The sequence below is a fragment of the Etheostoma cragini genome, chromosome 14, assembly GCF_013103735.1.
Source record: "Etheostoma cragini isolate CJK2018 chromosome 14, CSU_Ecrag_1.0, whole genome shotgun sequence".
Classification (NCBI taxonomy): domain Eukaryota; kingdom Metazoa; phylum Chordata; class Actinopteri; order Perciformes; family Percidae; genus Etheostoma; species Etheostoma cragini.
The window spans coordinates 17,333,198-17,405,286 of record NC_048420.1 but is presented as its reverse complement, the minus strand read 5'-3'; the positions used below and the strand labels follow the sequence as shown (position 1 = coordinate 17,405,286).

At 40.2% G+C, this 72,089-nt stretch overlaps 2 protein-coding genes across 5 annotated transcripts in view; both read right to left on the bottom strand.

Annotated features, from left to right (window-relative positions):
• Positions 1–20,000, bottom strand: part of stt3b (STT3 oligosaccharyltransferase complex catalytic subunit B) — a 73,480-nt gene extending 53,480 nt beyond the window's left edge. The window contains exon 1 of the mRNA XM_034891267.1: positions 19,474–20,000. Coding sequence (XP_034747158.1) covers positions 19,474–19,733 — 260 coding nt within the window. The 5' untranslated portion in view covers positions 19,734–20,000. The remainder of the gene's footprint in view (positions 1–19,473) is intronic.
• An 11,009-nt stretch (positions 20,001–31,009) lies between these two features.
• On the bottom strand, positions 31,010–62,083 carry LOC117956907 (TGF-beta receptor type-2-like). 4 transcript variants are annotated; one of them, XM_034892230.1, is made up of 7 exons: positions 62,065–62,083; positions 49,150–49,291; positions 47,854–48,044; positions 43,336–44,111; positions 41,742–41,883; positions 34,599–34,723; positions 31,010–31,762 (listed from the first exon to the last, which is right to left on the bottom strand). In XM_034892230.1, the coding sequence occupies exons 2-7, from the start codon at positions 49,278–49,280 to the stop codon at positions 31,583–31,585; spliced, it is 1,545 nt and encodes a 514-aa protein (XP_034748121.1). In that variant the 5' UTR covers positions 49,281–49,291; positions 62,065–62,083; the 3' UTR covers positions 31,010–31,582. The 4 variants fall into 4 exon arrangements, with proteins under 4 accessions (XP_034748121.1, XP_034748122.1, XP_034748120.1 ...); XM_034892231.1 differs by lacking the exon at positions 62,065–62,083 and adding an exon at positions 52,308–52,419; XM_034892229.1 differs by lacking the exon at positions 62,065–62,083 and adding an exon at positions 52,050–52,301.
• Positions 62,084–72,089: the final 10,006 nt, after the last annotated feature.

Here is a 72,089-nt window from a genome sequence, read left to right as displayed (position 1 = left end):
TGTGGCTGAATTGATTTGGTAAAAGAAAGCATAGGTTTACTCTAAAGATTATATTGACAAGGTGTAACATGGAAGGCAATTAACATACTGTACATCTACAATTTCTGATGTTAGCTCTTGAAATGTCCTTGCTATGTAGGCCTATGTGAAGGAAAACACCTCAAAGTATCTTATGCTTAGAAAGACCAATACATTTTAAAGCCACAGACAAATATATCCTAAATCCCCCCCCCACTGTGAGGCTCTAGGCTGAACATCCCTGCAGTCGGGGTAAACTGAGGGCAGCTGCCCACTGCTACCTACAGATTAAAAATCACCTTCCCTTCATCCAAACCATCCCCCTACAGGAAAGTGGATACGGGGGGAAAAAAAGCTCTCACAATAATATCCAAAAATGAAACCATAAAATTGGATGTTCAAAACACAGCTGTGGACAATTATGCAGACTACATAGAAATGATACTCCTGGACTAGAAGTTGCAAGTGATCTGCCTTTGAGTATAATGGTTTTGCTATGAGCTGTACAATCACTAAGAGACAGTGGAGAATGCGAGCAAGACAGTTACGCCTCATTGGCTTAAACATCAGCGCAAGGAGCTCAATAACACTACAGTCAAAAAGATACTGAGCACTTTACACTACCTCTCTCCGCAAAATCGACAATCAGTTATACAGAGCACCTACATCATAACAAGTTATAGCTGCCCCAAAGCTGCCATATCTGTATGAAAGGGCTTGCAACAGTGGATCTGAAATCCTGAGGGGTCAAAATGTACTGCCAGGGCTGAGTAATTATACTGTCTTCTTTACCACTGTGGTCCCTTCATCATTATTTCCTAACACATGGCTGCCTCTGCTGTTTCCTATTCTATAGCTATGACATAATGGAAGAGAAGAGAAGGGAGTGCTTCTCTTCTGCCCTTCTTTTTCTCTCTTGTCCTACAGTGGTGACAAAGCAATGTTTCCCTCCTCCACAGGGGAGTCTTTCAGGAGGTATATACTCCCAAAGTTTACAGCCTCTAATGCACAGAGAGCACCGACACATTAAGTCTGTATTTTCCTACAGCTAGCTAACTAACTAGCATAGGTTGCCTGGGGTATGAGCTTTCTTACTTGCATGAAAATGAAGAGAACGTGTTACCAACAGCAAGTTGCTGGTTAATTCAGATTTAACTGTCAAGGGAAAGATACTCTGCTCTTTGAAAAGCAAAACAAAGTCAGCCCTCTTGAGACTTGAAGGCACCTTACCAAAAGCAGGGCCTAGCGTTGTACCGCTGTAAAATCAACAGGTGAGTTCTTTAGACACAATGGAGTCTTCACAGACACAACTATGGCTGTGAAGATTTTGCATGCCATTGTTAGGTGTCTGCATCGATGTCAAACCTGTTTTTTTAGCCAAGATAAGCATTCCTATATTCAACCACTTTTCCATAAGCAATAGCCACAAGTCCTCTAACATGACTATTACAGTGACGAGAAAGCATCTTACGACAAACACAAAGGAGACGTATCTATGTACAAATATTGGCTTTCTAGTCACAATGCCGTAGTCTCTTGCATCCTCTCATTGAACTAGCAACCAAACTCCCAAAGCAAAAAAAACACACCCCCTAAGATCTTTAGGCAAGACGGATATCTTTGTAATCTGTAGCAATTTGATTAGCTTCAAGACTTACCTGTAAATGTAAAGCTCTTATTTTAGACACGGAATGTCTCAATTTTCTTCAATTAAACTGCTAACAAACACTGACACTGTATGTATGCATGCATTGCATGTATGTATGCGTTTGAAGAAACAGGTGTTCAGATGAAATCATTCTGCTAATAGACTGCACAAACCCGCTCCGCATACTGAGCCATTTGCCCACATTAACTTCAGGTTACATTTTATTTAACCCGATTGAACTAGTGTGAAAGAGTACATTGATCATGCTCACAAAAGATGCAGTCAAACAACTCTAGTAATTTTTGTGAGTGACTCAGTGTAAATGACAATTTATGGAACTGAAAGCATTTTACTCAGTTACTTGGATGGACTGACAGACCGTTAAGGCACTGTTATGCATTTTAAGCACAAATCGCATAGTACTATATGTATGTAGAAGCAATATGAATTGTTAATATACACCAATGTAGACAACAAATACAAGACTGCAGCAAAGACCCATTGTCAGATCAGGTTTGCTCTGTCTTCTACAAAAAGGAGAGGAGCACAGAACACAGGCAACATGAGCGCAGTGCACGCAACCCAAGGAGCGTTTGTTTGATGTAGCAGCCCTTAATGATCCACACAATCTAATGAGCAGCCATGCTGAATACAGATATTACCACGGGGGGCTTCCCGACTTTGTAAAACACAGAAAAAGCTACTATATCATAACTGTGACTCTGCATGCATAATTGCACTGGAGGAAAAGGACACTGACTTGTTTGGTGGGGGGGAAAAATGCTGTGGTAATTCCAAGTCGAGGAAAGACAATGAGCCTTTTGTTAGTCCTCAAATTAAATGTCACTCCAGACATGGTAATGCTTCCAAGCTTTAGGGCTTCAGTGCCAGGGATGAAAGATTGCTTGTGGTTGAATGGAGAATACTATATGCGCTGCTCCTGAGTTAACACTATGTAATACAACTCAACATGTGGCCTGCTAAACAGCTGTGTGACCCATTTTATTCTCATGGCAACGGTGAGAAACCGGTTCCGGATCCACCTACAAGTCCCCCGGTGCTGTAATGTGAATCACTCATTCCACACTAAAAGAAAAAACAGTTGCTTAATCCAACTTTGAAACTTCAGCAATGATAAAAATCAAGCAGCACAAGAACTCACAGATAATGAATCTGTGTGAAATGTGCAGTGATAGCATCTTAGTAGAAAACGTGTCTCCGGGTAAAGACAATACATAAAAGGCAACAATGACCTCCATCCTGGATGAAAACTCCACATTGGATAGATTTGGAGTAGTGAATGAGAGCAAAAGCTTCCTCTCACTTGCTTGTCTGAGTAGCAAATCTCCAAATCCCAGCCAGAGGGGGAAACAGATCCAGTACCCTATTACAGGGAGCCTGAGAGATGGGACTGCGGTACATTTGCAGCCAAATTCAGCTTTTGTCTAGCGGGCACCATCAAACAGGGCCCAGCCTTCGCTGGGAGTGCCATTATGACAATATGCCAGCTCTATCTGCAGCAACAGCAGGTATGGGGTGTGTTAGATGAAGAAGAGGATGAAGGAGAAAGACAGATGACTCTCAGCCTGAATCTTCATTGTACTGCAGCCCAGAAATGCAGAAGGTGGAGTCGTCCCTCCGATTTCCCTCTTCGTGTGTATGATGCTGATGCAGACCGCAAGACTAATGTCACAAGCTGTACAGCCGGCACCTCTACAAGAGACATGCTTTGTGCCAGTTTTAGAGCACCCCCTATCAAGCCAAGGAGATAGACATCTTTGTTTAAAAACGAATGTATTATTATTATTATTATTATTATTGTTGGCTGAGTCCTGCAGCAGCACGCATTCGAATCCAACTTGTGCCCTGTGGCTGCGTGTCATTCCCCATATCATGTCTATCCACTGTCACCAAAGCCCTTTTTTTAAATTACTGTTATACATTGTACCCGGAGCAATAGTTCTGGAGATAAGGCTCATTTACTCTTAGTCTGAATGAAATGAACCTATTACCACCTCCGCTGGACTAGAGCCCCACTTGTCCCAGCCTGAATGAAATGTTAATCGGGCTGAACCAACTATTCCTAAAAATGCTCTCTGTGGAGTCCACTCATTTGAAGAACATGTGGCTATTACTAACTACTGCCCCAAACTATGAACTCACTGCAATGCACTCTTGTGCACCAGTGCCAAATTTAGCTGTTTGTATTACATCATCAAAAATCATGAACTATGCCTGAAGAAATTCTGTTAAACCCACTCAAACAAAAAGATGCACAGTTACTGTATTTTGCCTGCAGTGACATGACAGAGCTTACTATAAAGATTAAATACAGTTGGTGGGATGCATTAATGTTGTTATTTTTATTGTCAATTAATCTGAACAATTCATTGAGTTATCAAGACAATAAACAGCAGTCTACAAAAATGTCAAATAAATGTCCACTACAATGTCCTCGAGCTCAAGGATGACAATTCCCTTATTTGTCTGAAAAGCAATCCAATTGTATTATATTCTAATTATAGTGTATTGGTATTTTAGCTTTAAAAATAAATAACCAAATATGAAAATAGCTGACCTGTAGTTTTCCGCCTAATTTTAAGCCTACTAATCATGTCTAGATAAAATGAAAATACTTTAAAGCATCCACTAAAATAGCTAAAACCAAAATGCATTATTTCTCCCCAATACAAATTTTACATTCCAAAATGTAAAAGGTTTATAAAAAATTAAAAAATTAAACATTGCTATGTGCGGTTTTCAACACTAAATAGCCTAAAACCCCTAATAAAAGAGGAAAATAGATTAATTTCAGCTGGCAAATCCCACCGGAATTCAAATAAATTGTGTGCCAAATGGCAAAAGTGAGAGCATTATCAAAAATAAATCATATTTTTAGGGTTAGTATTTACCAAAAGATGGAGAAATACACTAAAACCTAAACTGCTTTTTATCGTTTAATTTATTTATTTTACACCCAGGTTTAATACAATTTAAATTATCAGTGATTGCAGGGGTTTATGTGCACGGGTTTATGTGACTTTTGAAGCAACTGGGATAACTGGTGACAGAGCTACCCTTGGCCTCTACAAGCTCGTCTTGCTTTGAAATGAAACTCGGGGTAGCTGGGAGGACCGTATGGGAGTTAGAGCGCAGTGGGAGAACAAGTCTTGCTTACAAGACTTGTTCTACAAGCGTGTCTCTTGTTACAAAGACACGCTCATGGGAAAGAGAACAAAAGAAATCAAGGAAACTAGTGGATAAGCAACTGACAATGAAAGAGAAAAGTACCTCTGTCACTTTGCCACTTGTATTGAAAAAGTATGTTTCAAGGTCAAGATAAGCAGTCATGGTAAATTAAATTCTAATTGTCGTGGTAATTGCCAAATTGCTGGAGCTATATTGAAAGGAAATGTTCAAGTCTGAGGTCACTTATCTCTCCGGAGTGAAATCATATGAGGTGCCTAATGATCTCTTCATATATTCCAATGAGGCTTTGGGAGCATTTTCAATGAAGAGGTGCCATCATCAGAGCTGGATTCTTTGGTGTTGGAATTATCCTCCTTGATCTCACCAACTAGGGTGCATGTTTCCCGCTTAAAAAGGAAACATTGAATCTCACAGGTCGAAATGAAAAACAGAGAGAAGGTGACACCGTCACGGGCCTACATTAACACGCAAAGGACCCGGGAGGAAAAGCAGAAAGGCAGTTCTAAGAAGGAAGTAGTAAGATTAACACCAACAAGAGCATACAAATCAAATACCACCATAAATGATAAACCCATTGAAGAGCTATAAACATCTACATGGAGATGAGAATTCAGTATATTCCAAAGCAGTAGCATCACTCGACTGTGTGGGGTTTAGTTAAAGGTCAACGCCACTCCAAGTAAAGGAATCTACAGCTATATTTTTTAAATAGGCACAGAGAAACTTCCAAGAAGCCTGAAGTTACTTTACAAGATAAAAGAAAGAACATCAAACCTAAAAAGAAACAACGCAGTGTTCCCGGAACATGGCTCCAAATAGAAGATAGAAAATAAACTTAAAGACAATTTTGAGTAAAATGAACTGCAAGAGCTTTTTACTACAGACCCCCATTCATTTTCCCTTTATAAGTGACAGTGGCTAGACAGGAAAGGGGGGAGAGAGACGGGGGGGTGAGTTGCAGCAATGGGCCACAGGTTGGATCTGAACACGAGCCACTGACTCAGCCTACATGGGGCGAACGCTCCTACTGGGTTAGCTTAAGGCCGCCCCCAGACTCCCATTTCTAGGTCTCTTTGGAAGTCAACCAAATTTGTGCGGTCCCCTGATCAAGAGTGGTTGAAATGGACAACCTGGGAAAGAGAGGATATTTCTTGTTGTGCTCAGATGCAAAGCTCAAATTATACTTTCTGCATCAGCATGGGCACATGACAAATTTTGTAAGTTTGCTCCCGTCTGTGCAGACCAACCACATGCAGCTCAAAATGTATGCCCATGCATGGAAATAAACATATGAACACATGTATTCAGACACCAAACACAACATGAACAAAACTGAGTGCATGTCTGCTATCCATGTGGGTTTACGAGTATATACCTACAAAAGACTAGCAATGGTACTGATTAACCGGTCAACTGACAATAGGAATATAGACCGATTAATACCATCAGTTAAAAAAACAATACTATCAAAACAAAAAAAGTAACTAAAAACATTTCTTTTTTTTACACGTCAAATCAAATCATGACATTTCCTGAATCGTGCACCCCCTAATGTCTACCATGAGTGTTTGGCACAAAATGTGACTGTAATATTTGTAGTATATGCGCACTGCTTTATTTAAATAAAAAAAGAGTCAGTTTGGACTGATGAGAAACTGGCAAAATGCAAACTATCATTGCCTAAACCAACTAATGTTGGTCAGAAAAAATTGATAAAACATTAGCACCCACGGCATCTCCCCCATAATTTCTCCTGGAGTTCTTCTGCGTTCGCTGACAGTTTTTCCCGGCATTATTTCCAGACAGGCGTCCACAGGCAGCTCTGCGTTGCCGGAGACGCTGCAGTCCATGTGTAGACCATGCGCTGCGCCTCACCACTAGCACCATGGCAATCTTAAATTACAAATCAAGCACTTTGACATGGCTACTTTTCAGGTTTATTGTTTTGTTAAATTATTATAGTGTGTTGACAAAGGACAATTTGTGATGGCCTGATTGTATCCGTCTTATATGTCAGCAAAAAAATGCATCATCAAGGCTGTATTATAGATGATGAAAGCCTTTTACCCTGGCAGTGCACCCATCCATATGATGCACATTGCACACATAACGTGGGTGATATGAATGTAAGATGATTGCAGAAGAGACACTGATCTGTGATTTAGTTTATTATTATTTGTAAAGAAATGGCAGAGCAGATTAAAAGAAAAAAAGTCCAGTGTGGCTGGGTTTACATGTTTATGATGTAAATTGAGGGAACAAAAGCAGAATCGGCTCCAAATATCGGCAGAAGAAAATCGTCAGCCTGTATCAGTCATTGGCTAAAACTGATAGGGGGGGAAAAACGGTGTTGGCACTACAAAAAAGAAGAAAAAAAGATTCCATTTTGGTCAATCTCTAATCACCATGACATCCATGTAGTGGCTGAGACAGGGGAAAAGTATTGAATTGGACTGCCAGCCTGCTGCTGCTGAGACTCAAGAACAATAGAGTCAAACACACACCACAACTCCCTGGACAAGCAAAAACAGATTGGAAAAACTTAATGAAACAAGGCTTCTAAGAATGACAGCAAGTTTCCAAGAGATCTGTGGAAGGAAAAAGGACTAAGCCTCCACAACAAGTGGGTCAGTGGCTGGGAACGTAGAAGATCCATGGCTGACAAGCGGGAGTGTGTGGTACTCAGGACAATGATTACAATTTGGAAAGAAATTATCTTTTGCTCCTGTGGTGCTACATGTCTCAAGGACACATTCATTTGAAGAGTTGGGTGGGGGAAAAAAATATTGTTATTTATTAATTTTAGCTGTTGGCTAGATCAGGAGGAGGCATCATAAAAGGCAAAGTGAGTAGGCAGAGCTGTGTCTCTGCAGGCTGAAAAGTTGAAAGACAAGACTGGAAGTAGAATGAGAAAACATTTTAGACATCTTGGTGCATCTGTACGATTTTAGGCAGTAACAGTGGAAAATACAGCTTGAAATGTTATAGTTTAGTTGTTTTCACACTGAAATCTGACATCAGAATACTCACCATGTAAAGCAAGGGCGCAAAAAATGAAAGCGATAAAACGGGATAAAGGCGCATTGGCAACAATCAACTCACTTTGTTCCATCATTTCCAATAGAGCATTTCGAAAGAGCTACTATCTTTTTCTCCCCCTTTTAGGTGTGGGCGGACAGCAGTATAACGCGGGTGCAGTTATAATTGCTACAACAATTTGATTTATACAACCATTTATAATAAAAAAAAGGAGTTGTTACTATATGAATCTGTCAAACAGGGTTAAAATAGCAATCTGTAATAAGCCCATTACCTTTACTAGAATTTTCTCTGATGAAGATGTCTTAAGGCCGAAACGAACAGTTTATCCAATGGCCTGCAAGTGCACCGATGCCTGACGTGGGCTGTCTGAGTCATGCTTTTCTCAAAGTTCTCCTTAGACTGTTTATAGCAGCAGGTTAGCCGCATGCCAACAATGCCCAGTTTCCACGGAGGGAACTTGTTCTCGACGAGCACTCACATTCCATTATGCCTTCTGTCCCTTTGACTGGCATGGAGACGACAGTGAAAGGCAGGTGTTTGAACAACGTTACTGACATGAACGATTCAGCTAAAATAAAAGTGCCTGAACTCCTACAACTACAACAGATAAGGTAATCACCTCTACAGGTCTATCCTTGCAGAGGTTAAAACCTCCCACATGGAATAATAAATAGTTTATAATGGATTTTTAAGTGCTTTTAACTTTGATTAATTTGTTGCAGATGATTAATTTCAACTTCCCTCCTTTTTCCTCTTCTGCAGAAATTTCCCTTTAGCCATGCAGAGATCCAGAACTGTCATCTATTTTTAGAGGTCAGCAAAAAAAGTGGACAACTAGGAAAGGAAATCTACATTGTAGAGCCAGCTTTGCCAAATTAAATACATGGGTGATTTATTGCCAATAATGAAAAAATGTTGCATTGACTATCCTAGTCTCTTTTTCCTTGTATTCATAGAATATCGTTTAACTACCATCTTCTAGTCTTTTATCTATTTTAACTACTGCTTTGGGAGTTTGGTTTCCTCAAGGTTTTCTATGATAGGGTTTTCTCAAGTTCTAAATGTTATAACTTCCTATTTTTTTTTATTTTTGTTTCTTGTTTGTCCTTCGGTGTGTTTTTAGTAAATACTCATGTACTGCTCTGCTTGTGGATGGGGGTAGGTGGGGCTGTTTTCCTCTTTATTTTTATGTAAAGCACTTTGAACTACCTTTGTGTTTGAAAAGTGTTATACAGTAAATGAAGTTTGATTTGATTGATATTTATGTATTTGTCAAACAACTTTAATTGGTTCTAGCTTGCAAGACGCTACATGTCCTAAAATAAAAAAATAAAAAAGAATTTCCACCAAGCAGTCCGGTTAAATTCAGTTTGTTGCACATCAACGGTTATTTCCGTGTTTCCATAGTCAAATGTTGTGGATGGTACAAATAGAACCACTCCTTATTGTTCCGGTTTTTCGTAACCCCTCTGTTTAGGTCACTAGCACAATGACCCCATACTAAAAGGTGGAGCTAGAAACACTGCAGCCCTGTCTGCGGTGGAAATGCAAAACAGATCTAGTGTTATGGTACATGTCCATGCGGGTTATGCATGGTTCTAAAAAGGTAATATACCAACTTTTAAAGTGACTCGAGTCACCAAATATAGTGGAAGAAGGAAGTCTATATTACTGTCCACTGTGGTCTTAGTATCAGCCAAAATATCCTCTCATTGGGCCCACCCTTGACTCTTTGCTCCACCTCGTTCTGATAGCTGCTCGCCCAGATTACCTGCAAGCTGCTCGACTTGATAACCCCGATGATATGACAGTCGCCCGACAGGATCGTCTTTCTCGGCCACTCACAGATTGACAAACTATTCCAGCTGTCATTACGTTTTACTTGACACCACTCAATTCATCCATCTGTCATTTCATTTCCTCTGCCCTGAGGCCTTCTCCACCCACCCTTCCCTTAAACTACTCCTCAATTAGTCTGTGCCCTGCATCAACCCTGGGCAGATGTGTCCCTGGCTGGAAGTCAGCTTTTCTGGCAACTTGAAACAAAGCCGTGGCCTCAGACCATAATGCTCTGTAATGTCACACCAGGTGGGCTTGCCAGTGGCTAGGCTCTGACAAAGTCATCCCCTCTCAATGGACCGATGAGAATGAACACAAACGCAACAGCTGAACAACGGACACATCTGCAGCAGAAAAACAAGAGACCAGGTGATGCTCTTCGGCAGATATACAATGGCCAGAGTAAGCTTATACTTAGGTATAAAACATGAAAACAAAGCCAAAAAACACTTCAAGGAGTTTTCTGTAAACTGTATAGAACTGCCCTTTTGTTGCAGCTGACTACTGTGTGGGGACTTAAAATCTTAAGTCTCTGCTGGGTTTCTTAGTCTTATATGATAGTGAACTGAATACTTTTGGCTTTGAGGCCTTTGGTCAGACAAAATAAGACAACTGAATAGGTCATCTGGTTCTGGGAACTTGTGGACCATTTTATAGATCCAACAATTAATCAAATACATAAACTGCAGATTAATTAATGGAAATATACTTTAGTTGCAGCCCCAAAACATCTCCTCCTCTTTGGACTGAGTCTTAACTACATGATTTCCATAAGAAAATCATCCTACATGCTATTTCTTTTAAATCTATGGGAAGATATTGCATGGGCCCTCAGAGACCATTTGGCCCTCAGAGACCAGGCCAGTGCATTGGTCAAATCCAATAGCAGGAATATCTTTAATTCTTAACACTTCTCTATTGGTGTAAAGGGAAAAAATAGAAGATACAGTATTGTGGTGGAGTGGCGGCAGAAGCCACGTGCCAATGCTTTTTCGAAATGCTATAACATATCAGAGAATAGCTTTAGTTAAGAGTTTAATTTATGAGCTCAAAACAAACTGAAACAGATTGATGAATTGCTATAATTTTATACAATTTACCTAAATAACTGATTAAAAAACATAAAATACAAAAATGTGCACAGGGCTTAGAGACCTCTTACCTTGAGATGGGGAAAAAGAATAAAGTACTACCAACAGAGACATAACAGACTCTAAATGATAGAACACAAGGCATTTAGGAGGTGCCAAGCTGATTGCTAGCCAATCATCTAACCATTGAACCGGCCAATTGGCACATCGACACATAGAATTAAGCCAGCAAATGTCAATGTAAACCATAAAGTGATTTGTTCAAATAACCAGCTCACTAAGCTGCTCCTGACTCCACTTTGTGGCTACAAATACCTGACTTTCATAAAAACTTCAGCTTTGGGGTTTATTTGATTAAGCCAGCTCTAAACTATCTACCTAGGTGTGCTGCTGATGCTAAACTAGGGACTTTCTGTAATGTGTTGAAGGGATTAAATTGAAAAGAGAAAAATGACTCAAGAATAAGCCGAGTTGAGCCATTTTAACTATCCAGTAATGCTTTGGAGATGTATTGAGCAGCTGATCTTATTAAATGGGCTCTTCTGTAAGAAGTCTATCAGGAACAGAATAAATTTAATTTAACCTGAGGCTGAGGGAGACTAAATAGCAAATTAACCCTATCCTCCTTATATAAAAACATGAAACACAAACACTACACATGAACATGCACACACGCCGTTTTTGGAACAACGAAATCTCTTTGGCTTCACCACCAAAACCTCCCTCGGATTGGAATCCTGGCAGCCATTAATATCTTCTCTCCCTCTCCGCCTCCTACCATCCTACCACTGTTTCTCTCACTCCTTTCTTCTCTCTGTATACAGGTGCACTCGTCCACAGAGCAAAATGTTGACTCCTGTCAGTAAGAGGACATGGGTTTATGATAAGCACAGACCCTTTCTGTTCCCTCTGCCCCACTTCCACCCCACACCATCTAGAGGACATCGAGGACTACTTCAAAGCCAACGGGAAAGGATAAGGGGAAAACAGCAAAGCTGAGCAAATATTCAAGAGTTGTCTGACCAACAATGACCTTGAGTTACCGCAGACAAAGTCACATGACTGTCATAAGGATCAGATATTGGGTTCTCATGAAAGGAGAACTCTTTTTTCCCTACTCTGGTGTTGACTCTGCACATCATTTAAACAGGAGATCATCCTTAAAGAACACATGCAAAGTCTAACTTTGCAACTTTTTTTTCCTAAAGTCTAAGGCTACACCCTGGTGGTGTGGCTGTGGAAACTCGAACTGCCACCCACCCACCCACACACAGCGCTGCATCTGTTAAGCGGATACATCGCTCCTTCTGCCTTTCCCGCCTGATGAGTTCTGCAGAACAACAATCACATGAAAGCGCCCATGACAACCCAGAACAAACAGCTTAACAAAAGATGCAGAAACCACGCAAATCACTGTTGTGAGTGTGTGCATTGAGTTTTGTCCTGCCCGTTTCTGAATTTTCGGTAGATAAGAACATAGAGGATTAATTTAATCCTGCTACCCAGGTTTGTTTCTGGGACCACTTCAACATCCGTTCCAGTACAAAGATACAGTATTAGACACAATGCTACTTGGACATTTATATTAAGACATATTAGATATTCACAATAAAAGAAAAGCAGTACACAATACAGCCTGCGACATGACAATATCCATGTACATTCTAAAGCAAACATTTCAAAATGCCATTTACATCCATAATCCCATTATTTGAGCAAGTCTCATCTTCCTCCAAATAACACCTTTCGTCAGAATCTCTGCATCCTTGGATGTGACATTTTTGAAGCTAAAAACATACTCAGATGTCCCACTGGACGCGTCTTTGCTGCACTTCAGTTTTGTTCCGTCCTCGGCCATGCCACACCGGGAGCATCTCAGAAGCGGAGCGTCCTGCTGCCCGACTCGCAGATTTTATTGTCCAAGTACTTTAGAACAATCGCGTGTTTAAGATAGTATTTACCTCCCACTCCAGGCATTCCTGAATTTAAACCAAATACCCTATCTCATCTGTGACGTCTGATTTTTTTCTACCCTAAGATGACTCGTTGTCTGTGGTGTTGTAGAGGAGACGTATACACACCCCCAATATCAATTATAGAGCACAGACTTTATTGGCCGTGAGTGCTTGCGGAGGTCACACCGCGCCCAGAACACAACACAGACGTGCCATGTTGAAAACACTTGCTCTATGATAAAAAATTCTGTGTCAATGCGGTGGTTCGGTCAGTCCTGTGCAAACAGTAACGTAAACACAGCTGTGAGGAAACTCAAAGACCAAAGCAGTCAGAATACATAAATGAAGAACTTAAAAAGTAATTGTAAGAAACTTGCTTTATTTTCTTGGTCTAAAATATTTCCATACAGCAGAAATACTACTTAATTTCAGTTCAACCTCATGTGTTCATATTTTCATCCACAGGAGTACTCTTCTCAGTGGGGTTGGTCATCTGTTGGCAGAAGAATTGCAATAACGTGGAAACACAAAACAGCACTAAGGAATCTGTGGTATAATCGCAATCATTTGGGGATAGGTTGAACAGAAAGCTAGCTAGTAGAGCTGCTGAAGCTCCAAATTGCTCTAGCTGAGAAGAAATGTTTTTTATCTATGGGCTTATTGTGTGAAATAAGGTAAATTAAACCATAATTTAATTAAACTGTGGCGTCCTGGTTGTTAGTGAAGGCAGAGTATAGGAAACACTCATCTACATCCTCAATATAGAGATGTAAGCACCAGGCTTGGGTGCAATCCCTGGCTTGTGTTGCACTACTGCCATGTTTCAAAGTTATACAAGTACAAGATGCACTCTTTAGCCTTCAATAAAGAGTTGGATCACAAAGCTCGACTCTGTCAGAGGACAGCGCTCTTAAAATATCTTTAGCAGACGGGTGCCGAAACTAACGAAACGCCTGTAGCTGAGAAAGGTGGGGCAAAGGACCGGCTCAAGGTAATTTCAATAACATGGCTACATTTTACTGTAGCTAATTCGAACAACAGATTATAATGAACCTCTCCCGCCGTCTAATTAAATGTAAAATCAAACACTTTAACTGGCTCAAAACACCCCATGAAGCTTATAATGTGTGGGTGAGCACACAAACACAAATATTGTTCTACATGCGCAGCAGGGGCAATCCTTCACTCTAGCAAATTGGGCTACCTCTCAGTGCCATTATCCTCCATCAAGGCATCTGTGACACGTGGCCTCAAGGCTGCTGACAAGCACCTCCTGTCAGGTGCCAATTTTGCTAACATTTTCAAAATGGCCCCACCAGACTGGCCGACAGGCAAATTGGGGGATAAAAACTAGGTAATCAGTTTCTTTAATTCAGTGTGAAAGAATCAACCATTGCATTTCCCCTTTATATTGTATTTTGCCATTAGTTATTGTCTCGAACAGCATCCTGGAATAGCTGGCAAAAATTTGATGGCACAAACGTTTGCGCATTATTCAATTGATACCCTCAGAGAAGAGGGTATAAACACAGGAAGAGTTTCAACTAAGCAGTCAGGTCAATCAGCCCGATTAGAAACTGGCCAATATTCACATTAGATGGTGTCCAAGTACTTTGTAGAACAAATAAAAACAAACTACTAAATCTCATACGAAATTGGGTTGTCTTGTCTGTTTGTCTTCCATTGTGCTAGCCCTTGGTGTCCCTTTGCCTGATTCTCCTTCCCATCTCGGCTCATCCACACACGCCCCAGGTGCCCTGGAAAAGATCTGTCACTCCGTCTCACACACACACCATGCAACACACCTTGGAGTCAGACTCCTGTGCTTTGCTGGACACGAGTCTGCTGGGAGGCCCAGTCTGGGAAATAATTAATCATCAGGAGGTTGACATCACAGCCACAGATTGAGGAGTGAGCAGCAAATAAAGTTCGGCAAGGGAAAACTGATATGACTACTACCGCCTTGCAGCAAGGAGGCCTGGCCTGCAAGGCGGTAGTAGAGGAAAAAGAGCCAGAGCCAAAATAGTTTACCTTTGGAGCGACTGTAAAATGGCTAATAAGTTGCCGTGGTAACTCCAATCTATAAAACTAAGAATAATGTGGGTCTAGGAAATCAGCCTATAATAGCAATAGAGGATGAGCACTCACTAACTGTTTCTGCTTCAGGTAACAGGACACCATGTGAACGCTGAATATTTCATAAGCTGTTGGACAGTCAGTCGGGGGTTTAGGCAGCGATCACTGCTCCAGCCAAGTGTCTGGTAGGAAGATCAATCATGACTGATTCTCCATTTTCCCACACTACTGCACCAGCTAACGTGTTGCTTTGCCAACCTGGTATAATGGCCTAATCTGCTTTGAGGTAGACGTCAGGTTTTTTTGTCCGTGAAAAAGAATGTGAAAGAGAGGGGGAGAAGGACACAATAGCTGCTACTCCCCATCATTTTGTTGGCTTTCCAAAAAGAGCTGAGGTGACAACATCCCTTGTGAGGAGATTTCATTTTCCCAGCACTTAACTTTCAGCAGCAAACACTATTATAAAAAAAGGGGTTAGGAACTTAAAAACATCATTTGGGAGGTGTTAACTGATATCAGAGTGTTGTTTGAGATAGTGGAAGATTGTACAAGGCATCTGTTAAAGCACACTTGTTTTGGGATTAACAATCAAAAGCTGGTGAATATTACTAGATGTTTTCTTTGTGTCCTACATAAAGTAATGCTACTGCCTCCAATAGGTCTGAGATTCTGTTTCACATTCCATCTGTGGTGGCGTTAGAGCTGCCAGTTTTGCAGGTTTCCCACCCAGATGATCAGCAAAATGCCAATGAAAGTGGTCGTTACAATTTTGAGATTTGTGTTTCTTAGGAAAAATTCAAATACGTAGCACCCAAATGTTGTAATATGAGTATAAGAGCGGAGGCAGGTAAAATAGAGCACGCAGCCAAGCAGCAGAATCAGCTGAATGAAAGACCAGGAATAAAGGAAAGCCAAGATAGTTTTAGAGCACATCAAGCAGTTTACCAATGACAATCCCTGGCATCATATTACTTTACATAAAAACAACTCCATAAAAATAAAAAGGGTTTCATGCAGTGAGATACAGTTTTTCAATTTAGGGAAAAGCACTGGTTCAGATCAGTGCTTGGTATCGGCAGATATCCTGAGCTGAGGTATATGAATATTGAGAGAAATCAGATGAATCAGTGTACCTTTAGTTAAATCATTCTTTTCCTTTTCTCAACTGGAAACACCCACTCAGCCCTAGCAAGAAGCAGTGACATGGGTTACCACAGCAAGCTAATCAATAAAGTTAGGAGTAATGTAAATGCCAGCACCAGCCGAGTCCACCGTAACTGTGCTAAGTTTGGAAATAACCGCACAAAAGCTAAGCAACATTACAAAGAACAAAGTCACATTCACGTGAAGTAGCAAAAACTAAGAAAATCTTTGTGCCAACTGTGACCTCCAAATGTTTGTTTGTTGTTTGTCATTACTAGACTACTCCATTGATCAGTTCAGCACCACACATCTTCAAACACTCACTGCTTTAATGGAATTAGCTACTAAAACTCACATCCTAAATGACACTGATCACCCATCAAGACCTTGAACAAACTTTCAGTCATGTGAAGCAGCAGATCTGATACCGACCGGTCGAAGGGAAAGTAACGATGAAAGTGTGGGAGTGTGAAAGTGTATGTCTGTGCTGCCATACCCAAGCATCCAGCGCAATATTTTCTTATACTTTCAATACAGACACTTCTTCCCCCCCCCCCCCTCACTCTACTGTCAGAGCGGACTATATTCCCAGACACTACCAAGGTGGCAAAAAACCGACTGCTTCCAAGGAGCGCTACCCTCCAGTACGTACACTCATTTTCCCCACGATGCAGCTTTCGAATCTAGTTACATTTTATTTCCACAAACTCAATAAACTGGACAGAAAATTTGTACATAAGTCAGCTAAGGGGGCAGGAATACATCTTTATCTTCTGAGGAGCACCAACATCAGTTTGGGAATTACTGGCCTTTTGAAAAGGGGATATATTTGTACCAGCAGGGTCAAGATGTAACATCAGCAAGGTTAAGTCTAGTAGGCAGTCATCACAATATACTGAGCAGAAACCATCCCGACTCATTGCTTTAAGAAGATTAAGCGTTCATATGGAGTTGGTTAAAGAAATGGAAATGCATTTTAAAGTCAGGACACAACTTTAAAAACTAATTACTTTTCATTAATGGAGAAGACTAACAAAACAAACAAAAAAATTGATTTGAATGTCAACTAGGCCTGAAGCCTGTGTGGTCTTACAATAAACAAATATTAGGAAACCAAAATGAGCACAGCGAGATAATGGGCAAGGCATATCAGGGACTCTCCTACACAATTCGGTTTACATAGTGCAGAACAAGCTTGACATTTTGGTGCTTGGAAATCCAATCTTCATTCCTCAAATTGCCAGCTTATATTACATGACGGTTAGCTGCAGATAATTTCAAGCACTGCGCTGAGAAAATCAATAACAGCACCCAGACAACAACAGCACTAATCATGTGTGTCTAGGAGTGATGGCCAATTCCAGTCAGCATCAGACCTGTAGTTGGAAAATGCACGTTTTCTTTTCTCACAGTCAACAAAAGTGAGAAGTTAATAGGTAATGCAGCATAACCATACACATCTGCTTTTTTGAGAAACAGACAACATCATTTAGGTGATTAAATCTTTGAATAATGTACCATTTAGTATTCCCAGTAACAACTCACAGGGATTAGGTTTATGGTGTTATCAAAAACTCTACGGCTGCCATACACACTGAGGAATTCCCCAGAGCCAAAATGTAGGGCAATGGCTCTCAGCAAGCTCACCAGGATCACATGTGGGGTCAAAAGATGACTAGAGGGGGGAATGAATGTTGCAAGATTTATGACTATACAGATATATTTTTTTTGGACTGTATTTTCCATATGAAATTTGTAGTCTCTAACACTGTTTCTAATAATCAAGCCAATCATTCTAAAAAAAAAAAATATTTTTAAAAGCATTACTTTGTATCTGAAATCCCCATTTTGCACATTTAGGCCTGCGACAGAAGGTTCAATCCAAGCATTGCTTTAATTTTCACGGCCCCTGAGAAATTTGAGAACAGACTACTCATTGCTGCAAGGGCTTTTTATCTCTTGAATATCAAAGAGCTTTCTTTTCTGTGACATGTTGCCGAACAACTGAAGTTTTGACTGTGGAAACGGATGGTTAAACGGCTCCCAATGTCACTGAAGTGCAGCAAAAACACCATAGGCAATATACCAACTGTGTGACCACCCAGTTGGTTAATTGGATACAAGAAGGCTGTAAAGAAACAAAAAAAAACGTAAAGTGAGTGTATGACGCTTAGGAATACTCATTAGCAGTTCTATGGGCAAAGCAGGATCAGGCTCCTCTGAACCATGTGGACCCTCTCGTAGACCCAAGCCTTGGTCCTTGGCTGTGGAATGATATAGAATAATTGTTACCCTGAACAAGATGGAGCACCTGTCCTTGAAATTAATAAATGAATGCATCAGTCGTGCAGCCTGGTAGAGTACCAGAGTATACGACGGCAGTAAGGGAATGCGTTGCAACCAGGCGGACACCCGTAAACCCATGTGACCCTGTTACAAAGCGGAATAATCCTGCGTCTTGTTTGGTTAGTTTCCGGGTTACACGCGTTGCGCTATGACGAGTACGAGCTGCAATTTGCGCTCAAATTTAATGGTCCATTATGCAGATATGTTCCTCACTCAGCAAGTGGTGTTAAACTAAAAGATAATCTATTGCATACGTAAAATAGCTTCAATCAATCACATCGACTACCGCTGAAGAGATAATCCCCATATAAGCATGACAAACCGTAAAACTTCACCCGCTCACACTGAATTGAGTTTTAAATGAATTAAAAACAGTTTAATAACTGTCTATAATTACAACACGCGCAACGCACACAGAAACTAGAATAACAACTACGTTATACATATGCAGATGAAGCCTCTTCACACGGCCCGCTGCAGCTGGTATGCAGTGTTAATGAATGCTGAACAACATGAGTAGTCAAACCAGACCAGCTAGCAGCGTGTCACATTTAAATGTCAAGGTCCTTCAAACAGGCTACACATCAGGCCACTGACCTCATATTCAAGAATCAGAATGAGATTTAATGCCAAAGTAAGTTGCATGCAATTTGCCTTGGCGTGTTTGGTGCATCCAATAAAACAATTGAAATAGGAATAAACCATAAACAATAGAGCAAAGTACTGCAACAGTCAAAAACATAAATATAGAAAAGGAATTTTGCAATAACATATGTTAAAGACACTAACAATTAAGAGTATGTCCCAACTAGAAGAAAAAAAATCCTCTTTCGTAATTTTAGGAAAAATCAATCTTGAAGGTAGAAAGCTAACGTTAACAGAACATCTATGTTAAGTAGTTTAAAAAAACTGCCGCTGTCATTGTGCTGACTTTTAAAAGAGTAAAATAATACAGTGAAATAAACATACGTCATGTTTAACATTTAAAAATGACCCTTGGAGCGATTTCGACATCAAGCTCTGTCTTTCATTGTCACTGCAAGCAACTGTTACCAGGAAATGAACCAGATCTGACAAACGTTAACATTAGCTAACGTTAGCTTACCATGGATCAAACTCGTGGATGATGCTCTCGAACCGAATCACTGCGAAAAGTCTGGAGCTGAATCCGGCCAGGCAGGCCAGGAAAAGAATGCTAAACGAGAGTAAAGACTGCCACCCTGCCGGCTGTGTCAGTCCACCCGACAGGCCTCCTTTGCCCCCTCCTCCACCCGCGGCGCCGGGTCGACTGTTCCCGTGCACCGAGCCCCCGGCATTGGTGGACGCTTTGTGCTTGCCGTCGCTGACTGCGTGGTGCTCCGCCATTTCTGCGTGCAGTGTCGGTTAGATTTGCTAGAGCGTCCCTCCTGCCACGCTCCCGTGTCTCCCTCCACTCCGCGCTGTCGTAAACTCCTTTCGTTTGTCCCTGCTCTCCTTGGGTTTTCTATTTTCCGAGTCCCCCGTGTATATGTATATATTTTAATTCAGAATCGGTACTCCGAAAGACAGTCGTTACATCCCGAAACGCATACTCATGCGCCACATACCGAGCCTGCAATAGTCGCTTCCCGATTGAACGCCGGTGAAAAGAGGCGGGAGGGATGTGATAGGAGGGGCGTTAGAAAACTCTCGCAGCCTCTCACAGATTGACAGGTACGAGGAGGGCGGGTTTTTGCATCATTAGACCAATCAGAGAGCTACATTGGCTAGACAGACAAATAAATCCACCAATAGAAACACAATAAATCATGGTTGTCACTGATTGAAATAAGGATTATCCTCTGTTGTATGAATATTGAGTCATTCTGGTGTCCGCTATAAATACAACCTTTATTACTCGACTTAAAGTTGGCTTTATAACGTTGAATTAGTCACTTTTCGTAAAGAATAACAATTAAAAGATAATGTGCACATAGTCAAATGTCTAGTTTTCCTGCAGCTTAAAGCTAAAGTCAGGTGTGTGAAGATAAATGTTCTCTGTGAGTGAGCAATATTTCTGTTGCCCTTGGATGTTCTGGACTGGGTGGTGGAGTTGTAATAAAGATTGATGTGTCTCATCATTAGTATGCCTCCCAGCAAAGACAGGAACATAACATTCATCATTCTCTTAAACTCAGGATGTACTCACACAACTTCCCCCAAAGCCTTGAAAGCCTTTATGAGAATAAGACAACTTTTTTCTTCTTTTAAATTTCCAAAAATGCTCAAGTTTTTGATTGATAGTACACACAGTGTTCATTTTGTGCTTGCACTGTTATACAACAATGAGACAGACGCAGGAAAGGTTATTGATTAATCTGAGAGGGAGAAAACCAATAGTCCAACAGCCCTCTTCTGTGTAAGCAACAACTTTGTTCTGAAGTCAGAGGGAGCATCTCATCTTTTTCTCATCTCCTCAAACATTTGTTGCTGCTTCATAGGGGTGGGGGAAAAAATTGATTCAGGTTTGTTATTTATTGCTGTTTTTTTGCGCCAATTCTTAAAACCGATTCTTTTACCAAGAATCGATTTTTGATTCAACTCAATGTTTTGTATTTATGCGGTACCGCCGACGCCAACTACATCAAATCCGTTTCCAGCAAAATGTTATGTTATGTACTTCTTTACAAATGAACTAAATATCAGACTGACTGACTGACATGTGATGTGCATTCTTTTTAGAAAACAATTAGTTTTTAGAAAGTTCTCATTACGTTGTTTCTAAAGGTGAATAATTCAACTTATGTTTTCTTTAAAGAAGAAGAAAAATCGTGATACAAATCGAATTGACACCCATATACAGTTAATTAATTGAATCAGGACAAAAAGCATATTGTCCTAGCCCTGCTGCTTAATGGGAACCTATCCTACTGCACAGGGCTTCATCTTGGTTACCCTGGGAGCAATGTACAAGAGGAGCCTGTTTCTAAACAAGCAGCGAAGTAATTTAATCACTGACCTCCAAAATCATAAATTTAAATTATGAATTTATTGTGTGTATTGCATCTGATTTCAATACCCATTGCTTTGGGCAATTTATGTGAATGTTTAAACATATGCTGCATTCTCAGACAATAACTACTTATCAGAGTACCTTGGTTTTCAAAGGGAATGCATGTTTTTGTTTTTACTTGTTGTTTTTAAAAAAGTTATTAATTATGTCCACTTTTAGTAGGGGAGGACAGTAATGGTTGTAACAAAGGGATAGTTGTAACAGCATCACTTTCACCAATAAGGGATAACGTAATCGTCATGTGATACATTTTATGTACAACCACTCACTCTCTGATCTTGCATGTGAATTTGTACGGCTGTGAGAAGAAGTGTGCTGATTGTACAGCCAAAACATCAGTCTATAAGTCTATATTTTGATTAATACTGATACCGTTGAAGTTTGAATTAGGTAAGAGAGTAGCTTCTTAAAATGTGAGTCATTTCATCTATGCTAATTACAAACCACCATGCTAACATAGCTAGCTAAACATTGGCTGATGGAGGTGGGGATGGTGGTAACACCATGTAAGAATATGCATGTTTGTTGTTTTACTAATTGTCAAACATCTTCCTGTGATTTTACGTGGACTCTGAGCTACTCTGACCTCTTCCTGAAGGTTCTCAATTGTATGTGTGACATTCATAGGTATTGTCAGAATAGTCCTTTAAAGAAGCTCTTCTAATATTAGGATCCACACCACACTGACACTATACTTCATTTTGCCATCAGTGCTGAGTTATTTTTGTTGTTAGTTAAGCACATGAAGATGCTTCAGTGTTGGCACATGGACAAAAAATGTAAATGAAATATTCATGTAGAAGAATCAGACTGAAGTTTAAGCCGGCTTAGCACAGTTGTGCATTGAGGCTATCTTTGAAGAGACGAGAAGGAGATAAGAGGGAGATGAGAATACAGAGTTGGAGAGACGGGGAAGATGTAAAGACGATAATAAAGGAGAGCAAAAGGATGATTATGGAAATTGATGGGGGTCATCATAGAGAGTGGATGGAGTGGCAGAAGTGGATACGAGTTTGGAGTTCCTGAAGAGATCACAGAGACCAAAGCCATCACAGACAGTTTTACAGGCATACGCTGCAGCTAGAAGGCAGTGCCCAAAAGAATTCATGCACAGCCACCACACATTACATACACACAAGCAACAGATACAATACATGTAAACACATGTAATCCTACACACACACGAGCACATGCATTACGATGAATACATATTTATGTAGCACACACACAGTTCCTCGATCATTCATCAAGGCCTGCTCGTGCCACAATGAGCACTCTACCCCTTCACCCTTTACCCTCCACCTCTACCACAATTTGGAATGGATGACCTTTAAGACAAATAGAAATGCAGGCTGTGAAGATTGCTTCAATCTCATCCATTGCCAAAAGGCCAAGCCCAGATGAAAGCCTGCCAAAATGAGTGCTGTTGCCAGCCAAGGCAGCTTTGCTTTCCTCCATCTCTAGAGGCTGACTTGAATGTTTCTGTTTGCTTTGTCTTTCTTCTCTGTTTTTTTCCTCTCTAGAACATTACAGACTTGCCAAGTTTATGCTTGACATTCTTAGGTGTCTACGCGTCTTTACTCTGCCAAAGGCCAATCGTGCAAATGCTTAAGATGCCTGGCATGAAACACTCTTTGCACCTCTGTCATCTCCCTCTCTGCTGTGACTGCATGTGTAAGATAGTAAGAAAGTGCAAGAGAGAAAAATAGATGTGTCACAAGTGGTCAACAACATTCTAATAATTATGCAAATCTATACACACTTTTTTTCCTAAACTGATGTCATTGAAAATAATGCAATTGGACTGCTCCAAACAGCTATCATTTAAGTGCAGTGTTGACTGGCTTTAGTAATTTGTCTCAAAATGCACAATAATCTCAATAAGTTAATTGCACACATTGTTATGTGAGAATGTAAAACAATGCAAATAATCCCTTCTCTGATAAAAGAAAAGTTTCTGTATGTTTTTTTTAACTGAAGTCCCATAAAATGCAGATGGTAGGCTAAGTGCACAATGAGAAGAAGCCCAGTGCTGTAAACTGTTTTCTAAGGCACCGACTGCAGTGTGAAGGGTGCCTGAGAAGTAGGCACATCATGTTCCCAGATTCTTGACATCCTTGCAATGCACAGCCCTGAAAGCTGTGCAACAGAAGCAGAAAAGCAATCAAATGAGAATTTTAGATCCATGTTTTATCTACACCCACTTTTTCCCATTGAGAGCCATTAGTGGGGGGTGGGGCTTTTCCCAGCCTGAAATCGGTGGAAGGCAGAAAACCATTGATTGCCAACCACATTGATTGCCAATCCCTCAGGGATGACATGCAGAGTCAAACAAATTCACACACCTATAGAGTGTTCACCAGCATCTTGTCTTATACTATACACAGACCATGAGTTTATTGTTTTTTTTTGCTAAGTTGTCATTTACTTTACTTGGCATTACTCCCCTCTAATTACCTAGAGTCTGTCGGTGGGATCCAACGTAACAGAATGATTATCCGGTGCCTGGGGAACACCACTGCGCACACCAATATGCACTGCAATCATTAACAGAATGAAAGCACTTAAAGAAAAGCACTAAAAACCCCAATGAGGTGCGGCATCCAGCTTTTACATACTATTTATTTACCTGTGGCCCACAGAGAGTTAGACTCTCTAAAACGATGCACAGCATGGTAATAATTGTCAAGGTCAAGGATCGTGTCTCATTAAAGAATTCCTTGTTTCTAGAGGGTTTCTAGAACAACAAAAAATGACAACAGAGTTTACTGACATCTTGAGTCTTGCTGATGATTCAGAGAATGAAAGACACAACACAAACACATGAGCGATGATCCGAGTTAGCTTCTACTTGATTAGGCGGGGTCTTTGCACGGGGTTACCTGTGTGGCCTCATCACTGACACACTATTTCACACTGAGCATGGCTCATTTCTCCAACAGTCAACACAGAGGCAGTTAATGTGAACATGACCCACATAGACCCAGGCTACACATGTGAAAGATACTAGGCAACGGCACAACATCTTAATCTTGACTTTGATGGAAGATGTGCTGGCATGGGATCGGCCAGGGGTTTCACCTTGTGTGATAGGACTGTTAATCTTAATAGTATAATCATGTCATGGGTTAGCCACTGATCACCTATAGCGTCCTACTATGTCACTATTTAGCTGTTCACATGCACCATGCACAGCCGGGCTCAGAATCCTTCTTTAAAGAAAATTACTTGTTGTAATATAATGTTAAATACTATGACAAATTCCTATATTTTGAAACAGAATGCGGCGTGATCTATCATCCCGGAGATCAGAGAGCTTTTGCTCAATTTATGAGGCTGCATCTGCCTCAGGATGCTATTGCAGTCATCTGTCATTTCCCAAAGCATGTGAAAAGCTATTTCACTCTAAGACAGTCTTGATTGAAAATTTCTTTTCATTTTGCATTTTAATACAAAAACACTTTCATCTTCCGCAACTCCAACAAGGGAAACAAAGTAATCAATGCAAAAATCTTCTCTTGTCAAAGCTTGTTTTTGGACTGTATAAATAAGAAACGATTGACAAAAGTGATTTTCAGAATAGTCTGATCTTTGCATCTTCATCTTACCCGAAATCATAAAACGTAATGAGTCTAAAGTTCTGATTTTCAATCAGGCTTTTAATCACAATCATTATGCCATGGAATTATACAATAATTATGCAATTATGGAACTGAAAAGAGAATCATCTTGCATCCGAGCGCAAAGCAGGCCATGATATAAATAAGATAGAAACTGTTGTCTGGGAAACACTTTCAAAAACATATTAGCATAGAAAATTGCCTGTGAACATTCACAGTTCAAAACACATTCATCAAGAGTGATTCTGACCTGTCGACACAGAGTGCCCACAGTGATGCTTCAAATTCTATTGGCATGCTGCATAAAAAGTTTTCTAAGACAGTTTCAATTTATAGAGGTAGAACAAGAGAGATTGGGGAAAATACGGAGGAATGTGGTGCTAACTTGAGCTCAACAGAGATATCAACTGTCTGCAGGCAGAATGTCAGATTTTCAAAAGTTGGCATGCATTTCTTCCTCTTCAGAATAAAAGCTGCCTTATCAACATTTCCATGGCTTTGGTATGGTTCGAACAGCCTCTGCATGATGTCTTTGGAGTGGGCTTGCCATTGAGATATGAGAAATGCAGTGTGTAGAAAACAGTTGAACTTGGTCTTGCGTTATCCCCATGGGAGAGACATTTTTTTTACTCATGTGTTAAAAATTGAAGCATGCTTCCCAGTTTCCCCCGACTGCCATAGCTTGACAAACGACCCTTCTTTCACTTTTTCCTGCGTAGCCTACGTGGGCTGTCTCAATTCAGAAGACAACCAATTTATGTGATACGGCTTCAATGACAGCCCTGAAACCTCTGCAGCAAAATTAGGGCAGCAGCTTTCAAAACAAGAGGAGCCAACACGAGGTGCCTGCTGACATTATTCTTCTGTGGTCACAAAGTTTGTCTCTTCAATTCTTTTAAAGTTTACACAGAGATCACACATGTATAAAGACGCCTGTCATACGTGTTTCTCACAACGATGGACATATTGACTGAATTAAAGCAGCTTCTAACTGCATTTTCCTCTTTTGACCTTGAAGTTATGTGTAACTTTAGGTTTTAGTGAAGCTTTTGTATTATAAGAAGACCTTATTAACGCTTTGTTTTTTTTGTTTTATTGCCCTTTTATATACAATGTTCAAAACATTTCATTAAAGGCCAACTCTAGTCTATTTTCGAACCAAGGAGCACTCTGTGAAGGTGGTTCAATACCAAGTGGCCCCTTGGTCAGGACTATGCATCTCTGTGCTCAGCCCCGTGTCCAATCAATTCTCCTCCTGGTTGTCCTCGATCGGTCATCTAACAGAACCCAATTCACGCCTCCAAAATAAAGTTGAACTTAGCAGGACTAGCCAATGAATATGAGGTAAGGTGAAGGGGGGTGCAGGATGGTCGAAAGGAACAGGGGGAGAGACCCAGAGAGATAGATAGATAGATAGATAGATAGATAGATAGATAGATAGATAGATAGATAGATAATGTTTTTATTCTCACATAACTGTACATACAAATGGCATATATGAATTTTTTTTCCTTCCACTCATTCATTCCATGATTACTTAATTTAACTAATAACCAAAGTTTAAAAAAAATAACTAAATAAAAAGGCAGTGTTATTTTAACATTTCAATATGACAGCAAAAACACCTTTAATCTTATTGTTGCATTCAATTATGTTAAATGGCAGCATGTGAAAAAAGTTATTGCATGTTCAAGAAAAATAGATTCTGTTGTAAAATACACTGTTATAATAAATACTGTTATAACAGACAGTGTTACAATAGATACTGTTATGATATTCTGTATACTATAATAATAGACAGGGTTACAATAGATACTGTTATAATAGACAGTGTTATAATAGACAGTGTTCTAATAGATACTGTTTTTATGCACTGTTATAATAGACACTATTATAATAGATACTGTTATAATGAATACTGTTACAATTGATACTGTTATAACAAATACTGTTGTGAAGGACACAGTAAACACATTTCAACATCAAGCAAAGGTTCGACCGATATTTGTTGTACTGTGGAGATGTCAGGCTAGCTGTTTCCCCGTTTCCACTCATTAATGCTAAGCTAAGCTAACTTCCTCCTTGTTTTAGCTTTATATTTAATGGACAACCATAAGAATGGTGTCAATCTTCTCATGTAACTCTTGGCAAGAAAGAAATTAACTTACCGGTATTTCCCAAAATGTTAATGTATTCCTTTAAAAAACCAAGAGGGGAATAGACTGTTGTTACACAACATTTTGAGTTCTCTAAGCAGGATAAGCACGGGTGTCAATAGTATCATAAACTCTATCCTGTTAGGTGTAACATGCCGTGCCAACATATAACGTTGAGGAAGGTTAAGGAAAGGCATTCGTTTTATGTCTTCCATTGACTTTGGTTGACCTTTGAGGAAAACATTCTCTAAACCCCTTAATACTGAGCTCCCTATGAAGTCCAAAGAGGTTTGGCAACATTGCCACAACAGCAATGGCTGGAGATTAACATCATCACATCAGCCTCCCTGCAGTCTCTAACAAACATTAACAGGACAGCAATCAGTAAATTATTCCTAAACAGACAAATTTATTTGGAACACAGATTAAAGGATAAACCGTGCCAAATTGGTCCCAAATCATCATCTCACCCTGCATGCAACTAGGCATGATTGATGTAGGAAATTAAGTCACATGGCATTGCTCTTGTGGTCTCAAATGATAAAATCATTCCCGCTTGTTTTAAGATGGGATATCGCAAAAAAACTGCCAAGCAGAGGTCTCGTTTCATGTCAGCAAACAACTCTCTAAATTCATTTTCCCAAGACAAACACCTTCAGATCAAAAATACTGCCATTTTAAGTATGAAGCACTACAAGTGGCTCAATATCTCAGAGCGAAGACACAATAGTTTACGGGCAAACAGAAATTAAATAAATAGTGGAACCATTGAATGTACTGCCATCAGATAAAAATGTCTAAGAGGACAGCAGGGGTAATAGCTCCTTATACACCAGTCTCATCTCTCCCACTCTGGGCCTGGGTTGCCTGCTGCTCTTATCTTAACAGGCACATCATCCTCTGGACAATTGCTGCATGCAATTGTGGCTCAGGGCCTTTAGGTTTGTGACTCCTGCTGCTGCAACTATCACCGCCAATAGCAAAGCTGCACACACCAAATCGCTGCTTTGAAATATGTCAAGCAAACATCTAAATCATATGAGTATTTGTAATACAAAAAAAAAGATCAGTAAACGACTGGGATGACTGGGGAAATGGCCTCTGGTGTTAACTGGACCTGCAGAGCTGAGAGATTAGGTGAAATCGGAGCAATTTGTCTCCCTTGTCATCTCCTTACAGAAGCTCAACATTTTGTTTATAGCTCTCACCAACCAACGCACTCCTCAGCAACTTTGATTGATGTATGAGGTGTCTCCATGGCAACCAGCATGTGGGAATGATAAGTGACTTTGGCAGAAGAGTATCTCCTTCTGGATTATTAAGACCACCTAAGGGTTGATTGAGCCTCTTTGTGTATCCTGCATGTAAGCGCTGACGAGCTGCTGTCACCTCCCACTCAAAGTGTTAATCTGATTAAGAAGTGCCATTGAGCAAGAATGCATGTGAATCTGCATGTATGGAGTTTAACCAGTAGCTACTTATGGAGGGCTGTACACTGGTGTCTTGGTCTTATACTCTGATGCGATGTGACAGGCCGGAGAGGGAAAATGCTGTGAGATATTAAGAGAGAGATTCAACAGAGTGAGAGAATCAAATGGAGAAATATTTGTGAAGTTATGCTCACTAACACCAGCGGTTTAAATGCAATAAGGCCCCACAAATATACAAAATGACTCCAGTATTTGATGACTGGTTAGCACCACTGAGTATGGCTCTAAGTAATGGATCCTTCATTTTCCAGTGCACTGCTTCTATTTTTTTCTACTGTCAAAGCACAAATGTTAGCTCACTGGATCCCTGCACCCAGTTGGCTCCAGAAGACACAAATGATGGCTTTGGATGCAGTATCCAGTAGAACCACTACGCCCTCTACTGGTCAAAAGACAAAACGCAGGTGTTAGGCATATTCAAGGCCATATCATACTGTACTGTAGTGTTGCCTGCAATAAAGTAAATAAGTGTGCACAAGCTCCCATGTTGCCTTAATCAAAACACAAACTAGGATGGTATCCCAGACAGGAGTATTTGGAACAGTTAACTGCAAAAGTTGTATAAAACAAACAAAAAAACTGAAAGACCTTCAACTTCACCTTATTATGACCTCAATTGCTGAATCTAAAATTGAGTGAATTCATTTGCAATGTACAATACAATACAATTAGTGTTGACTTCATGTGCAATTTGATTCCTGTTAAATTTTTTAACACTCGTTCCACACCGGTCCTGACTGTGGAGTGGTTTTCTAGAAGATAAGCGCTCTGTGGCTCTAAAAATAGAGACTTATTCTCTTACTGACACCAATATGTTCCGGAGGCATTTAGAGACATTCATTTCTTCAATGTGTATCTCCCCTCTGAGAACCTGACCCCTATGCTGCGGGAAAATTGGCATCATTTGATTGTGAGAAATGTTACTCTTGTCGCTGTGAAATAATAAATCATTCATCATCAGCATGTATATCCAGGAGCGGTGTCCAATTTATCCATAGTGCAGCCCACACCGAGTGTGTCTGTAGCATAGTTTATGTATATTGAGCAGGTAAACTGTAGGAAGGGCAATGGAAACCACCATATGAAACAACAAGCAGCCCACTGGAGCGGACCAATCACTTTTCATACGGTTCCTAAGTGCATTGGTTCAGCAGTTCATGCATTTTCAGGGGTGCTGCTTCACGACTGCAGCTTGGGCTAATTTGTTTTGAATAATTGAAAGGCAGTATTTGACATTACAGAATGAGTCTTGTAGGGAGACATGATCACATAGCATCTGGCTTGACAAAAGAGAGTTATATTACATGTAACACAGACATGCTGACCTGACCACATACATACTACATACAGGAGCTTTTTTACCACCATTGCAAGATAGATTCTGGGAGCCAGTGGATGAATTAAAAGCAGCTGCCTGCTAGATTCAGACCGACAGGCTGAGACACAAGCAAACAGTGGCACAGACAGGTAGACACATATTCCAGTCTGAGTCAGCTGTGGGCTCAGGATGAAAGGTCTATTGGCAAAATACACTGTAGACACACTCAATGCCAAACACTGGGTGAACCCCATCTAGCACAAACACACAATGGTCTGTCAACCAAAAGAGAATTGCCACCATGAGCTTGCAAATGTCTTGTTTATGTAGTGTATAATGGAATATGCAAGTTTAAATGCCAGAATGAGGCATGCACATACGACTCGCACCGATATGATTTAAGTGTGCCAAGACTGAGACATCGACTTCCTGTTCCTAGCCTGAGAGCAACGTATGGGATATCCATGATTTTAGTGAGCTTGTCTTCTTGCAGAGGCCGAGGTTTCAGGTAATAAATTAGCTAATATCGCTCCATACTAAAAGCATATTTTCAGTGCATGAGGTGTACTTTTGTAACGTATAACAATGACGGCACTATTAGCAACATTAACAGGGAGTCATTTGATTTAATGTTAGAGATTTCAAACATTACATAACGGTAAAGTATAAAATGGTGCCAATCATCTCATGTAACATCCTTAGAAGAATAATCATAATTGGCACCAAAGTTCAAAGTATAAAGCAATAGGATAGCTAGAAAAACACAAAGATTGACACATTGAGGACTGTAACAATTTTAATTATGGCTTTTATAAAAACATTGCTTCGATATAGATCTTTTCTGACTGCTGGATCAGAATTCCCTTTATGTAACAAAATGTATAGTTCAGCTGTTATAAGCAAATACACAGCCAGCGGGCTGGAACTTCCTGTTCCACACAGAGACACACACAGAGACACACACACACTCACACACACACGTATGATATCAACTTTCCCCTGTGAATTATTGCATTTGATTTGTTTTCCATTTCACGCACAAGAAATTATACTTGCACCCTGACTCCAGTCATGCAGAATTATATGCCACCTAGGAAAATATTTAGGTATGCGGTCATATAAACTATAAGGGGGATAGTGTTATTAACTGTCTTAATATATTACATTACTCCCTTTTATTCTCTTTTCTAAACATGTGCTGTCCCTTTATTTCCTATAGCTGACATGTATTGTCAGAACAAAAAAGACAGACTGAAAATATAACATTTGGTGTGCATAGATATTGATAAAGTGCAAATAGTATTTGGTTAAAAAAGCTTTATAATGTAAATTCCCTGTTTGTGTGTGACTTGATTCGGTCTTTGAAAGAAAACGAATCAAGTCGGTCCCTGGTGTTTATATGTATGCTTTGGTCCTGATCTGTACATGGAAGTCCATCTCTGGTATCAGTTCATCTACTTGATTTACCAGTTTGCTACTCTGTCACACATTTCTGACAAACCCATAGCAAACACTGCATCCACTGGAATTTCTTTCTTTCCCAGCTGCTTGGTTGTACTTTCTCTGCCGCCCTGGTAGGGGCACTGTTTCTGTTGAGGGCTACTTCTCATCCACCATTAAGATTTCATCAGGGATCTTCTCCTCTGAGTCAGAGCGATCAGACAGCTTGTCCAGGTACTCGATGTCGTCGAAGCGCTCGGCAACACACTGGGCTGTCAGACGGGCCTCCGGGTCGTGGTCCCAGCACTCGTCTATGGAGGCGCACACCATCTGGATGCCCTGCACGGTGAGGCAGTGGAGCACAGATATAATCAGTCAATACTACAAATTTAGGAAAAGTCTGACTGAGACAGAACATCATCAGCTAAAGCTGAAACTACAAATTTAATGTGTGTTTCCATCTGTGTGTGTACAATTAATGCTGTCTGATACAAAAGTCCTGCAATGAATCCTCCTTTTATCAAAGTGAGGATGCACATGTTGTATCACAATATAAAACTACAGTAGTACGAAACTAAGCTTACAGTTTTTTTCAACTGCTAAACCACTGTGGGCACGACTGAAGTCACATGTGCAAAACTCTAACTACAGTCTGCACAGCAACAGTTGGACATGTGGACTAAACTATAGCTTGATTTTCATTGCTTGAACACAGTTTTCAAAACCCTACACACTTGTCTCATGACTTTAACCACAGCGTGCGCAACACTGTGGACTTACAGCACTTGGTTCAGATGCTGCCACACTGCTGTCACAACTGTTGACCACACATCCAAATCAGAATAAATTTCAGTCTGGTGCTTATCAAACAATGTTGATTTGCAATTGCAATTTTAGCTGAATGCCTAAGCAGGTGTCTTGTTTCAGACTAGTGAGTGACCATAAATGGTATCTATATAGAGAAAGCTCACAAAGCCTTATCTTTAAGACACATCACCAAAAAGAATGAAACAATTCTACACTGTTCTGTTTGAGAGAAACCTGTAAAAGGGCAAAGATACCAACACGTCCAGGTAAGATGTCTGGGGTTATATACACAGCTATTAGAAAAATGGGAAAAACTCAATATCTTTACTATAGCAAACCTGCGTTCTTACGGTTATTCAAAAAGTAATGGCTGTGAAAGCAACGGAAACATTACATTCCAATGTGATGAATCTTGCCGCATGATGCTGGAGAGAGGCAGGATTAGTCACACTATTCTTTGGTATTATTTTGTACCTTTAGTTTTTTTCCAGTAATTCCGTAAATTACTAGACACGAAATACTATATGAAGCAAAGTGCTGATTTTCATTCCTTCTTCTTTACCTTATGTAAACATTATTGTGTTAAATAAAATCTATATATGTTTTCTTTGAAGAAACTTTTGAGTAGTGTGAAGTCACTCAAATTGTTCAAAATGTGAAGATGAGAAAGTTAGAATTTTTGGTATTGGTGATGGATGCTAATGTTTTTACTATGTGTGTTCTCAGTGACAGTGTGTGTTATCTCAGTGAGGATTGTACAGTGTTTGCTGAACTGAGCCGGGTTTTTGAGACATGTGTTCAGAGTTTTGTTGCAGGTGATGTGAACTTTTTAGCTCAGGTGACTGTTGGCAGTGCAGACTGTAGTTAGTGTTTAGCACATGTAGCTTCAGTTGTGTAACTGTTAAGTTGCCCTGTGAAGTTTTCTTGTAAATAAACAAAATTTGTTTACACAAAAACACATTGTTTGTGTCCTTGAGTTCTCACAAAAGTGGTGAGTGCATTTCCTTCCACATAGAACATTTACAAAGCCTAATCTTTAAGTATTTTAAATTGTGCAATGTTTTGCATCAAGCGTTTATTAGCTTCAAGTAGGCTTCTTCCTCCCTGCTGTGTGAAACCATTGGCAGGACTTTGTATTGTGTCAACCACGTGCACGTGCATCCTCACGCGCAAACAAACGGGGAACAACTGATGAAAAACTGTTCCATAGCGCTGCTAGATGCCAAAAACTCCACAGGGTACTCCATTGAACAGAAAAAAAGGCGCTGCTCTGGCACAATTTTCAAGATATGTACTGTACCTTAACTTACCATTGCAATGATAACCATATACGTTTATGATCCCCATTTGCTCATATTAGTCTACACACACCATTCATAATTAGAAAAGTACTGCTAAGACTTGGATGTTTTACCACAGAAAATGCAGGCGGAAGATTCAGGCACAATGGCATGGAAGTATTACTAACAAATATAAATCAATTTAACTTTGTTCTGTGATATGATGTCACCAGCCAGGTAAATGTCTAAAAACATCTAACAGCTTGAAACAGACACGCAGATGATTTAGTTTGTGTACAGATTCATTTATAAACACAAGGACGTACTGGATAACACTTTTTTATTATTGAGACAAGGGATCAACATGTCTTTGTCCTGTAACAGTAAATACTGTCCAAAGAACAACAGGATGACTCTCTGCGGTTGTTTCCTTGGAGGTCAAAATTTCATCTCCAACACGGCTTTTGTGCGAAGGGGACTTTTCGTTCCTAGTTACGTTCCTGAAACAGTTTGGTTAGGAAGTTTTATATTATGCTTTTTATAGGTTGTCCAGCCGGACTTTATTAATTTATTGTTCATATTTAATTTTAGCCGATTTAGTGCACATAAAGTAACACATAAAGATAGCACAGACATTTATCAACATCAATGTAAATGTACCAAGGTTAGCTCAACAGCTAATTTGCAAATCATTTTCATAATGAGTTTACGGTCTTAATAGCCAGCTTTAACTCTTTTTAAGAATGATGTGCATTTTTGGTCTCGTTGATTTTAAAATTAGTTGATTTCAGCCATGAAGCTGGGTGTATTTTAGGGCATGACTAAAATGTGATTGCCAGTAAAAGTGTGTAACGGCTAACTCGACAAATCATAGCAGATCTCCACAAACCAATGAGTGACCAGTGACAAACCAATCTGTTCAGAGCACAAAGACACTCTTTAGAACATGCCCCCACGACTGCTGTTTTAGCTAAGTGGGAGCTCTAGACGTAGCTGCAGCAACTCCAGTTTGACAAACTGAAAATGAAATCTGCAGCTTCACAGCAGCAGTTTGTCATAGACAGCGTGTGTGTATGTGTGCTTCTTACTGGGTGGTTGATCCAGCTGTCAAGGATCTCAGGTCTTCCTTTGTCTCGGAGAACACTGTCCTTCATGCTCTCTACACACGGGTGTTCTCTCAGGTTCCCAAAGGGTGGCTCGTACTCTTTCACCTCTACACAGACACAGACACACACACACACACACACACACAATAGGTACAGAAATATTAGCATGTGAGTTGCGGTTGTTCATACACTTTGAAAGAGATTCCCATCTACTGAATGATGCAGCTGTTGAAGAGAGAGACGATATCAGATGGTCGTGGCCCACAGCATACACATCAACAACACCTCTCAAAGGATTCACTGTGCGCTCTAAATTAAAACTGCAGGTTGCAAACTTGAAATAGCACTGAAGCAGCACAAACAACTAAAGAATCCTCTGCTGCCGACAGAGGGGCTGAGGGGGAGATTTGCTGAAGAAACACACTTATTATTATCAAATTTTTACCCTCAGCGTCAATGTGCTGAAAGTATCTCACCAACGCAGCCCTGGCTTCTCTTACACAACAAAATCCAGTGTGCTTGTCAAAAGCAATTTACTAGTTGAGTTTACTCAGAGCAAGATTTCAAAAGACTGGTGTGAAGTATATAGCCTGGAAATGGTGAGTCAAGAGTTTCCAAAGACAACTTATTTTTACATGAATTTATGTATCCTTGGAGTAAAACAACAATTCTAATTCCAATTTGCTTTGAAGAGTACAGGGCTTGTTTAAAGAAAATCAATAGTTTTAGAGAATCCGAAGAGCTAAGAAAAGCCTGATGAGGCACATGACTGTCAAGAATGTTGTAGTGAATAGTTCAAGTGGATTTTCAACAATGCAAAAAATCAGCAGAACATGATAAAGGCAGAGAACGCCTTAACAAAGACAAAAGACTAAAGTTCTTCAAACAGCACACACAGATTACCCAATTGCTGAATTGTTTATTTCAGGCTGCTGCGAAAACCTTAAATTGACCGTTGGCAGTTGTTGAAAACAATGATCCCTCTCATATGTTGCAAGCACTGTGTCAGGATGGATACCATTTATAATTCCCTTATTAAAAAAAGACAGCTATGTACTTCTAGAGTACATATTACTACCAGCATACTACATATTACTACCAGCTTAAACCTAACAGTGACATGAGTCAAACATAGTTATTGCACAATAAAGTTGAATAATGACTGAATTTTCTAAAGAAGTGAGAAACGTATCATAACTATTGACTTAATGCTGATGGGAATCAAAAAACAAAGACAGAGTAACATATACAGTGGTGCTAGAAAGTTTGGGCACCCCAGGTAAAACATTTGTATTAATGTGCACAAAGAAGCCAAGAAAACATCGACAAATTTCCAAAAGGCATCAAATGACAGATTAGACATTAGCCTTCACAATCTCCTGACTTCAACACTAATTGAGATCTACGGATAGACCTTAAAAGAGCAGTGTGTGACAGGAAGCCGAGAAATCTCAAAGAACTGGAAGACTTTTGGAAGGACGAATGGACGAAGATACCTCAAACCAGAATCAAAAGACTCTTGGCGGGCTATGTGAAGCGTTTCCAAGCTGTGATACTTGCCAAAGAAGGCAGTACAAGGTATTAACTCTGCAGGGTGCCCAAACATTTGCAGATGCCATCTTTTTGTTTTCTTTTATTTTGAAAGTGTAAATGATGGAGAAAAAAATCTAACTTTTTGAGACATATTATACCATTGTCTAATCTGTCATTTGATGCCTTTTGGAGATTTTTCCATCTTTATGCACATTAATACAAACTTTTAGCTGGGGTGGCCAAACTTTCGAGCCCCACTGTAGAAAGATACATCTTACAACAATGTTGTAGCTGCTATCTAGTGTCATAAAACAAGTTATAGAATAGGCAATATAGGCATATAGCAGATTAACTGCTTGTGATTAGTCCACTGCAGTTGGTAGTATTAGTCAGTATTTGGGTACTGCATCTTCATTTTCTTGTAGTATAACCGGTTTATGTTGTTTCTTTAGTTAGCTTTTCGTTTTTCTAAAGACCTTTTTTCTAAATGTTTTTGCAGACGCCTATATAGCATGCAGTCCCAGTCACTGATGGAATGCGCAATTAGCTTGTTCTATAAAACAGTATATCTGGCTCTATATACACACATGCTGCAAAACATTAACTGAATGAAAGGCACATTGCAGATTCATCCTGCATTGTCCCGTATGTAAATCTGTCACCCTGAGTTTACATCACTGGAACAAAGCCAGCTCTGGAGGCCAACATGTTGTTCCTGCAATTGAACTGACACATCTTGTATACAGACTATTATATTTGCTAAAATGTAATGAATGAAAATAATCTTCAACTATCCGCTTAAGTGCTGATTGGAATAGACCATCCATTTCTTTGTACACCTCTTGTAGGATGAAATGAAGGTCTCATTTCACTCTGTCAAAACTTTACTTTTAAAAACAAGCTCACTGGAAGTTATAATGCCCGCAAACAGGGATTGGTGGTTTCTGGGGCACAGACTAGAGAAACAGAGGACTTTTTCAGAGGTTGAAACTTCCTTTTTCATTTTCTTTTCCTCTGGTTTGGCATTAAAGCTTAAACATGTCCACACCCAACCCTCAGTCAATATAAAAAAAAAGGAGACAGTTGCTTATTTTTGTTGTGACAGGTCCAAGGGAGTGTATAACTGTTCTGAACTGCAAATCCACTTTGTAAACTTTTAGGCAAACATGTTTATGTGTTCAACTCCAAACAATGGGTCCAAAATATATGAATCATACTACTGAGCACTTTGCAGTGTAAACAAAAGTGTGTATTCCAGGATGGAAAGATTGGCCAACCCTGCTCTAAAAGGGAAAGATGTTTTTTTTCAAGCCAACCTGAAATTAAACTCTGAACGAGCAAAAGCTATTGAAAACACAACACAGGGCAAGCGAGGAGTGCTGTGGTTTGCAAAAGTCACACACTGCATATTGACGAGATTTCTGCAAAGCAATATGACAAGTTTAGCACAGCAACAATGAGGAACTTACACTATGTCTTCTACAACAGCTGACATGATGTGATGTGAATTTGTGCAAAGCAAGCACATATTTGATCCTTCATGTCTTTTTTCCATGCAAGTTGTCAACCATGCCAGAGAATTTGTTGCCAAAAGAAACTAAGTTGAATCCCACATTGCAGACTAGGGATACTTCTCAATGAAGGTCACCCTTCAGATGCTTTGTGATATACATCAAGACAGAAACACCATGTTTCCACAGCTAATCACTATATGGCCTCTTTCATGTGTAACAGGGAATGACCACATGCCGCGCTGATGTTGTTTTGTAATTGCCCAAGCACATAGACGTACAGCATATGTTTAGATATTAATAGTCAAACTGCACTAGCGTGCCAAACAGGATCGAAAAAAGAAAAGAGAAACACAAACCATTAAATTGATACAGCAAAGTGGAGAGAGAGCATAATCTAAACCAGCATCTGATATTTTGTTTCAAATTCTTGTGCTGCTGCCCTTCCAAGTTAACATCACATAAATTTTGGAAAAACACAGATCCACACAGAGTTTCAACATGTGCTTGGAAATAAATTAGTAATGTGATCACAAAAACATTGTTTCCCGAAATGAGTATGAGTCGGCAACAACAACCACTCGACTAATCCACTCCCGGCCGCCTCTGCTGGTTTTCATTAGGCTGCGGTGGCTGGGACACTTGTTTTGTGTTTCTCACAGGTTGTTAAAGTCATTTAGTACAGATGTATACATGAGCATTACACGTTAGCAGAGCTTACGTTTGTACATATGGCACTGACTTAGCCTGGAGGCTTACCCTACCATTAACTATAGCCGATACACGCCACTAACCTTTACCTTACCATTATTAAAGAAGACCAAAAGACTATTTCAGTTCACGCAGGATGAAACTTCAAGAATCAAATTGGCCACACTTAATTTTTCCCTAATACATCCACAATCATTCATCTCTCACACACACACACACACAGACACACACAGAGACACACACACACACACACAATGTTCTGACATCTGGAGAGCAGCTGCCCTAACCTCTCCTCCTCTTCAGTCTAGCCCAATCTCTCCCTCTGGGGACTAAAGGCATTTCTCCGTCTGCAGCTCCACATTCTACGCCACTCCACTATTATCCCCATACGTAGCCCCACCCGCCTGTGAACGCCCTCACAGTCTTTCCAAGCCCTAAATCTGGACCAGCTAAATTATACAGGAGAGACATTTTAGGGAACATAGACAAAAAAAAAAAAAAGTCTGAGCCTTCAATCCAGCTTTTTCTTCTCTCAGAGGTGTGTTGATCTCTCAGTTTCCCTCTTACTCTAACTCTTCCTTGGTCTTCATAGTCTTGGAAGATAAAGAAAGCAAAGTGAAGGCTCATGACTCATGGCTGGCTGACTGGCGCTGTCAACATGCAGCTGTGTTCTTCTCACTTGGCTTATATAAGATTAGACCACAGCCCCAGGAACAGTGACAGAGTGGCTGCCTGCCACTGAGAAGCACAATGCTGATCAGACATCAGTCTTTCACAAACACAGGCGGGTGGCATCAGAAATGAGAGAAAACCAGGGCTTCACCTCAGCCTTTATAATGATGCCCTGGGATGTGTCACTCTAAATTTCTGTGCATGTCCACACATGTTCATATTTTGTCTCAAAGGAGGTGAGTTTTCAGGGTGTCATTAGTGACTCACCAACCTCGAGGGACAAAAGAGGCCAGCAGCGTGAAAGCATGAAACTCTTTTAGTGCACTCTGTAAACATCAGTTTTACTCTCATGGTGCTCCATTTCCAGAATCAATACCGGATCTCTGCCAGCATACAAGACACAAGGAGATTTCTTAGCTGCTAGTGGAGCAAAACCAAATTAGTCTCTCATTTTACTTATTCTTTTCACCTTCCTCAGGGGCTGTCCAGGTAGACGGCTAGCTGTGTTTGTACAACATTTTAACCCTTTCATACATGAGAACTTCTTCTGGGCTTTTGGCCTTAATGAACTACAGATTTCAGCCCTCTGCTTGTCTCGGAGAGATGCCAAGTGTGGGAAAAGTGGATGGAGATGTACAGAAATCTATCTTTTCTATCTTTTGTCTCTATTCTTGTCCAGGGGTGGGACAGGAACCCCTCTGCTTCCCCTCCATCCAGTAAATGTGCACCAGCCTGTCCTCCTTGTCTGTCTGTGTCGGCATGAGTAAAGCTAGACGGCTGTCTACTGTGTTTCTGTGCAGAGGGAGAGTAATTAACTGCTGCTTCACCTGCCTAGGGGTAGGAAGAAAGAGACAGAAAAATGTCAAGAAAGTTTCTGTGCAAGGACATTTAGAAAAATGTGGGTCTAAAATAATGTTTGCTGCCATGTACAGTGTTTTCTATCAATATCTAAATAAATGTAAAGGAAATGAAAGACTCACAACTAAATGAAATGAATGGAGGAAGATGACTGAGATGAATAAAGCTGTTGTCCCTCAAATCCCTCAAGAGGAAACCAAGCAAAGCCACACTGACTTAGCCTGGATTTGTTTAGTCCATCTCTACCAAAATGTATCCTGTCAGGTCCACTCTCAAGAGACAATAGCCGCAAAACATCTTCATATGAAAGGAGACACCCATACTTACAACTTCATACTAAGAACAGCATGTCTTGGGGAATGCGTTCTTTGCATAACAGGAAATAGTCTATTTTCTTTTAAAAGGGCACACATATTCTTGCTGTTGGGAAAGAAAAGCAAAGGGGATTTTGGGTCACTCTGGTTCGTATTTTTCTTCAGAGGACTCTTGGGCAGCCTAGCTGTGCAGTACACTTTAAAGAGGGCCCCCAGGGGTAATTGTGGGGGCAAAACAGGAAAACGGCAAAGTAGAAGTGTTCATGCCCATACCCGGCTTTCAATCATTGCTCTGACACAATGAAGATAGGAGCAGTCACAGAAACAAACTGGACCACAGAGACACTAAAGGGAAGTGAAAACAAACGACATGAAATGCTGCCTTGTGGTTTGCCTTTAGATAATCACCCATTTCTATTATTTGCACATTTCCTGGCCTTGTTTTTGCTACAGAATGACAAACATAAGTAACGGTACATTAGTAATGGGAAAGCTGATCCTTGAGACTTCTACAAGATGGATTGTGTGCTTGAAACTTTTATATCTTTTTACCACAGTGATAAATGGGTCGTGGAAGACACACACATAAGTCCTGTCACACTGTGTCACACACCTAGTAAGTGAACTTGGTGGAGGTGGAGTTGCTCACTGCGCTCCTAATTGGTAAAGCCATCAATGTGCTCATATTCCTTAGAGGTCATGCAAGCTGTGGAGGCAATTTTTCTTTTTAAAGTATTTCTGAGGATATTCACATGGGCCACAAAGGGAAATTCATCAATCAGTGCTTCCATTGATTTCCTTTACACTCGGCTAATCTCTAATTTAAAAAGGAAAGACAGAGTTATGTCTAATATTAACTAAAGGTCACGTGTAATGTTTACTGTGTGTCACCGCTATAGTAGTCTTGTACTGCTAGAACTTCCTCCACAGCACTGCATAGGAGGGTATGACTATTCCACACAGCATTCTGGGTTGAGAGAAAAACGTGTTCTGTTTCATTGGCAATTTCTTTAAAACCAATCAAAGTCATCATGGGCAGCAATAAGCTCTGTGTACGTACAAAAGTTGTATTAGTCGTACAAGAGAAAACTCAGATTGGACAGATATTCTAGCTAGCTGTCTCAATTTACCACTCAGCGATCTGAGGAGCAGTTAACCAGTCCTCATAAGTCCACCGGAGTTTAATATTCACACACACAAAGAAAAAAGAAGGAAACAGACATCGCCGAAAAAACGGGCATCAGGCAGAATTTCCTGCGGCACAGGAGCAATATCTGTAGTGGAACATCAAGGATATAGACTTATGCTATTGTATCATGTTTACGTCAGATGTCCACAAAACACACTCTATCACCATTTACGCAGACAAAATAATGAGGTGGGTGCTGAGGGCAGGAAAGGGGAATAGAATAAAACGAATAGTTCAACATTTTGGGAAATATGCTCATTTGCTTTGCTATTGAGAATTAAAGGAGACAATGACCAGCATTTTATCCTACAATCCTCTGTGTCTGATCATATCTTACCTCCAATTGCGTTACACCTGGAGATCATCTCCCACAGTACAAGAGCCATGGAGTAAACATCAGCCTGTTTGAAAGACTCAATGTTTTCTAGGTTGATTCTAGACTCCAAGACCTCCGGGGCCATGTACCTGGCTGTACCCACCTGAGGGAAAACAGGGTAAAAAACATGTCTACATCATTACAGTCCATAATACTACAGAGGAGTTGTTTAGTTGAAAGAGCCTAGCTGCATAAACCATCTTAGCAGTAAGAATTATTTACCAGCATTAATCAAGTGACAGGTAGTTATTTTGCGCTGTAGTAAGCTGTCACATCCCATTTATCTGAATTAAAAACGTGTTTGATTTCTAAAATAATTGGAAAAACAAAAGGTAGCTCTGAGCTCAACAACACGTTGCTTGTCTTCACATAATTACCACCTTGGAAAATGTGTTCACTGGTGCTTCCACCGAATGCATTAAGGGCATTACAATGCATTAGGTGTGCTGTGCAGTTAAGGGTGAGGCATTTTTATAATGAGTCATTTTCATAACAGAGTCTAATATGACTCTGGCCTATTACATCAGCGTAATGAGTCCATTAAGAATCAATCAAGCCTGTTTTGCTGGGGACTATCATAAAATGTCCACCTCAGAACACTTACAACACTATTTCTATCAGCATTATCCATCTGGGGACAAGATACAGAGGGTGCCAAATATTTAGAGATGGAGTCCCTGTGTGATGAGGATCAGAAATGAAAAGTGTGATTGATAGCACGGCTCTGTTCAAGGTCTGATAAATATCTTCAAAGAAATGTTTAGGCAGGGCCTGTAATGGCCTGTCTGGTGCATTTGCGCCAGAGACTTTCACAAATCTTTGAGCTAGAGTCCAAGTCACATCTTAAGACTCTTATCTAGAGTCCAAGTCACATCTTAAGACTCTTAGCTAGAGTCCAAGTCACATATTAAGACTCTTAGCTAGAGTCCAAGTCACATCTTAAGACTCTTAGCTAGAGTCCAAGTCACATCTCAAGTCTTTGAGCTAGTGCCCAAGTCAAGTCTCTCGTAATTATAATGCGTGTTGTATCACCTGCTGAGTTCAGAAGCAAGCTAACGTTAGATGGCCAATGCTGAGCTAACTGTGTTAGCTATCCTGTCGGTGTGTGTTTTCAGGTGCATTATAAAATTAGATTTAGTGGTTGGGTCAGAATACTTTACACCAAACATTTTGCATTTAGCTCCTCTCTTTAAGATTTGAAAGCCAAAGCTTATGATGAACGGCACAGCCGCTGCTGATGCGGTCAACATGTTTGTTGTTCTCTCTCACGTGTGGCTGCGTACAGATATGTTACACATTGCGTAAGCAGTTTCTAAGTTACGCAGGGAGGGGAATAACATTCAGCTTATCAGACGTTTCCTAAAAATAAAGATTGTTCACAATTCCTGCATCTCGAGTCTGAGTTGAGACTGAAGTCTTAGTGCAACTCGAGTCCCAGTCTCAAATTTAGGTTAGTCTCTCTTGTCTGCGCAAATTATAAAGAGAATATATATATATATATATTTTCATCTCTGAGGACCAAAAGCCAAGCAAAACCCCCAAATTTAGGATTTACCTGCCCACTGTTGGCCAACTCGTCCACAGACAGAGCGTTGTCCAGGCGGAGTGCGAGGCCAAAGTCACACAGGCAGCAGGTCAGGTCGCTTTTCACAAGTATGTTGGAGCTCTTAATGTCCCTGTGCGCAATAGGCACCTTGTAGCGACCGCAGGGGGTGTGGTCACTGTGAAGGTGCGCCACTCCACATGCCAGCGAACCCCCCAGCAGCCACAGGTCGTGCCAGCTGATAATGTGGTGGATCAAGAACTCTTGCAGGTTTCCTCTTGGATGGTAGGCTGTGATCAGCCAGCACTGTCTCTGCACCTTCCTATCCTCTGCTGTCAGGAAGTGAAGCACATTTTCATGTCTCAAGTCAGCGTCTGAGAAAATTTCTTTCTCGTTCTTCCAGGAGGCGTACTCTTCGTACTGGAAAATCTTAATGGCCACTGTCTCAAATCCTTGCTCCTCGCTGACTGAGGAGCCCTGCTTAAGCTTGGCTTTGTAAACTTCTGCAAAGCGTCCTTTTCCAACCTGAACATCCAGTTCAATGGGCAGCAGCTCTGTGTTGTGGTTGAGGTTGTTGGCGTGTGTGGAGCTACTGTCGGAACCTTCGTCGTCTATCATGATGGCGTGAGCATCACTGAAGTCTAGAGGAAGACCCTTCTTGCGCCTGGAGCGGGCTTGCCGCTGGCGATAGACCCGATAACAGTAGAAAGAAGTGATGACCACAACAGCCATAACCAGCAGAGGCACAAGGCTCACTAAGATGACCGCCACCACCTGGGAATCCATGTCTGAGGGAACAAAAGCTAAAAGATTGATATGGTGCTCACATTTATAAAGCTGAGTTGTAAGCTACACTAATGTGTTATATGTTTACATTAGTATTAAAAAAACACTGGTATTGACAAACCGACAGAGCTGCTGGTTGTGTAAATAGGCAACACGTCACCATTTTATTCTTGACCTTCAAAACAGACAGTTTACTAAATAATCTCACCACAAATTGTAAAGTGGCTCATCTGGATCTTTTGATCATATCAAATTATCATCATACATGACACAAACTCTTAAAAAAAATTGTCCTGTTCATCAATTTCATAACCCCTGCGCAAACTCCATTTGCTAATAAAGGTCATGTAATATTTATATTTAATATTTATTAGAATCAAAATCTTAATATCTCGCAGAAACATTTGCCATTAGATTTTTTCCTATAATCATTCAGCCCCAATTTTATGTATGTATGTATGTATGTATGTATGTATGTATGTATGTATGTATGTATGTATGTATGTATGTACATATATACACTACATGGGGATTATTTTGTCAACCATATTAGTATTGATTCAAAAGTGGGAGATTTTATTTTTCTCTCTACAATATTTTAAAACACTGTATTTTTCCACCTGTGCATTTTATGGAATGAGCATTACAAAGAAATGAAATTCTACAGATTGTATCTGCATCTAGCTAGTAGTAAAGTATTATCGTCAGAGCAGCAGGAACCTGAGCCGTCCCTGTGGGATATCTATAAGCATCAGAGAGCTAAAGTTAGCATCTGGACTCCAAACCCTAAACCAGTACACCACATATTGTGTCTCTTTATAGTATTCTTATAATTTAGGTGGTGGTGTGTCTGGGAGCTGCTACGGTTTTGGCAAACAGTGAAAGTCTATGCTTGGGCTGTGTTTATAGTCCAGTATTTGAAGCTGCAGTCATAAACAGACTTATAAAAACTATATCACCAGACAAAACATACTAAAGAAGAAAACCCCAATCGGTCCACAGTTTGATGAGTTCTAAATTTAATCATTTATACGACGTCTCATCTAGTTGCTTAACTGCACAACTTTTCTTAACATTTTAAAATGAGCAGTTTTTTTGGTTTCACATTTTGGTTGTGAAAAGTGAGATTGGAAAAGTTTCAAAGCAGCTAAACGCTTTTCCCATTTTGCTTAATAACTGAGAAGAAACTAGAGGCAAATGTAGATGTGATGAGCAGAGTTCGGTTGAAATAAGGGCAACAAATGGGCAAGGTTCTAGATGAAGCCCTCTGCTTCTTTTTTTTCTAAACAGGAAACCACATGTCTGAAATCCTCAACATGGCCCCAGACAGTTTGTTTTTATTTTTGTAGAGCGAGAAACTATTCCTCACAACAAACCCGTCACTGTGCCTCCCGGACTCTCCAAGCTTTGGCCGAAAAACCCTTACTTACTGGAGAAAAGATTCTATGAATGGCAAAACTTGTTAATTACACATTCAAAGTCTTAATGTTAAAAGTGGGGGATTGGGAGGCTGTGCCCAACTGGCTAAACTCTCTTGATTTTAGATTTTCCTTCAGCTAAAAGTATTTGCTCTGAAACAATGTTTGTTAAGTGAAATATTTCTTTAAATAAATAAATAGATTTGTGAAACATTTTGGAAAATAAGCGTTCGGTTACGCTTTACTATAAAAGGTATCTATGTAAGAGTGAAACGAACGTGACGAACACTGTCATGGACGTGTGTGTGGTAAACGTTTATGACATAACACTTCTTTTAGTAATTGTCATTTGGTTTTGTCATGACAAGTTATGGTTATGGTTAGGGTTTCAAGTAAAGTGTTACCCTGCTTTCTCTCCCAGAGTACAATGGGAAGATAGGTACAAGTCAACTATTTGTTGGTTAAATATGAAGCTGGAGACAGGAGATAATTAGCTTAGTATAAAGACTGGAAGTAGAGGGAAACTGCTAGCCTGGCTCTATCTAATGGCAACAAAATCTGCAACAAAACAAAGCTCAGCAGGAGTCTTGTCAGCTGAGATTCCAGAAAAGCATTGCTCCCAACCAAGAAATAGCCTGACACATCAAAGTTTCTATTTTTGTGCAGACTAAACAGGTATAACTTTAGAGGTACTCGTAGATGGACTCTGTTACCTCTGAACAGAGTCAGGCTTGGTATTTTCCCCCTTTTCCAGTCTTTATGCTAAGCTAAGCTAACCTCCTCCTAGTGCTGGCTTCATATTTCATGAACCGAAATGAGTGGTACCCATTCTCTCATCTTATTAAACCTTTTGAAGCTTTACCTGGTAGATCATTTCATATATTCGATAACATGTGCTTACTGTTCTCAAGTTAGGTCTCTTTCTGAATTCTTCTTGCCATTTCTAAGCATTTTTTTTAAATGTGTTTCTGATAACCAGGTTTTAACATGGTTAAAAACACCCTTAGGTCAATTGTCAGGGCTGCAGTATAATGTGGGTATACCGTTACTATGGCAACTCTGAGGTATTTCAGCTGGTATGAGACAAACAACTTAGTATTTCCTGTAACTAAGGCAATGGCTTTCCTAAATGTATCCTTCAGTTGTGGAAAAAATACCTCAAGTGAAAGCTCAATCAGAAAAAATGCTTCATGCTTCCAAAAAAGATTCACCCAAATTTACTGGCATTGTTGCAATGTGACTTTTAGCTGGAGTTCCTTCATTACCACACAGTCCCAAGTTACAGACAGTGCACAGGCATTCTTAACAGTAAGCAGATATATTTCCATTACGTGGTTTGCACTGAGCAGATGCTTTCAATTTGTCTCTCTGTGCAGAGCCAGGTCCCAGAAATGTATCTCCGTGTTGTTACTGCCTGGATGCTGTAGTCAAAATACATCTGATTCCAGAGCCAATGTTGTAACTGGAGTCTACAAGCTAATGTCTTCAAAAGCTGTTTGCAATCATGTATCTGGAGGGCATTACAGTGCACACGTGTTAGCATTCATTCATGACGCTTTACATGACAAGCTGATAGAAACTAGCATAATAATATAAGGCCGACGGGGACAATGGCATTACAATGTTATGTGGCACAGATGTAAACACTCATTTTAACATGCATAAAACAGTATTCCTGCACTATTGCGCCACTGTGAATGTCTGCAAGTGGGATGGACTGATAAGGAATGTGTGTAACTTTGAAATACTTAAAGAAGTAGGAGTCAAAATTGTGGGAAAAACATTTGTGCTTTTTTTGGGCCGAGTTTTAGATAAGAAAATCAATACCCCTCACGTCGGTCTTTTCAGTGTATGGCTACAGCCAGCAGCCAATTAACTTAAAGACGGGAAACAGCTAACCTGACTGTAACAAAGTCAGAGTTCTTGTCTTCTACTGCTACAGATTTTGTTATCTTGGACAGAGCAAAGCTAGCTGTTTCACATGCTTCAGTCTTCATGCTACATTAAGTTGCTGTAGCTCCATATTTAACGTACAAACTTGATAGTATTAATCATCTCATCTAACTCTCTGAAGCAAAGCCAATAAAAGTGTTTCTAGATTTGTTGATCTATTCCTTTCATTTTTAGGAATACAAAAATAATTCTCATCCCATTTTAAGAATCATTTGGTATTTCCAGCGCACGATGGATGCATCTTATGAAATCCATATTGTTTTTTTAAAAGGGCACACATCTATAAAAAATACATTGGTGGAAGAAGCTCACTAAGCTCAAGAGAGGGTGAAAATACAGGATGAGAAGGCAAAGTAACTTTGTCCTAACTTACAGGAGTTAAAGAAGATGTGCTCATTGCACTCATCCTCAGAGCAGGAACAGATAAAGAACTGCGAGCCCATGTCCTTTCTTTCTTTCATCTCACACTTGGTGTTGTTGTAATCCTCCAGGGACAGGCCATACAGCGTCTGAGATCGGTTGTGGCAAACTGTTTCAAAGGTGATATTGTCATCTTTCTTCCTCCTTGGAAAGAGAAACCACACATAAAAGATACTGCCGTTTACTGGATTAAGTTTGATTTGTAATATTGGCTTACTCTTTTGCAGTGAAGTCCCCTTATCAGAGATGTGTATTATCATGTAACAAGACAATGATGCCAGGTCTGCAGCTGTGCAAATGATGCAATTTTAATAAACTGTAAATGGCACATCTGTCTCTTTCAGCAGTCCTCAGTCTTTTCAGCATTATGTAAATGACTTCAATACAGAGGTCACCATTAAAAACAGCGAGATTTTGAAATGTCATTACAAACAGGAAACAAGGAAAACCCTGAACCTGCAAACCTATTCAGATTTAAATGTTGCTTCCCTTCTGGCAGCATTGGCCGTGCAGGACAATTTTAAAGAGGGGCTGCTGTGCATGGGCCGCTAGCGCTGACCTCAGCAATGTTGCAGGCATGAGCTAATATAATGAGAAACAGCAGCACAGCCTTAAGCTTTTGACAAACACAAATCTGTGTCCTGCTGTTTCTCCCGTTCAAAGTCAGATTTGATGCTAACGAATGTTTAGGCACTCACATGCATTCATGATGCACCCAACTGTCTTCACACGAATGCTGACTGACAAAGTGTTCAAAGGAAAAGGTCATTTAAAGGAATACATTTTAGGACTTACGGGAGGAAATGATGTACAACCTGATTAAAAAAAAGACTATCCATGGTGCACTCATTTCCCTACTTCTTTGTTAACTCCGCCAAGGAGGTTATGTTTTTCGGTTTGGTTTGTTTTTTGTCAGCAGGATTATGGAAAAAAACAACTGGCCCGATTTTCATGATACGTAGTGGAAGGGTGTAGCATGGGCTAAGGAAGAACCCATTAAATTGTGAAGCAGATCCGAATCACGGGGCGGATACACCAATTATTTTTCACTTCAGTTAATACTGCGAGATAGGGCAATTGGGATGGCAGAGGCCTGCTGCTCTGAGTGCCCTCCTAGTTTGTACATGTAGTAATACTTAAGAGGTTAATGTAATGAAAAATGCTCTTTAAACTTTAAATATACTGAAGCAGTTTGCATCATAACCCTGGCTTTTATTCATGGAAAAAAGTGCATTTAGAGGCCACTTACCAGATACTGACACACACATCATCGTCATGGGGGCAGATGGACGTGATTTCACACTCCACCTTGCAGCTCCCTTTACCTGTGCAGCTGGTGGCCCGCACATCACAGAACTTGCACAGGCTCCGTGGCTTCATTATAGAGGCTTCTAGAAAAGCAGAAGAGAAAAGACAGTGAGTTGGGTTTACAAAAAAGATTAAGTCTACTCTGTAAAAACAGACTCAAGCACTTTTATATGTACAATTGGGTTGACTAAGCAGAAGTCAGCATGAAAATGACAGACTATTTAGAATTTTTAAACACTTGCATGATGATCAAACATATGAGTGTACATGCTATTTATAAGCATGAAAAGCAACACAAACTTCAAATCTAATTAAAGGGTGAGAGTCTTTTGGAATTTACCAATGAGTAGAAGCAGATATTCAACATAACCAAAAAAAAATTCAAACTATTTGATCCTAGAGGGGTGGACAGATTTCCGTGCAAAGTCGGAAAAATAAGAGCGGCACGCAGTGGCATCTACCCCCTTTGGTCTTGTTCAGACTTGACTTTTCCAGCAGGCAGACCCATATCAGTGAGACAGACAGGATTGTGTGATGAGTGCCTGTGGGTTTGATAATTATCTGAGGAGACAACTGCCAGACAGGCAAGGACAACAAACAAAAGGAAACACGGATGCACCTCCTCACTCAGGAGTCTCTAATTTGTCAAGCCGATCAGTCGGCTCCCCATCTAGAAAGGTGTCGTGCAAACTCTGTTCACGCATATTAAAAACAGGGAGGACAACATTATGTATCACTGTCTATAAATGTTTAAAGAGAGAAAGAAGTGTGTGTGTGTGTGTGTGCGTACTTGTTGGTGTTCGTATTCATACAGAAATGATCCGTCTGCAATTTGTCCTTGCATAGAGAGGTTGTTATTGATCAAATTCAGCCAGGCAGCATGCCACTATTTGGCACAGAAAGGAGAGATAGAGCGGAAGGTGAATAATTTCTCCTGTGTTTTCCGATTTTACTTTTTGTAAAAGGGAGTACTCCCGACCACATATTAAGTATGAGTAGAAAGTGGATCTTGTGGCTGTCAGAGTTGGACATGACCCTACCAGAGGATATTCCAAAATGTCAATCAATCTAGCATCTGTGGTTAAAATATTGTAGGGAAAAAAAACGTGTCTCACATGAGGTTGTTAGAACATGATGAGATTGTACAAGTGTACACACATTGTGGACTCAAGTGGTATGATGATGTTAGGCAAATCCCTGTGAGTCAATTGAGTAAACAGAGAGGGTGAGGTTGAATGAGATATGATGAAGACTGTACTCTCTTAAGAGTTTGCGTTGAAAAATAATACACACTGAAAGTTAAACTGATAAACAGGAAGAGAAAAAGCGTGCAACAGCACTGCTACAGTAATACAACAAAACCACACTTTGACTGTGTGCTGATTCCACGTGCACAGGAAGTTGAACCTGTTCCTTGCATCAGAAAATGCAGCTTAAACAAATCAATAGAGAAAGGGGGTTCATTTCTACCTTCATACTGGGGTTTACAGATGACCTCCGTAAGAACCATTGTAAACAAACGTGTGATGCATCTGAAGCAGTAGCCAGTTGTCTGAAGATGGCACTGACAAGACTAACATGACCACAACGTGAGATGTTTTCAACAAGGAAGTGCAAGTGAAACCAGACTTTTTGACAGGAGACGGTGAAGAAGTCGGTTCAGTATCCATTCGCCTCAAACTTCACACTAACTTGAGGAAAAGGTGCTGTGCAAGAGTGCTTGTGTTCTTTTAACCATACACAAAAAGCCCACTGTGTTATTTCACCCAATCTGCAGGGTGGGGTTGGACATCCAGCTGGCAGCAGCAGAACTAATGCACAACCTGCAGCATGAAAGAGCAGCAAATCTAGAGCGATAGGCCCATGTGTCAATCATGGCATCCTGATACTTTCACAGGAAGCTAGCAGGATATTTAAGATGGGCATTGCTTTCTGGCCTAGTTATAACTAAGAGACTCCCCCACACACACACAAAAACATCCAAATATTACACTTGAACTCCAGACTTAACTACTTGACAGAGCAATTTAAAACTATGCCTAGTAGGTTGGTGAGGTGTTTTGAAGTAAATCAGCACTGAGGGGATAGTCCATGCTTGAGTGCGAGTGGTGGGAAGGTGGTTGAGCCGAGTAATTATATCATTAGAGCAACTCATCTCAAAGAGCATGCCATTTAAACCCAGGAGGCGGGCTATGGAAGGGATGAATGGTAGTAATTGTCACCCAGGGCTACATAATTGCAGAGAGGGGGAAAGAGGATTAGGAGCAGCCAAAGCCATTTGGTGCCGCTGGGACTAAGTTTGAGACAGATGAAGGTAAAACATTGTCTTCCTCAGGGGGGCAGCTAGACCTGTTAGCATTGTGGCTGCACATCAAAGATGGAGATACACTTTGAACTTTAAAGGCTGCGACTTACAACAGAGAATGTTCTCCCAAAAGCTAATAGCATTCACAGTTAGCCCACTAGGTTAGCCGAGTAAACTGAAATTGAGTTTCAGGAAGACATAGGAATAGGTACAGTGTTAGCAAAAGACAAAAGCTTGTTAAATAAATGAAGCATTTAAGGCTCAATAACCTGCGCACTTGGGGAGTTTCTGCTGTCTTTAATACATTTACTTGACTTAATATAGGCAAATGTAAAGCGACGTAATAATGTAGCCTACTACAGGAACATGTTAAACACAAGCAGAAACAATGTGTATAGTTTGTTATACTTTCCTAAAAGAAGGCAATTTGTCACTTTGTGGCGCTCGCTAGCTTTTCGTTCAAGTTGCAGCCGGAATAAGACGCAACCACAGCTTTTGTCAACTTTTCTCGAAGTAAGCTAAAAAGTTTAACTCACCCGCCTCCTCGAGCGGAATACTACCAAAGAGTATCGCTCCACACCAAAAAGCGGAAAACCAAAGTAGTTCCATTTAGAGACGGACTATACACTCCCCTCTCTCATTAATTAGGCTAACCGATGCCTTGACACCGGGTTAATATCCAGACTCCGTAGACTTTCTTCGGTCCGCCTGTTGCTTCCCCGAAACGCCTTAACAGCTCCGAGTAGAAGGAGCAGAGTAAACACACCAGGCAGGAGTTGCCCTATATGACTCACACAGTATGCACTTTTCATGAAACAGGAAATTTTCAGAGGGGTTGGACTGTTTTTTTTTTCTTCTCTAACTTCTCAGTCAGTGCTCATGTGGCTCTTGAAGTCTTGAACCATGTCGTTAAGGAGAGGCTGAAACCCAGCAAAGCAACTTTGACAAGACTTGAAATGACATGCTCTTAAACAGAAGTTTCCTCTATAGGCTACAAGCAAAACGCAAACAGCCTGATTTACTTCGAAGTAGTCACATCTTTCAGATGTTATTTAGAGCTGTCAACTCTCAACAGAAAACTGCTGGGTTCTGGTCATATTTAATTTACACTTTACATTCTAAACTCATTTAGGTGTCCATTCCAAGTTGCTAAATTAAATTAATCTGCTTTTCTGGAGAGGTTCCAGGCTCACAGTTAATCAAAGATGATATAACAAGTGGCAAGAGTCACTCCATATCTCTCATGTTGTTTCTTACTGAAGACAAGGAGGTTAAGTCCATTACAGCGACCATAAATCACCCGACTATTGCAAGGGCTCAGCCGACATGTATTTTTGTTCTGCATACTCGAGCCGTGATGTCAAGTTTCAGTCCTGACCCTGTGACCCCAGAGCTTATAACTCTCCCCACTGGATGCCTACTCCTTCTTACATCACTGGCTCACTGAGCTTTATTAACACCTCTTGTATTTTGTCAAATATATATAGTAGAGAAAGACACATTCAAAAGCTAGCTTGCCTGAGACTCTTCACGTTTTTACGTGGTCTTCAGTATCAAAATAATAAGTAATCCGGTGATAGTTGGCTGTACATGGGTACATTTTAAACGTAAACTGATAATAGCTAATTTGGTATACTCTGAATGGTGCCAATTTGCTAAAATCTAAAAAAAAAACAGGCCTAAAAAACCTTTAAAAACCATGCTTTTCACTGACCCTATTTTACTTTTGGCTCTGAGTGGGTGTGCATTTGTTTGTACAAGCCTGCATGCTAGGCAGCCGTTGAGCACTGCAAGATGGAGTCCAAGTAACAAGGTGGAGATCCGACAGCGCTGTGAGTCCAAAACGGCCATTCCCCACTGCCCTTAACACATGTCGCTCCCAGAGGGTCACAACATCCTGCTCACTGACCACAACACTCAAACAATTCCTTTCTAACGTCACTTTATCTGCTTCATTTCAACAGGAAATACACTCCTGTGTGCCCGGGCTTATTTTAACATGATCTTTTTTGTGTTACTTCATGTGTCTTTCTCTGCTACTTTTAGCGTCGCCCCTGCACAAGTTTCATAGTGGTACTGTGCCTTTGAACATTTTTTCCCTCCCACCACATTGCACAAACAGAGATAAACAAGCAGCAGGCAAACATCCTGAGTGGTATTACTGTATGCTCAATAGCAGGTGCGTGGCGTTCCTGTAAACGGCTTTGGTCAATTTGAAAGGTAAACAATAACCTGATGACAAATCTTTGGACGCATGCCTTAAGATATCTGCAGTGGCAAACACGGGCTGTCTGCAACACATTACAAAGAAGATGTCAAACTCTTTGCACCTTTCTCTGCATTTCTGTAGGTAGCAAAGGGAAACACAACTGCAGTGTCTCTCCCACACACAAATTATATGCACATATTGTATGCACATTTCTTATAAGATCTCTCCCCCGCACTGAGTGCGAATTCGAGGTATGCTACAAAAGGAGAGGGCACACAGGAATATAGAATTATCAGTTAGTACTAAGCCGAGGCACGGCAAGTATTGCAAAGTTAGAAAGAGGCTGATTTGTTGTTAGAAAAAGTGAATGTATGGCTCTTCCTGTAAAAAAGATATTTGATATTTATACAGAAGTTCCACTTGGATTTTAAATATATTATACAATAAGTTGACCAGGTTTGATTTTCAAGCCTTTGAGAGTGTTCCTGTGTATTTCAAATTTTGTGTTAAATTCTAGTCAGAAAGAAGAGTACTGTTTTAAGTTGCACAATGCTACGGTCTTTCAATGTGAGGTTGGTTGAGAAATTCTGAGCTTCAGATTTCACATGAGAAGTGCAAAAACTAAATCAGGTAGCAGGTTTCTTCAGGTTATATTGCATCATTGCAGATTTAATGTTTCTGTTCTACATTTTTTCAAAATCTGTTGCGAAAGTCAAAGGAGATAGGAAAACAAACATCTCAAAAAATATGAAAGCTCTTCTTTTCCACAAGTAGGATCCTGGTATTAGGTGCACAAGGTTAGGAAGTATCAGCTGGCTGAACATTTGAAAGTTGATATTTATGAGGTTTACTCTTAAAATAAGGTAAAATATGATTATCCAGTTTTTCAGCAAAGTAAAAAGTGTCTTAAATTTGTCGGTCTAATCCCTTGCTGTGTCCCCTGGTATTTGATTTTAGCCACTGTCATCAACCGAAGAAGTCTGCCTCTTCAGTTCACCTTAGAGGCTACTGATTTAGAAATATACCTTGTACCCTTTTGGGTATTTTCAATAGTTACCTGAACATATCCTTAACTCAGGATCATGGATTTGCTGATGATTGCTCCACTGGCTGTAAAAGCAAGCAAGCGGCTGGATCACTGTCAGCCACCTCACGCCATCTGTCTTTGTAAACCACTTTCAATCAAGACTTTGTTACAGGATAAACAATACACAATGACGTCTCATGCCAAAGGAAAACATCTTTAAACACCGCCCTTGAGGACCGCAAGCTCGGGCATGTGTGTTTGCACAGCAGAGAGAAATGTAATGCAAGAAATGTAACTTGCAAATTGCTCGTGAGAATATAGCGACACAAAACAATTATGTTATTTCATCATCAGTCCTTTCTTCGGTTACATTGCACATGATTAAGGGACATCTGGTAAGGATGCCACTTGGGCGCCTCTCTAGGGAGGTGTTCCAGGCATGTCCAGCTGGGAGGAGGCCTCGGGGAAGACCCAGGACTAGGTGGAGAGATTACATCTCCAACCTGGCCTGGGAACGCCTCGGTATCCCCCAGTCGGAGCTGGTTGATGTGGCTCGGGAAAGGGAAGTATGGGGCCCCCTACTGGAGCTGCTGCCCCCGCGACCCGATACCGGATAAGTGGATGAAGATGGATGGATGGATGATTAAGGGACCGGCCTACGCAACTGGAATATGAATTTTTTTTTTTTTTTTGGAGGGACAGTGTTTTTTTATCACTTAACAGTGCTTCTTATTGGATGTCAATCTGTCAGGTGAATGTGCCTCAGCTTTGGTCTCTACAATCCTTCAGATCCTACTTCCACTCCAGAGAGTGATACTGTCATCTCTGACAGTATCACAGTAATGATTGACACATTGAGTGTAGAGAGGTGGTCGGGGTGATGGGTGATGGGTGGGCGTTAACACAATACTTTCAAGCCAGGGAGCTGAGTTTGCTTCCTGGGGGAAACATAAAACTTTCACCCAGGAAATGCATGTTCCTTGGGAGTGTTTTAATATAAACCACAATGTTTTTCTAAACCTAACTAGCCATTTTGGTGCCTGAAACTTATCTGTAGAGGTGCATCTATCTATCTATCTACCTACCTATCTCATTCCAAGAGCCATTACATAAAATCCATAATATTTAAATTACCATGAGCATTCATCTCACAACTGCAACTCATGAGAGACTATTACTAATATAACATGCATATAAACTCATTTGAATCCTTTTAAACCCACAGGCATGAGCAGGAACCCAGTCCGTGTACGGTAACACAACCTCTTGCTTTTAAGTTCAATGCACACACATTGCAACTAATTCTGCCAAAAAGCAAAGAACTGAGGAATACTGACTCAACATGTGGGTTTGTGTGCACACTTGCACAATAACACACACACACACACAAAGTGCGTCTCACTATCTTTGTGGGGACCCGCCATTGACATAATGCATTCCCTAGCCCCTTACTCTAACCTTAACCATCACAACTAAATGCTTAACCTTAACCCTTGCCCTCACCCTAACTATAACCTAATTCTAACCCTAATCCTAAAAACAAGTCTTAACCCTCAAACAGCCCTATAAAGTTGCCCAAGTAAACTGGACAAACAGCCCTTTAAAATTGCCTAAGCACACTGGACTCCCGGTTTATGGACCCTCTCTCTCTGTCTTCTCCCACCGCTTTTGTCTCACAAGTTTTGTCTCCCAGACCCTGTGAAGGAAGGGAAAGTTTATCTTAAACACTCCAAAGGTTACAACCTTTGGTATCACAACATGGTTAGGTCCATTGTTCTCTTGCAAAACATCGATAGGTGTCCTAAACTGTGCCAAAGCTGGTTTTAGAAAGAGAACAGTTTGCAGGGGGGGAGCAGACATGTGAGCAAATGCTTCATCACGTGACTCCATTTCTCTGTGTTACAGGCAACATCCTGTTTCTCTGTGTGGTTCATGCGTGGAGATGAAGTAACAGACCTAATGTCATATGACATACTCTTATCCTCTGTACACACTACGGGGTTGACTTGTTTACGCATTGCATATTGACCATACTGTATAGGACCTAAACCTCTTGCTAAAAATGTATTATTCAGGCATTTTGTGAAGCTGATTGAAAATAAATTGTATCATGTGTAAAACATATAAGGCATACATTGTGAATCTGTAAGCAACCCCTCATGTTCTAAAAGACCAAAACGTAGCAAAAAGAGGACGGGAAACAATCAGAAAACAAACAGGTTAGAAAAAGTTTTCTTCTGATAATGCTTGAAACCCATCTCTTTCCTTAGAGCATAATGCCACACACTTCTGTGGTGAGAGAGAAGATGATGAAGATGATGGTCATGCAATTCACCAAACCTTGATTACAGGGAATGGACTATTTCAGCAAAGACTGGGATGATTTAGCTGCCCTGTCTTTGATTAAATGCTTCAATATGTAAGTCACTCAAGTGGCTGAAGATACAGTTACACACAAACACAATCAAAGTGTCTTCTGCTGTGAGTGAGTGAATGCTGTATATCAAAGAATTTCATGCATACTGAAAAGAAAACGTAATACATGCAATCCCTGCCTTAATGAAAACCATGTGCATTCTCATACTTTACGTTTACTTTACTGTTCAGCATAGCAACATTCAGTGAGGGGAAATAACTGTACTAAGTAATTACTGTATGTAAGTACATTTGAGGTTCTTTGGTAAAGCATTTCAATGTAATAACATGCTTATAGTTCTACCTCGCTACATTTGAAGAAAAATGTTATACAGTACTTTCATATTTTAACTTGACCGCTATAGTTACAAGTTATTTAAATTGTATTTCACAGAAATTATACAACAAAGCCTATACAATTTGACTTGTTATGTCATATTTTTTTTGTTTTGGTTTAAACAATCCTAACGCAGTGGTTCCCAACTTTTTTTCTATTTGTTTTTCTAATAGTTTTCAGACTTGTTGTTTCATTCATAAAACTGATTAAGAGCACTGGTCACAGAGGTTGAGAGGTCACTAAGGTGTGGCCTACTAAGTAGTTTACTATTTCTGAGAGAGGACCAAATGTTATATCTTTTACTAAAGTTACGTACTTTTTACTTTAAAATTAGATATAGGATTTTAGTTAATGTGTACATTTGGACAACCTTAAAGGAGACAAAACCTTGAAACCACCCCCTGAAATCTTTGGCACTCCCTTGAAGGGTCCTGGACCCCAGGTTGGGAACTACTGCTAAAGAATGTAATGGTTCAAGTCAGTTCCAATTGTCTCAATAAAATCCTGTTTACATTTTTTTGCTTTGGAAATAATTATCAAATAACATACTTTATATATTGATATAACACTGTGATTGGGGGCATTCTGAATAAATAAAAGTACTTTTGTTACTTCACAATGCACTCATCAATACTTTCATATAGTAAAAGTGTCAAATGCTAATTATTATCTGACTGCAGTTCCACTCAACTACGGGATGTTTTCAGCTCTTTCATAGTTCTGGCCTGCAACCATACTGTACTTTACAGTAATGTACTTGACTATTTCTCTCATCATCCAGCCACGGCTGTCAGCTGTCTTTAACCCACAAAACAAAAACCTGACATAAACTGATTGCAGCAGCATCAAACCGCAGAAAGACAACGTTTTTGACTAGCTGGTGAACATTTAGCTGTAAAGAGCCATTGGCAAACAAACCTAAGCAGTAGTAAATACTTCTGAATGCTTCCTTCATCAACGGTAACAGCCCTTTTTTTTCAGTCACTTTGACGTGTCTCAGTAGTAAAGGTCAGGTGTAGATTAAAAAAAATAAAAAAATCATGGCTGTATTTCTTAAGCTTCCGTAGTTTTAGGGTCCTGGTTTTGTGCATGTTGGCTAGGTGTCACACTGTTATAACACACTGAGACATTTAACTAGTAATATCTGTGTTTTCCCCACTATGACAATTTCAAAATGTCTGCTGTGAAAAAGCTCTGAAAAAGGCCTGTTCCTTTTCCCAATATTGTCTATATATAAGAGTACTGTACATGTTGCGATAAGATAACATGTAATAAGGGTACACTTCTGTAGCTTATACTGCCCTCAACTTGGTAAATGCAAGGCCAACATCAGACTTTAGAACTGAAACTGTCAGTGGTTCACTGGAGGTTGTAATACGCAAACAGCATCCACTGATTAACAGTCGGCACATTGTGGGATGCAGCTCGGAGATGGAGGGGATGGGTGTGTGCAAAGAAAAGCCAAAATCTTAATGACATGCAAACAGGCCGCACTCCAAATACGTTCAGTGAGCGAACCCAGTGATCATGGTTCCCCGCCAAACCCACTTGTAATAAACATTCAACATCAGAGTGTTTGAAGGGCAAGTCCTCGCTGGTCTCTGCAGCCGCATGCGTATTTACAAACATCTGGAGATTCCCCCTGATGAGACCAAAGATTTTTCTGTGTACTTCCCATGGGAAAGGCTGCGCCGACATGGAGATGAAACAACATTCCAAACAATATATTAATGTCACATCGCTACTCAGAGCGACCACATTGGAGTCGCGGGGTCTCTTGAGGGGTTGGTACACAAAGATAAAAGCACATAAATGGACGATATTAAAACATAATTTAAAAATATCATAGACAACGTTCCACTAATAAATTGCTTTTCTGACATTTATCCTTTTCTTTGAAATCAAATATTGTCCAGTCAAAGTGCCTTGTGCATGGACATGGTGCATTTTCATTATGTATTTATTACATAACTAATAAATACAGTGGTTATCTGAAGGACCTCAACGTTATTTGCAGTTTTATTGATTATATTTTCTCATTCTCTTAAACTGATGAATGGAGCAGTGACTGAATCATTATAGATTAAATGTAAATTTCCCAACTCAGATGCTGTTTGAGTAGTTTTTTTTTACTCTACCATCAATAAAAACGACTTTAAGGGATTTAAGGATATTATATTTCATAAAATGATTGACTCTTTAAAAAAAAAAAAATCATACAACTCATCCTGTACATTTGTTTTTATTTCACCTTTTTTTTTACAGGCAGGTCTTTAAGAACAGGATCTTATTTACAATGGGGCAGCCTGCAGCCTTAATGAGCTTTACATCAATTTCCTACACTGCTGTGGGTTTAAGTCCACCTCAAGGCTCCCCTGCCCATCTTTTTTGTCACTCCATTCCCTATTGTCCCGTATGCACACACACCTTTAAATAACTCAGTTAAGATGAAATGTATTGCAACTAAACTGAACTCCACTCAGCTAACCACTCGTCAGCTATCATTGATCTCAGGCAAACAAATGTACAGTTTGAGCTATTAAATAAACATGCACTCCATAATGATGGCAACTTAACCAGCTCCCCTTTAACATTTCCTCTGACTGCAGTGCTCAGTGCTTGGGGCCAGTGGGTACATGTTGGGTGTGCCAGCACAGGAAGAAGCCACAGCCACGTGGTAAAAAATGCCAGACAATAGAGGAACCATATACTCCGTGTTTATGTGTGTGAGAGAGAGAATGAGAAAGAGAGATTGACAGAGATGAGAAAATGCATGCAGTGTGGAAATCCTGGTAACCCTTTACGTTCACTCCCCCTAAATGATAACACACTATGATGTTGTTGTAAGCATAAGGACTCAAATATTTATTAAAGGAATACTTTAATGTGCTTATTCACTTTCTTTGTTGAATGAGCACATTGGCACCCTCATGTCTGTACAGTAAAAATGAAGCTACAGCCGGCGTACACTTAGCTTGGCAAAAAGACAGGAAACAGAGTGAAGCTCACCTGGCTCCGTCCAAAGTTTTTTTTTTTTTTTTATTGCCTACCATCAGCGCTGAAGTTTACTAAATAACATGTTATTTCTCATTTATTTAATCTGAATAGAAAAACAAGTTTAAGAACAAACAGACTGAACCATGCCTAGAAATCACAATTGCATATTATTAAAGTGTCCTGTAATAACTATGTTAGGATTTGACAATATAAATACAATTGAAATTACAACTGTGTTATATTATGTTGTAAGTCTTCACATGAGGAGTTATCGACAAATTAATTAATGTACACATAACAATGTCATATTTACACTGACATTACAGTGTGTTATAAAGAATCCATTAATTGTTTATAGTGGGCGTGGGAAGGAGTTAAAATAAAGTGTTACTGAAATTCTTTATATCCCAGTGTTAATGCAAGATATTCAGGAAAGTGCTCCAAATGTGTTTAATATCGCTAACCAAAACTAGGCACTCAGCCAACATGTTCATTCTCTTGGCCCAGCATGAAATATGCCAAACATTTTAAGATGCAGCTGAAAAGCATTGCTGTGACGTCAATAATCCAAATGGATTTAATTTAACGCCTCATTCCATAAGCTTTTCCTCAGCCGGTGCAGTCATTTTCCCTCGCTGGTTTGTAAATTTACCGTGACTGTGAACATGCATTTATTTTCAGCCACTCTATGGAAGTTGAGGCAAAATTCAGCTCTTGTGGATGACTTTGATCATAGAAAACCTGCGTGCAATTTCTTCCTTTTAAACAAACTGTGCATGACATAAAGTGAGATTGGATCTCTATAGGTTCCCTTGTAGCCAGTACAACAACACAGCATGCAAATGACAAGAACATTACATCTCTCCTCCTCTAATAGAGCCATTATAGGCTTTATGCAGTATATCCACTGCATTGCACCTCCACACAGTGCAGCAAACAAACAATCAGAACAAGCCGCTGATGGAATATCGTAAAACTTTCTCCACTGAATACAAACTGCACAAATGTACAGATGCAAAGGCTGAATACTGATATCTGTCTTCTATAAACTTGTGCCAGATTAAATGATTTTTCCAGTTGGACAAAGGCATCAGTTTCACATTTAATCATCAGATCTAATGAAGTTCACTCTTACTTTTGGAGCCAACCACCTCTTTTTCTGTGCCAGATCCCAGTGTGCTTATCCAAACAGAGTGACTGCCAGCTTTTTCGCCGCAAGGAATTTCATTGCAGAGCGCTCCCACCACCTCTCCTGACACCGGGATGATTTAGGTGTTTCAGGAAATCAGTCGGATGCAGTCATGAGACACTAGAGCTTTTATTTATTCATTTCTTTTTTGTTGCTGCTGGAATTTCCTCATGAAATCTCAATGTTTTTTTTTTCAGATGGGACTCTCCCTGAAAACATGGCCAAGTTATTAAGTAGTTTCAACCAAAATCTCATCTTAAATTTATTGGTATCAAGTGTATCATATTGTTCCAGCGATTTAAAAAAGGCCAGAAACAACTCAAAAGCAAAGCAGAGATGCAGTGTTTGACACAATATATTCAGAGAACCAAACTTACCTGGTCATTTGTCTTTAGCTTAAGAATCCCATCTTTCCTGTTCAGTTTTGCAGCGGGTCGCATCGGTGGATGAGGAATACAGAGGAAAGAAAGAGATTGTTTACCACATAAAAAAAATAGGTCTTACAACATAATCAGCTGCTTCATGCACAATACCAACACTGTGTGTGATGTGTTGGTCTTTGTTGTCACAGATAGCAGAGCTTGTCTTTTCTTTGTTTAACTGCTCTCTCATGGTCTTTTCTGTATCTCGCCTTTTAAGATCAGAACTTCTTGAAGTGCTTTAAATGTTTCATATGGGTGTTCAAATTTGGCTTGTTAAACAAGAAAGAATACTCATGAGGTTCTTTTTTGCTTTAAATGCTAGATTAAGAAATCCATGGCTGGAAGTCAAAGCTGCCAATATTTTACATTGAATTTGCAACATTTATATGTCTCTTTAAGGCAGCCGAGCAGACAGGCCGTCAGCCATAGCAGAGGAAGGTTTCCTTAAATGCGCTTTCAGTGTGCTAAGATTACATTCTGGGTGGGAGTAGGCAGAGCAACCCACAGAAATCCATTCAGGACCATACATTCTGGCATAATGTGTTCCACATAAAAGGCCATTTCCTCCACAGCAGCCCATTTTCATGCTGGCCCTGTCCTAAAAATCTGCAGAGGAAATGGACCACACTGCGTCTATTTCAAGAACTGCCTTCGTGGTCCAGGCTCATTAAAATGCATTACCGTTATGGCTCAACTTATACCTCAAGTTGCTGCCTAAGCTCTTTTGTTTTAAGTGCAGCTGTTAGTTGAGGGGAATTTTTCCTTCGCTGCGGAATGACGGTAACCTCGACACATGGAGACATTGTTAGAGGCACATGAGGTGAAACGGTTTCCAATCTGATAATGGTTACAGCAAACAAAGAGCGTGTGTTTACATGCGTTATACAATTTGGCTTTATCGTGTGGAGATTTTCCGACGGACTTGACCACTTCTGCATTATCTGACCACTGGCCAGACCACAGAAACAATGATAGTAGTGGCTGTATGTTGGAGGATTGTTGTGTTGTAGTCACAGGAAAAACGTTGCTGCTGCTGCTGCTGCTTCTACTTCTGGCTGTTTCTGTCCAGAGGAAAGAGTGTGGTCACCTGAAATGAGCCACAAAATTACAGCTCACGTTCAGGCCCTGGATTTTTCAAGTGGGCCTATTGTGTCTGAGACATTTTATGTGTGCTGGAATAGGAAAGGCATAGCAAAAGAAGTATGTAAAATATGTTGAAAAAATAGTTTGCATGACTATAAATTATATCAGTTACACATAAAGGGACATGGTACTGACTGCCAGCTGTAAGACTACACATAGGCAATCTGAAGAGTCTGAGACCGGTTTTTAAAATGTCAAAAATCAGGACCAGCACTTCTAAACAAAATGTCTACAGATAAATATTTTTAAATTATGAACTCACATCCGGAAATCTTTTGTTGGGCCAATGCATTTTTTTGGAATCCACTTTCTGAGTTTCAACGCTCAAATGCTCGGTGGATGTTCTTTGGCTTTGTAGGTGAGTACAGATGAGATGAAATTTACTACTGTTAGATAGACAGAAAATAAGATACGGAGTGGTACATTATCTCAGGAAGTGTGCTGTCACTGTGGAGCATGGTTATTGTTAAAGCATCAGTATGCTCCAAAATTAGCACGTGCCAGATAGTCTGAAACCTCCTCCACACACACTTTTCTGTTGGAAAATAAATGTGTTATGAGAATGACTGGCTCTTTATTTTGCATCTAGGCTATGGTCACTGTGTAACAGAAAGTGTGCTCATGTGATTCTTTAAGAAAACACTAATGATGAAATTGGCTGGCAGTGAGTGAGCAAGTGAGTAAGTGAGTTTGGGGCTTTCCTGGAGTTAACATTAACACTAGCTCAAGCAGAGGCCCCACAGGCAGTAAGCCCAAATGATGTTCATAAAAGAAGTTCTTGTTCAAAATAGAAAAACATTTTAGACACACTCGACTTAGAAACAGGTGTAGGTCCTCTTTCAGTCCAACAGCAGCTCAGCAAAGTCAACCCCAACACTGCTAAACATATGCAATTAACACACCTGGGCATCCAAATTGATTAATAAGCCCCACCCTCTGCCAGCCAGCCAGCCATAAGAAAGAAGATAATTTATATGCTATGAGCCTTATGATATGAAACTAATGGGCCTGCACCTAGTGATTTCTGTTACATTCATGTCCACTTAATGAAGAGATTGGCCAATTACGTAGAGACTGCAGTTAGGATTTTAACCTCTTTCTCAAGCTCTCTTTTTCAATCTTTGATCAAGCACTTCTGTCCTTTTGTGTGAATACAATAGAGTGCAGCACCATAAATGCAACTGGGGTGAGACAGTTTGAAGCTCTCCCGTCTGTACAGTAAATATGAACATCGTACACTTACTTTTTTTTATGGATTAAACAAACAAGAGTGTGTTAATTAGTGAGCTTTAGAGGTAGATTGTACCATTTGACAGAGCCATGCTACTAGTTCTCCCCTGTTTTCAGTCAATATGCTAATCTAAGCTAACTGGATGTGGCTTCATATTTAACAGACAAATATGAGGCCAGTATCTTCACTTCTAACTATAAGCAAGAAAGCAAATGAACTTATTCCTCAATGTGTAAAACTATTTCTACAAAACAACAGATGTAAAAACAAATAGTTTTCAATCATACATCAGCCTTTACTCAGCACTACCAGTGTGATTCAGTGGATTACCAGGGACCTGCTCATCCCAGGCTGTCTTCCCATCAGCAGTGACATAGAAAACCTTCAGACTGTACTTATTTGAACTTCACAAAGACACTCAAACTCATCCAGCACTCATCTTTCATCTAATGAGGCCCCTGACTCCAGATGTTCTGACCAAAGCAGCTGCCAGCTCTAGCCATCAGGCATACTGTACATAACATCTACTCTTCCCATGCCTTTCCCACCACTATTTCTATCTGTCGCTTTCAATTTATCTTGAAATTCTTCTGTAGTTTGTTGGAAAAGCAGTAAGGAATGTCCTGGCACTATAATACAGCATCATTAGCCACAGCAGAGCCCTTTGCCTTCTCACTGCCAGCTCCAGCCTCCACGTCTTAATCTTCACCACTGTGTACACTTGTTGTCCAGCTGATGCTATGGCAACGGGGCCGTGTTCTACTAGACCTATGATGATCTTAGAGAGAAACACACACACACACACACACACGCACACACACACGCACGCACGCACACGGGCAGGAAGACAGACCAACAGGAGGAAAAGCAATAAAGAGTGAGCATTAAAATGCCAGCGCAGCTCCCAAAGCAGAGCAGTAAAATACTGATGGAGGGAAGGTGAGGCACTTCTGCTTAGCTCTGTTGATGTTGGCCAGTGTTTTTCTTTCTGTAATGACTTCAGTTCTCATCATAAGCCATTTACCAGCTTAACAAGGGGATCTACCACATGTCAGAAAATAGGCCCAGGCCAGCATAAATAATGACATATATTACAGTCATAATTCTGTGATTACATAACAGCAAACCTAATTGGTTATGGCAACATGGATAGGCATGTGTCCAAATGGAAGAAGGAATAAGCATGGAATAAGACCACTACACGTCATATTTTTGGGTTAGAAACTCCACATTAGAGCTGCTTTTTAGAGCCCTACAGATGTTTTAGGCTCAGTTCCTATGATGATGGTGGGCAGTGACAGATAAGTGAGATGAGGTTTACATGGCTTAAACTCCACATCCATGTATAGCTCATTCATTATTTATCAAGGTTAGCATCACTGCACACATGACAGGACCTCAAAAACATGCAGATTCTTAGCCTTTTCTGCATTAGATCAAAGGAGCCAAGTCCTTGGTACCGCTCTATTTATTATTCATGTGGAGGCAGGAGTCTGTTACTTTACAAAGTGAAAGCATGTGCTGTACACATGGAATTAGAAAGCTCTGTATTGTAGAGAGCGCAGAGCTCCACCAAGGCCCGTCCTGCAGCCAGACTAGAATGGCACTTTGAGAGTGCGGACCTCTAAGGTAAGCTCCATGTTGCAATGTTAACCTTCAAACTTGAGGGAACATTCACGTGAATTTTTCTCAGTGAGGAACTCAATATACCAATTATTCCGACACCACATGAATGCAGCACAATGATATTTGTGTTTCTTCCCTGTGAATCAAAACCACTTCACAATTTAAGGAGGTCTTCCTTGGCCCATGCTTCACCCTTCCACCAACTTTCATGAAAACAATGCCATTGGATTTTCTGTATTCCTGTTGACAGACAGACAAAAAAGCAGCAGACAAACACACAAACAAAAAGTCAGCAGTGAAACCATATTGTCTAAATTGCTTGTTAGAAAGTTAAAATGGCAAACAGAGTTATAACCTATAATTCCATTAGCTCTTGCAGCAATATAATCTATTTAGCTGTGGTTACTTTTTTTTTCATATCCAAATAATTCGGTTAGACCCTTAAGGTTTGAGTAGTAGGCACTCTGCTTTAAGTTGGGCCTCATCTCCAGATGTGAGCAATTAAAGATTGATGAGGAAAACGCTATCACAACAGGTATGAATAATGACCAAAACTACTAAAACAGGACTATTCATTAGCAGACAGTTGTTTTTAATCTTTGTTTTTGGTCTCCGCTAACTCCTGAGGAAAATATCTGGCTTAGCTAATATGTAAACCAGTCAGTCATTAACTTGGTGTGCTGCAGCATGAAAGCAGCGTGCGTAAACCAAAACAATAAAGTTGCGGACTGGGAAATAAAAACAATGAACTGAACGAAAAAAAACAAACAACAACAACTAATTCTGTAAAGCTGAGAGGAACAGCAAACATGGCTCACATCCTAATATCGATTACGGTTGCTTTTAAATCCTAGTGAACACAGTTAGGGATCAATCCTGTGACACTCCATAAAAGTTGGCAGCGTTGAGTCACACATTTAACTTGGAAAACAAGTGAGAAAAACCAGTCCAGACAGTTCTGAAGCCAAGATTTCCAGACAGCTTATCTCTGCTGATGTTCTCAGGTCTGATGTGTGGCTCACTCATGCACTCATACAGACACAGACGAATACAAAAGCAAGAATCTAAAGCAAGAATGATATCACCCACGCACACATCCATGTGGGGGGACTGAATTCCTGAAAATTACTTACACAGTAAAATGCAGACAGACAGACATAAACAAAAGTTGGTACATGAAGAGTTAAATACAGCACATGTGGGAGTACTTAACTGAGTTCGGGCCCCCTTCTGATCTCAGCCTCACCTTTGTCGAGTTTCTTTGTAGTTCAGTAGAGGGTTAGTCTGCTGCAGCCATAACATGGGTAATGTACCATAACTCTGGAGAGATTAGAAAACATTCTGCTGGACTCAGGAAACACAGTATTGAGCGTGGTGAGCATATTGTATGAGTATGAGACAGAGAGAAATCACAGTATATCAACTTAAGCTGTGTGAGGTGTATGGGTGCATGTGTAAGTCGGTGAGTGTAAGGTATGGGCCACTGACCCAGAATAATCAGCACCCATTTCTTTTCTCTGCTTACAGTCTACACCCCTTTGCAGCATCTTAAATCCAGAACCACCGCAGTCAGTCAACACAGACCTTTCGCAGACGCAGAACTTCTAACATATTTATGGCGTGGTATTTCCCCTGCTTGTTGCCCTTAAGCAAGTCCACCTTCCATTGTTATCCTTCTGGAGAGGACATGACATTTGTAGTATGCGCACCACTCTTTCACTACGCTCTCAAAACACTCAGCCGGTTCAGGGCAAGGGGTTATCCAGTTGACAGACGAACTGAACACCCTGCAATTTGAAAAATAGAAGGAACAATGACATCCGCAGCATTACAACATAAAAGGAAACACGAAGGATAAGATTAAAACAAAACCGTTATTACACATGTTTGTAAGTCTGATTTCTTACTTGTGTTCAAAACAATGTCAATTACATTACACACTAATCAGTATAAGAAACTTAAAAAAAGGCCAATTTAAAGAAAATTACAACATGTTAGTTTAGGACAATTTATGAATTGCACTTTGGGGACTCACAAGAGACAGATCACCCATACAAGAAGTCCCTAGTGTAGAGCAAACCTCCAGCCCCATTCTTTCATATCCCTTACCCTGATAAATTAGTTTTTCTTAAACTTAAAGACATATGTACTACTTACCAGCATTTTCATTAGTGTGATCAAGGGATCCCATTTCATTTCACAAGATGATGTGATAGCTGTCTAAACTGTTGAGAAAGATTGTGAGATGTGGTTGAAAGCTTTGGGGGGGAATAAAAGCTATCAAGCAGCCTTTGAGTTTAAAATCACCATTATTTTTTAATTTGGTCATTTCAAAAGTCAAAAAATTAACAGAAGTCAGTCAGCTTGTAGCTTCTTTGAAGAAGGGGATGTTTTGCAGTGTGTTGCTGAAATAAATATCTATTTCCAAACACACCAGGGTCATATAGGAGTTTTGGAGGCCTTCAGGGCTGGAGCTGTGTTTTACAGTCCCACATGTCAGTAGCTTACACATGTTCCTATTATAGTCCCACAATTCTCCGGGAGCTCGTGTGGTCTTCCTCCTGTTACCTAGAGAACTGTTTTGCCACCTGCTCACTGTTGCTGTAGATCACATCACAAGGCCTGGAGGTGATGGTAAGCCATTAGGACTTCATTCTGCAGCCCTCAAGGTCCGATGGGCTGCAGAGGAGAGGAAAGGAGGGGAGTGTTGAATCTCTCTTTTATTTGTCCCCCTTGTTATAGGTAGTAGGGGAAGGAAGACCAAAACGCATGTTTACAGGTGAACACAGGGTTGTTTATTGGGGAAAAACAGTCCACAAGGGAAAACGTCCTAAAATCAACAACACAAAGTGCACAGGGGTCCAGGGAAAAAAAGAGACAGAACTAAAACACAAGAAAAAACTTACAAAGACTACAGGAACTCAGCAGCCGCGGTATCCACAGGAAGACAAACCAGCAAAAGGATCTGACACAAAGGACAACGGGAACACGGGTTAAATACAAGAGCTAACGAGGTAATGGGGAACAGGTGAGATGTCAGGTGAATCACATTAGGGCGGGGCAGGACAATCAGACAGGCACAAAGCAAAGCTGGACAAGACTAGACAGGAAACCATACTACAGGTATAACAGGAAGCAGAACAAACAGACACACAGGGGAACACAAGACAGGACCAGCAACACGCGACCGGGGAGGAAACTGAAACACAAACACAGGGAAGGCCAAATGGGAAAAATAACCCCAAACAAAACCCCAGAACCACAACACCCCAATGTCTTCCTTCCCTTGTTCTCTCGCCATTTGGCTTTTTCTCCCCCCTATTTGGCTTTCCTCTTTTTTGCCACCATTTCCATTTCTTAATATGCCTTTTCCCTGCTTGTTTTGTGCTCCCATTGCTTTGCCTACTTCACCTGTTGTTTTTGGATTGCAACTTTTCTCTTCACCTTTCTTTTCGCTCTTTCCCTTTCCATAAACAAGTCTTTACTCTCTGTATTCATATCCTCTTTAATGGGGCCGTCCTCCCATTCCTCCCCTCTTTACAATATCATCATCTCTGCCCTTGTCCTTTTCACTCACATGCACACAAACGTATTGAATGCATACAACCATCGCGCAAACAGACTCACTCAAAACTGCAAATCTATTCATTACGATTAGCAATTCTTTCACCAAGCAAACTTTAATGTCTTAAAAACACAGTTTATTTCATTCTATTGCTGGAATTATAGTTGCATTTGCATTGCATTTGTTTTTTTATTCTCTCTAAGTGCTGCAGCCCTTGCATCTATATGTTGGAAGAATATTCTGGTCTGAGATCTCCCACTCAGATAATGGTCAGATGATACTGGCATATCTTCTCTTCCTGGCCCTAAACAGCAGAACAGCTAAGTGGGATCAGATAGTAAATACAAATCTTCAATTTGTAGAGTTCTGATAAACGCAACAGTAATTAATTGTAGATTGTTTTGGGGAATGCCAACTTGCATTTCACACTTTAAAAGTAGCAGCATATAAAAAGATATGTAATGTTGCTTGTTCTTGTTTTTGTTTTTTTACCAAAGTTGTAACCTGGACATCTAAATCCATTATGAGAATGCATCTTTGCTGTCTGAGGAAACAAAATAAGCAAAACAGCATGTCTTGAGTCAAATGGATTGGTTACATGAGGGTTAATGACAGGAAGTGGTGCATTAATGTAAGTATTGACTTTCTTCACATCCTCAATTAACACTTATTGTCGTCAGCATACTGAGACTAGAGCTGGACCACCTCTGTGCCACCTGGGGAACAGGGCCTTCTGGGCAGCCTCCAGGATCTCCTGGGATACAATTGTTCCACTAATGTCATTGTAAACTTCAATAGGCTTTGGCTGGGCTCCCAATTCCTGCTACACAATGATAGTAATTCATCATGGGAATATTGAAATGGAGCTGCTGTCTGACTGAGTGTGTCAGCACAGGAATTCTATTGTAGGTGGAAGACATGACATCCGTGTTTTTCATTTGTTCTCCTGTCGGCTTGAGGAGCCCATCTGCCAAAGATATTAACACCTTATTTATCAATACACGCCAAAGGCCTACATTTAATAAAGGAGGGCTTTGTATGATATTTTGGGGCACTGATTCTACTGTTTTTCTTGGAAAGTCTCCACATTAGGAATTTGACCAGTTGTTCATTTAAAATGATTGTTCAATGCAGCCCCAATTCACTAAATATATAATTCTACTTCATTTCCCTTGTCTTATTTTTGTGGGTTTGGCCATCATTGCTATCGGTTGGGATAACATTGTACTCGCCAAAGTACTTTCTTAGATCAGACAGGTTGTAAACAATCAAAAGGTTTAGCCTGATGATCTTAACCACTGTATTCAGAGGTCAAACCTAGGATGAGTACACATCAAATGTCATCATGTAATAATCTGCCATTGCACAGGAACATTATGGGCGCTCACTTTGGCAAATATGGTAGGGCAAAGTTGAACCTGCAGGTCAATCTGTTAACTGTGATGTATGTTCACGACAGACAGTTGAATACAATTTTACTGCTTGCCTTCATTTTATCTTCCATGTAGTTTGGCTAACATGGGGGTTTGTTCAAACCCAGAATAATAATCTGATTGCTTTTGTTTCTTTCCACCCATATTTAACTATTTTAAGTGATGTCACTGCAATCCCACATCTCAGCAAATTAAATGGGTGAATGCAAAGTTTGGCCAAATTTACCAGAATAAGATCCCAGTTGTAAACTGGAATCGTCCATGAACAATTTCAGATTTGTGCCAAGATTAGAGACATGTTACTTATACAATGAGTCTTCCTAAATCTAATGGACCTAGCTGGTGTATGAATATGAATCATGCCTTTCCCTTCTAATGAGGTAGCTTCTTGTAATGAGGTTTACAGGCCTAATGTTGCATATGCATATTCCAAGATTAAGCAAATAATGAATTCCCCCTCAAAACACACCAAATCCCATTTGGGCCTTGTGTATATTTTAGCTCAGCATTGCTGATCCCCCCTTGGGTTAATTATGTCTCTCTAAGTGAGGTATAAGCTAATAAGAGAGCACCAGGTGTGTTTGTGGTTGCTGACGATCACAGATTCTTGATTGGATGCAAACCGGACTGCACCTGGAATCTCAGGGTCGTTAAGGTCCCAGGCCCAATCAGCCCAATTTCACTGAATTTCACTTTCTCCTGTTTAGATTGGTCTGAAATGAATTCAATTGTGTTCAACTAGCTGGAAGCTGAAACTGTGTCACCCCAGAGGTCTGTTACAGATCATTTGTTGTAGGCAAATAGATATCCTTAAGAACCAAAAGAACACAACTAATTGACTGACGCTTGTTCTGTACAACGAGGGTCATGTTTATTACATCAGGACATTAGAGGGTGCTGGGCTTGCAATGATGACACCCTGATGAAAACAAATGTGAAAAAGGTTATGAGCTAAATCTGCTTATTTTCATTGTTTTCTTCA

Excerpts from the sequence above, each read along its gene's own strand:
- LOC117956907 (XM_034892229.1), bottom strand. The coding sequence starts at position 52,122 with ATGGAACTACTTTGGTTTTCCGCTTTTTGGTGTGGAGCGATACTCTTT. Across the intron at positions 48,045-49,149 it reads GATGTGTGTGTCAGTATCTG|GAGGAAGAAAGATGACAATA; the intron begins GTAAGTGGCCTC and ends TCTCTTTCCAAG. Across the intron at positions 34,724-41,741 it reads CAGGTGTAACGCAATTGGAG|AGGTGAAAGAGTACGAGCCA; the intron begins GTAAGATATGAT and ends GTGTCTGTGTAG.